Source organism: Desmodus rotundus, chromosome 4 (assembly GCF_022682495.2).
Source record: "Desmodus rotundus isolate HL8 chromosome 4, HLdesRot8A.1, whole genome shotgun sequence".
NCBI lineage: Eukaryota > Metazoa > Chordata > Mammalia > Chiroptera > Phyllostomidae > Desmodus > Desmodus rotundus.
Genome location: NC_071390.1, coordinates 108472973 through 108538083, shown reverse-complemented (window position 1 = coordinate 108538083; position 65111 = coordinate 108472973). Strand labels below are relative to the sequence as shown.

The 65111-nt window shown below is 40.9% G+C and overlaps 2 protein-coding genes and 1 non-coding gene across 8 annotated transcripts; 2 read left to right on the top strand and 1 right to left on the bottom strand.

Moving 5' to 3' along the window:
- Positions 1-7469: 7469 nt before the first annotated feature.
- On the bottom strand, positions 7470-51969 carry FBH1 (F-box DNA helicase 1). Of its 5 annotated transcripts, XM_045186662.3 has the most exons (23): positions 51817-51947; positions 47613-47812; positions 47051-47185; positions 42770-42925; positions 39985-40583; positions 37559-37689; positions 37329-37464; positions 34131-34321; positions 30663-30755; positions 30232-30326; positions 27306-27474; positions 26340-26562; positions 25648-25735; positions 25477-25563; positions 24634-24770; positions 20702-20801; positions 20486-20607; positions 18614-18689; positions 17806-18003; positions 17111-17236; positions 15414-15520; positions 8749-8880; positions 7470-7967 (listed from the first exon to the last, which is right to left on the bottom strand). In XM_045186662.3, coding segments are annotated over exons 3-23 (3138 nt in total). In that variant the 5' UTR covers positions 47052-47185; positions 47613-47812; positions 51817-51947; the 3' UTR covers positions 7470-7796. The 5 variants fall into 5 exon arrangements, with proteins under 5 accessions (XP_045042597.1, XP_045042599.1, XP_045042603.1 ...); XM_045186664.3 differs by lacking the exon at positions 47613-47812 and having other exon boundaries at positions 47007-47185; positions 51817-51950; XM_045186668.3 differs by lacking the exon at positions 47613-47812 and having other exon boundaries at positions 47019-47185; positions 51817-51950.
- Positions 32490-32641, top strand: LOC112296473 (small nucleolar RNA SNORA62/SNORA6 family). The gene has a single exon (XR_002973916.1). It is a non-coding gene; the product is annotated as a small nucleolar RNA SNORA62/SNORA6 family (small nucleolar RNA).
- Positions 51970-52123: 154 nt separating the features above from the next.
- On the top strand, positions 52124-64495 carry ANKRD16 (ankyrin repeat domain 16). 2 transcript variants are annotated; one of them, XM_024580598.4, is made up of 7 exons: positions 52124-53074; positions 55435-55655; positions 57056-57098; positions 59997-60105; positions 60785-60946; positions 62134-62212; positions 63497-64493. In XM_024580598.4, exons 1-7 carry the CDS (start codon positions 52695-52697, stop codon positions 63652-63654), a joined length of 1152 nt encoding a protein of 383 aa, XP_024436366.1. In that variant the 5' UTR covers positions 52124-52694; the 3' UTR covers positions 63655-64493. The 2 variants fall into 2 exon arrangements, with proteins under 2 accessions (XP_024436366.1, XP_071077374.1); XM_071221273.1 differs by lacking the exon at positions 62134-62212 and having other exon boundaries at positions 63497-64495.
- Positions 64496-65111: the final 616 nt, after the last annotated feature.

Sequence of the window (65111 nt, the reverse complement as noted above, 5' to 3'; positions counted from 1 at the left end):
AAAGAACCTATGCACCCCAATGTTCATAGCAGCACAATTTACAATAGCCAAGTGCTAAATGCAACCTATGTGTCCATCAGTAAATGAATGGATCAAAAAACTGTGGCACATTAACACAAAGGAATACCATGCAGCAGAAAGAAAGAAGGAGCTCCTACCCTTCATAAGAACATGGATGGAACTGGAGAGCATTATGCTAAGCCAGGTGGAGAAAGACAAATACCATGTGATCTAACCTATAAGTGGAACCTAATTAACAAAACAAACAAGCAAGCAAAATATAATCAGAGACATTGAAATTAAGGACAAAATGACAGTAAGCAGAGGGGAAGGGAGAGGGAAGTAACGGGGGAAAGAAGGGGAAGGGTCATCAAGGTACATGTATAAAGGACCCATGGACAAAGCCAAAGGGGGGTAGGATTGACAGTGGGAGGTGGGGGTGGGTGGGGCAGGGGAAAGTGATGGTGGAAAATGGAGATAACTGTACTGGAACATTCATAAAAAAATGATAAAAAAGAAAAAAAATCGTGGACTTCCAGCCAAGATGGAGGCATAGATAGATACACTTTACCTCCTCACACAACCAGAAGAAGGACAACAAATTTAACAACAAAGAACAACCAGAACTGCCAGAAAATCAAACTGTATGGAAGTCTGACAACCAAGAAGTTAAAGAAGAAACATTCACCCAGAATGGTAGGAGGGGCGGGGATGGGGCAGCTGGGGTAGAGAAGACTCGAGGCAAGGTGGCAGATGGAGGACTGGGTGAGGCAGTGGCTGGCAGAGCAGGAGGTCCTACATTGGTGTGTGGATAAACTAGGAGGAACAACTGGGGAGTGAGACAGACCACACAACCCAGGGTTCCAGTATAGGGAAATAAAGCCCCAAACCCTCTGACTGAAAAAACCTATGGGGGTTGAGGCAGCAGGAGAAACTCCCAGACCCAGAGGAGAGTTGACCCACAGCGTCCTAGAAAGTACACAAAACCGCTCACCCGGGAATCAGCACCAGAAGGGCCCAATTTGCTCGTGGGTAGCAGAGGAAGTGACTGAAAGCCGGCCAGGAGCCGAGGAAGCAGCACTGTTCCCTCTCGCACCCCTCCCCCACACACAGTGCCACAACCCAGCAATGTGAGTTGACCTACCTTGGCAAATACCTAAGGCTCCGCCCCTTACTACATAACAGGCACACTGAGACAAAGAAACATGGCCTGAATGAAAGAACACATCAAAGCTCCAGAAAAAATAAAACTAAGAGATGAAGAGATAGCCAACCTATCAGATGCAGAGTTCAAAACACTGGTCATCAGGAAGCTCACAGAAATGGCTGAGTATGGTCGCAACAAAAAAGAAAAAGTGAAGGCTATGAAAAGTGAAATAAAGGGAACCAAGAGTGAAGAGAAGGAAACTGGGACTCAAATCAACGGTTTGACCAGAAGGAAGAAATAAACATTCAACTGGAACAGAATGAAGAAACAAGAATTCAAAAAAATGAGGAGAGCTTAGGAACCTCCGGGATAACTTTAAATGTTCCAACATCCAAATCACAGGGGTGCCACAAGGAGAAGAGGAAGAACAAGAAATTGAAAACTTATTTGACAACGTAATGAAGGAAAACTTCCCCAATCTGGTGAAGAAAATAGACTTCCAGGAAGTCTAGGAAGCCAGGAGAGTCCCAAGGAAGTTGGACCCAAAGAAGCACACACCAAAGTACATCATAATTACATTACCCAAGATTAAAGATAAGGAGAGAATCTTACAAGCAGCAAGAGAAAAGGAGAGTTACCTACAAAGGAGTTCCCATAAGACTATAAGCTGATTGCTCAAGAGACCTTATAGGCAAGAAGGGGCTGGAAAGAAGTATTCCAAGTCATGAAAGGCAAGGACCTACATCCAAGATTACTCTATCCAGCAAAGCTATCATTTAGACTGGAAGGACAGATAAAGTGCTTTCCAGATAAGGTCAAGTTAAGGGAGTTCATCATCACCAAGCCCTTATTATATGAAATGTTAAAGGGACTTATCTAAGAAAAAGAAGATCAAAACTATGAACAGTAAAATGACAACAAACTCATAACTCTCAACAACTGAACCTAAAAAAAATAAAAAACAAACAAAGCAAACAACTATAACAGGAAGATATTCACAGAAATGGAGATCACATGGATGGGTATCAGTGAGGGTGGGGAAAGAGGGGGAAAAGGTACAAAGCATAAATGGTAGGTACAAAATAGACAGGGGGGATGCTTGTGGGAGGGGTGTTGCAGGGTGGAGGGGAATAAAGGGGGGGAATGGGATAACTGTAATAGCATAATCAATAAAATATACTTAAAAAAAGATGTTTGGCAACCCTTGTTTAGTGCTCTGATTTAAGAGTGAGGCACTAAAACCATATTTGAAACTGAGCACTTGGGTGGAGTTTTAAGATTGTAGGTTCCTTCCTTGGGTAATACGGTTGGCCACTTTCCTTAGGAACGTTTAATGTCACTGTTACTGATGCCAAAGCTGGTCATATTCCCTAGAGAAGGAAATGTTAGTCTCCCACCTAGTCTGTATGCATGTGTATATACATGTATATATGTGCATACATGTTTTTTTGTGTGTAAAATCCATGTTAACATTAACCACCAAGGGGATATTACAAGATGGGTCCTCCGGGAGGTAATTAGGTCATGAGGATGTAGTACTATGAATGTGATTAGTGCCCTTATAAAAGAGGCCCCACAGAGCTTCCTTACCCCTTCTGCCACGAGAGGACACAGCTAGAAGTTGGCTGTCTGTGGAGTAGGAAGCAAGCTGATACCAGACACCAAATCTACTGGCACCTTGAACTTGGGACTTCCTGCCTCCAGAACTGTGAGAAATACATGTCTGTTGTTTATAAGTTGCCAAGTCTGTGGTATTCTGTTACAGCAGCCTAAGTTAATATAGCCCCCGTCCTTGGCTGTCTCTAGTGTCTTACACAAGATCTTCCTCTATTTTATCCTTTTCAGAGATTAAACCTCTAGTCTTCTACCAGTGTTGAGGATGAGAAGTTGCTCAGATACACAGAATAGGGGGGAAAAATCAGAGGATTTAAATAAACTTTCTTCCAATGTTCTTGGTTTTTTGCTCCACCTTTACAACCTGCTTCCAGAAGAACCTAGTGCCATCAATTTCTACAACTTTTCAGAGTTCTTGGGCTGAAGATTCAGTTTTATCAGATGAGCTAATTCAGTTATCACTCATTTATCTGCTTTCCAACTTCCAAAAATTTTGAGACTGTCATCTTTTCTGCTTTCTTTGCCCTTATGGGTTTAGGCCCTTAAAAAAATACTTTTATTGTCATTTCAGTATGGTTCCAGGAAGCAACCAAAGTAAATACAGATGTTTAGTCCATCAGATTACCTGAAGTCCTCCACTCACATTTTAGCCCACTGCAATTGACCACTTCTAGCCTCACTGAAATTGACCATGCTAATGTCGCCAGCACTCTCAATGTCAGTTAAAATAACACCTGTCCATCTTTATTTTACGTAGTCTCTCTATAGCACTGGATGCTGAAGACCCTTTTGCTTAAAACTGTTCCTCTTTCAAATTTGGTGGCATGTCTATCTTTTGGAATCAATTATTACTTTCTTCACAAAATCCTCTTTCCTTTTTAATCCCAAACCTGATGTCCTTTAGGTTTGCTTCTTAGACCTCTGCTCTTTTCAATCTTGATACCATGCAGGAAAAAGTTCATGAAGTCCCTTAAACTGCCCTGGCTTTGTAGCTCAGTTGGTTAGAGCATCGTCCCAATACAACAATGTTGTGGGTTTGATCCCTGGTCAGGGCACACACCAATGAATGCATGAAATAAATAGAAAAACAAATCAATCTCTCTCTCTCTCTCTCTCTCTCTAAGAATCAATGCATTTTTTAAAAAATTTAAGATCCTTAAACTTAACTACCTTTTTAGTACTTAACTACCACTTATGTACTGAAAACCCTAAAACCTCTATTTCCATCCCAAAGCAATCTGTTGAAGTATAGACCTATTTCCCCAATAGCCCTTTGGACAATTCTACTTGGATTTCTCAAAAGCACCCCGAACTCAACATGTCAAAAACAAGATACATCACTGTTTTTATACAAACCTACTACATCTCCCATTTTGTTTGAATGAAGGTACCCTCAACTACCCTGTAGAACAAGCCAGGAAATTGAAGGTTCTGTTGAGATTCCTATCACTGACTCACCACCTCCATGTTAAGCACTCTCTGAGTCTCACTGAGGCTACCACTTAATCTCAAAGCGGAAGTTCTCCAGCCCTGACCGGTGTGGCTCCATTGGTTGCGGTTCATCCCATACATGCCTAGGTTGCAGGTTTGGTCCTTTTTGGGGCCTGTATGAGGGGCAGCCAATAGATGTTTCTCTCTCACATCAATGCTTCCTTCCTCCTATTTCTCCCTCCCTCTCTCTAAAAAATAAATAAATAAAATCTTCAAAGTAAAATGGAAGTTCCCAAAATCACTTATAGGGCTTGTTAAATACCAATTGCTGGATCTCAGTCTCACAGTTTCTGAGCCAGTAGGTCTGGGGTGAGGACTGAGAACTCTGCTGCTCACCGGGGGACTACACTTTCAGAACCACTAACCTATGTATCCACCACCCCCTCCTCACCAGTCCCACTTCAAAGGCTTTGGTCCAGCCCATCAGCTGTCATTTCTTGCTGGGATTACAACTCTTAACCTCTTAATTTATCTGATCTTCATAAAACATCCTCCAATCTACAACTGGAATGTTCTTCCTTAAAAAAAAATCACATCTTAAAATTTTTCAATGATTCCTCATAATTTCTCAGCACACCGCTCAAACTCCTTGGACTAGTGTTCAAGGCCCTTTACTACCTGGCCTCTCATTAGCCCGCTAGTACTGAAGAAGATACACCCTAGCCACATATGCCTCTTATTTCCTCAAGCTTTTTCTACAGTTTCGTACCTTTAGTGACTGAAGTTTCACTTGCTGGCATTCTGTGATATTTTAAAAGATCCATACACCAATAGTTTAGGTTCGTCTAGTACCATCACCTCATTATTTAAAAAAACTCTTAAAATCTGAAATATGTCTTGAGAATAATTATGTGAAGGACAAACTAATATAGAGTCTACAATACACTATGATATTTTAATACTCCTCTAGCAAGAATAATTTTTATTTTATGCAAATACCTTCTAAACAAATGGAATATGACAAAACATTAATTTTCATATAGGTAACTGCATCAGAGTATCTACATACATGATAAAAATCAAAGAAGATAAAGACAATTCAAAAATGCTTTCTCTGAAACAATAAACTAGAACTTACTACCAATATATTGAAGATTTTTAAATTTAAAAAGATCTCCTCTAAGTTATCAATAAAAGTAATTATCCAAATATTATTGAACCAAAGAAAAATATTGGGAACTAACTTTCCTTATATTCTCCCAATCACTGTGGGGCAATTCTGAAGAAAATCCTGCACAAAAATACAAGGTTGGGCAAAAACAGGTTTACAGTTGTGAGTCAAAGCAGAGTTAATAAAGCTACTGTAATAATCATAACTTTCATTTTTTTATGAACTGTAAACCTACTTTTGCCCACCCCTGTATATTCACAGCTATATGAAATCATGGGAGCCTCTTATTTTAAAGACTATACTTTTTAAAAGATCTAACATATTTTCATTTTCATGTAGTTAAAAGTTTATTTTTTGATAATGTTTTTATTCTCATCTAATTGCTTATATTAAAATAATAGACATTTAACATTTACTTTAAAAATTCATAGTTTACTAGGTATTTAAAAATGCTTTTCTATTTGAAACACACCAAATATTTAGTTGTACTGATTTTTTAAAAATTCTTTAAAAATGAAATACCAGTACTAATTCCTAGATTCTGTTCCTTTTCAAAATAAGTACCAAAATACTAGTACTGACTGACATTTTGTTCTTGTAGGGCTATTACCACACACATCCTTTGTGCCCTTCACGTTGCTCCTTCTTCCCAGAATTTTCTTCCACTCTTTAATGGCTGCTATTTAACACAGCTGCAGCACCACCCTTTTGGGGCAGCCTTTGGCCCTGGACTCCCGTCCCCAGAGCACTTATGCAGCCCTGCCTCCAAACACTTTCAGCTCGAACTGCAGTTACACCGACTGCAGCCTCCTTAGTCAGGGGCCACGTTTTGATTCCATATACCCACTCCCGTGGCTCCCGCCACACCACAGGTGCTCAGTGAAGTTTCACTGAGTTAATGAGTCGTCTTCCCATAGACAAGTTGCTTCCTCTCTGGTTGGCAAAACTAGATTTCCACGAAACCTGTTAATGAGCCATCCCTTGCCACCTTTCCTCCAAACCACTCTTTTGAATGACACTGAATACTGTGACCAATCTAAATTCAAATAACTTCCTTTCACCTGCTTTTTTATTCCAAATTATCCATAAGCATCAAATGAAGCTAGGCCAGGAATGTCAGCCAAGTGGATGAAACCTCTTCCTCATTAAATTTGTCTTCAGGTCCAATTCTGTGAATTTTCCTCAATATGCAAACACTGACTTGGCACTCACCCTTGCCAAGCACCCCTGGCCCAATCCAAAAGCATCCTTGCTGTACTCACCGCCCGCTCTCTAAGCTCCACTAGAGCCCTGAGGTAGGAGAGGTCAAAGGGAGGCTGCAACAACTGAAGCTCTGAGGTTGCTCTCGGATGCCACTCAGCTGGATCAGACACCAGATGTGGTGAACTCTTTGGGCAACGGCATGCCAACGCCCCTCACCTGCCATCTACATTCCTGAAGTGTTATATGGCGAAAATGTAAAAATACCAGATCCATGTACATCTAAGCGATGTGTATTTTTCACTGGTTTCTATCACAATAGCTTTATTAAAACCACCCAACCAGCCAACCAGGCACCGACTTTCCATCTCTGCCTGTTCCTGTTCCTCCACGCCCAAGCCCTTGGCTGGCTAACTCCACTTCCCTCTAAAGTATTTTTTTCTTTTGCTTACAAATTACTAGACAATAGTAAGCTATTTTCTGGTGTTGCTCAGTAATGCCTGGATTGATTAATTTATTTATTTTTCTTTTTACCTTTGACCCCTTTCACCCACTCCCTCTCAGGTATTTCTGATCTTTAGTTCTACCTGTGGAAACACAAGAAGTCTTGCTATTGTCACTTCGCGGTTGTCTTTTTCTGTAGGATGTTGCCTCCTCGTTTAGACTGTGAACCCCATGATGACAAAAGCGTGCATTACGTCTCATACAAGTGTGCATCTCCCCAGCACGTAAATCTCATTTTTGAAGCGGCAATTGTCACCCTGGATACTAAGTCTCATATTCTGCTTGGTGTGTCATGTGAATAGTGACCGAGCTGTTAAAAAGAGTGAGTGAAAAAAAGAGAAAACTGGAAAGAGAAAAAATTCAAAACAGCAGCGCTGAAGGCAGGTGTCACACAGGGGTATGTCAGTTCTACAATGCTTGTTTAATTGAAACCTTGTAATAAAAGTTTACATACATAAAATGTTGTATTCTTTTTTTTTCTTTTTTTTATCAAAAGAACTTCCCTCTTGTCCCCAGCCTGTGTGCATGGAGGAGGGACAGTGGAAATCGGCAACCTCTAAGGAATGGAGAAATGGCAGGTCCAACTCTGGTTGGCTTCATCTTCCTCAAAAATGCTCTGTGAGTGAATGCAGAGTCTCAGGTGAACGAGAACCCTACCTACTGGCTTTCTTCAAGTAACTGGAGTGTACGCAAGGCAATCTGTACCATGGACAATGCTCCTCCTGGCTTTCAGAAGACAAGGAAAAGCAGAGCTTCGTGTCTGGGCAGCACTATGTTCTCGATGGTGCGTTCCATGGAGTGCACCTGCTCCGGGGAGGCGGTCAAGAAGGCCAAAGGCCCGATGCGCTGTTCTGCACAGGAGTGGCAGAGGTGGCCACCCTTGTTTTCCTTTCTGTTGCTCTGTAGAGAGGGATTAGGAAAAGGGGGAAAAGGAACAATCAAAAACAAGAATTTTCCACCAAGAAGTGCTGAATTGCTGTCGCAGTGCCAAGAAACTTTGTGCTATGATTCTGATACTTGCAGATTTGTGCAAACCTCTTAGGTAATACAGTCAAACCTTGGTACTCATTGGCTTCAGAACTCACCGAACCCTGTACTTGTGGCATTTTGACAAGAAAAAAATATTTCAGCCCTTGGCGCTTGCTCGAGACTCATCTCACTTGCTAGAAATTGGATGAGTCCCAATGCTGCCCCACAAGAGAAAATGCTTCATCACTTGTCGCTTGCTCAGTACTACTTGTCAGTGTCAGCACTCGTCATGAGTTCTGGAATGAATTAACGATGAGTACCGAGGTACTACTGTACTTCCCACTGCACAGTCATCTAGAGTAGACTCGACTCTATCAAATTCCCTTACAGCAGAAAACAGAATTATTAAGGCAAGGGACAAAGAGCCAAGAATAAGTTAACCAGGTAAGTAGTTCTCCTCACAGTGGTGGTCACACCCCAACCTCTCAGCCTGTGCTGTCCATACTGATTATGTTATCATTGTCTCTGATACAGAGGTAGATCTGGCATCTCCCTGTGGCTTACATATGAAAAGTCCATGAGAGGGATTATATCACTTTCTCTTTTACCTCCCTCACCCACAGCCCAGAAAGCACTGAGCCCACATGCAATAAAACAAAAAAGACTGGATTAAATTCTACAGAAAGCCAGAGCTGCATCTAAAACCACGTACATAAGTGATGGGGAGCTTCTTCATGGTGAGCACGGTGTCCGCTGGGATAGTGTTGTTGCACTGCCCCACACAGCAGCGAACCACTCCTGTTTTTAAAACGTTACTCGTCAGCTCTGCTTGCAAGAAGTACTCCTGGAAAGAAAAGAGCGAGAAAGAGAATGATAGAAATACCTCTGCTACATTCTACTTGGAAACTCTTAATAGCTAAGGAGCTGGAAACACTCCAACTCCCCAAATCTTGCTGCTAGATCTGAAACTGCCTTATGGCTTCCTTCCTAGACTGTAAATTCTGTGAGATCACAAAGCATCTTACTTGTTTTGTTACCAAAACCTCCTAGCACTAACTACAGTAAGAACAGGGTTCTCTAAATTGGTATTTGTCAACTGAATGAATAGGTAAATCAACTAATTAAGCCACCCACATTCTTTAGCGATATCTTGGATGCCCGATACTTTCACAGGTATAAAGACCAGTAACTGCAGGGAAACACCATCACTCAAAGAACTGTTAAGGGCATACATCAAATTGTGTCACACACTGGCAGATGGACCACTGCCAACTGTTGCAAACACAATCACAGGCGAAAAGCTTCACTGGAACCCCTGGCTTTCAGGAATCCAAAGGCACATGATACCACCACCTACACCTCCCTCCTTAAACCATGTCAGGCTGTTTTGTTTTTAAATGTCTTGCTTCCCTACTAGCAGTCAGGTCCTTTGCTCATAAAGCACTGTACCTATAATCCTCACCAATGATTTCTTAGGAGTGATATTGTCCTCGTCCCCATTGCATATATGAGGGCGCGAGAGCCAAGAAATTAGGTCACTCGTGCAGAAGATCAGAGCTAGACTGCAGCAGATGTGAGTCTCAAGACTGGGTGTGCCTAAGTCCAGAGCCTGTGCTTTCAATCACCAAGCAACAGAAAGTCTCTCCATTTCTCTTATCATCTCCAGATACAAAGCTAAATTGACTCAACAGCACTTCTATCATGTAGAAAGTGCTCAAAATTACTGCCGAATGAATGAGCACAGGTATGCCATGACCACACACAGCTCTGCTGAAAATGCCAGTTCTCCCCTCGATATCTCACTGCTGGAGCTCAGTGTCTCAAAGACAACTAACCACCTTTGAGTGTCCCCTCTGCTTTCCCCAAATGACTGTAGAGCAGTTATTTCACCAGTTCCACGTGGCCCTTCATCTCCCTCCTCAGAGGTGCAGTCAACAGAAGTACAGCGATAAGCAGCTCACCCAAAGTCACAAAGTGTCAGCTAGAAGAACTGGGGTGTGAACGGAGGCAGTCTGATCTGAGGCCTGATTATGTTCAGCCTCACAATGTGAGGGGGTGCTGCTTACATCCACTCAACAAACACTGAGCGCCAACCATGTGCCAGGCACTATTGCTGGGATATGCCTGTGAGATTTGGATTAAGAATCTAAGAAGCTAGGAGGCTAAGAAGCTATTTCCGAGCAACTAGCATAACTCCATGTCATTTTACAATTCGATAGTGTAGTGATTCCCTTCACTTCCTCAAAACCTAAAATAAGCAAAGTTACAAATAGATTCCTGGTGATTAGCTAGATTTTCTAAGAAAGTCGGAGAAAAAGTAGGCTGGCTGCCCTGCTCTTGGTTACAGGGGAGACCAAATGGTTTATCACTCTATGTAGTGGGAAACAATGGCTCACTTTTGTTCTAAAACCTCATCATGTATGACTATACTATTCACAACGTGCTTTCACATTCTCTAAATTATTAACCCTCCTCCCCTCCGTCAGAGCCTTTGAGATACCCTATAGCCTTCCTCTCTGAGCAGAAGGTGAACTTAGCCACTTCTGAAACAGGATGTCCCTAAACTGATTCATAGGCTATGATAAAGAAAAAGCAGAAGTACTCATACCTCATCCAAGGTCTCTGAGACTTATAAACATCTGTTCACAAAATGGGCCATGTATCTGGGGGTTCCACAGAGCACCCTGGGGGCCAACAAATGTTTCCCAACCCCGTCTCATAAGGGGCAAGTCTCTCTCTGGTTTCCATATTCTTTATGAAGAAAACTCATTTCCCTCCAAGAATGTATGCTGTACCCAGTTGATAAGCTTCCAGTTAGCTTTAAAAAGCCTATTTGACTATTATACATAAATTGGTGGGACTCTAAGGTATACAATCTCTGTGAAGGATTTGGCAATATCTAGAAAAATCACACAACTATTTATCTTTTGCCTAGAAATTTAGGTTCTAGAAGTTTATCCCCCAAAATGCACAAGCAAGAATAGAAAATGACTATGCATTGTGGCATTATTGTTAAAGCAAAAGGTTAGAAAGAACCCACTATCCGTCAATGAGAAACTGCATAAATCACGATGTGTCGACACGGTGAATGCTACTCAGCTGTGTAAACGAAGGAGAAAGAGCTTCACAAACTGATAGTGCTTCCGTGCATATTTCTCGGTGACAAAGTGAGATACAGAGCATTATAAATAGAATGATACCTTTTGTGAAAAAGGACAATATAAAAATATACACATTTTACAAAAAAAAATACTAAAGAATAGATCAAAAACTAATTTAAAAATAAGCTATTAATGACAGAGGGAGAGAAAATCTGGAGGGGACAGGGATGGGATGAGACTTCTCTGATGTATCTGTTACAAAATTTTGATGTTGAAAACATAAATGTCCCACTCATTCACAACAGATAATTAAGTCAAAAAGAAGCCAAGCAATTCCCATAGGGATTATAAACAAACAAATGTATATCTAACTGTAATTAAATTGATGCTCAAACTACAGGGGGAAAAAGACTTATTTCAATTGCCTTCAGATATGATATTCTGCCCTGGCTGGTGTGGCTCAGTGGATTGAGTGGTGGCCTGTGAACCAAAACGTCCCTGGTTTGATTCCCAGTCAGGGTACATGCCTGGGTTGCATGCCAGCTCCCCAGGTGGGGGCGTGCAAAAGGCAACCAGTCGATGTTTCTCTCATACATGAATGTTTCTCTCCCTCCCTCCCTTCTCTCTAAAGATAAACAAAAGTTTTTAAAAAGAATATGATATTCTGACTATACATCCTTAGTGGAACTTGGAGAAATGGGGCTGTTAGGAAATCATAAATTCCATTCAGCATTCACTAATATTGGTATTATTTTAAAATATTTTATATATGGTAGAATAGTATAAATAAGCAATTAATAAATACTGTTTAGAACCAAGATTTTCAGTGTAAGAGAAAAGCTTCAAGTATAAAAGAAGTAAAAATCCCTTAATGCTCATCTGACTTGGATTGTAGAACTAAACTGATAAGAGTTCTAATGTAAATGGCCTCCGGCTCCGACAACGCACACACTGTGCAGCCTCACAATAATGAAAGGATGAAGACGGTGTGTGCCCAAATGTTTTTCTTACTCATATTGTTGGCGGTGCACACTTGGGAAGAAACTGTGAGAAAAAGTAAAAAAAAAGTCCTCATGGTAAAAGCTGGGACGGTAGCTACTCTCTTGAGGGCCCGGTGGGGGTGCTGATTGTGAGGGGCTCCCTGGAGCGCAGCTGGGACAGCTGGTAAATCCAGTCTCCTGACCTGGGTGAACAGCCAATCACCCTAATTGCAAAGTGCACATCTGTCTCCTACATTTGTCTTATACTGAACCACAAAGAGTTTAAACAAAAAGTTGGAATTATCAGTATGAACTCTTGACATTTCCTTCTTTTCAAATATATGGACTTTCTAGTTCTGTCTACTAAAAAGTTGAATAATCTTAGCATCACCAAAAGGGAGATCACCTGATATCATTGTCTTCTAATGTGAGGCAATACAGCAAAACCCCTCTCTGACCCCCAAATAAAGGATTCCTGCCAGAAAAGTTAAGCCTGAATCTAATTAAGCCTCTAGGACCAACTTCTAGTCACAAGAAATCCAGGGAAGGTAATAGTAAAATAAGCTGTACAATCACACAAGGAAGCAAATCTGGAATGTGAAACACTATGTAGGAAAACTGACTCAGTTTCTGCAAAAACTCAGAAGCATTAAAAAGGAGCAAGGGGATCTTGACCACTCTATATTAAGAAACTTAAGAGACCTAACAACAAAATGCATGATTATTAATTGAGCAGTAGAGGCTACATGAAATTATTGTAAGTTTTATAAGATGATAATGGCTCTTTGGCTATGAAAAAAGATGGCTGATTTTTTTTAGAGATGCATACTCCAAATATATACAGAGATGATTTGCATATGGTAATTTAATATATCATTTTCTCAACTTTCAAATGTCTCAAGTTAAAGAAAAATTCTATTTCACCTATGTTATGAAATTATATTACTGCTCTACAATACCTCCATTAAAAGTTACCAACATGAGCCCTGGCTGGTGTGGCTTAGTGGATTGAGTACCAGCCTGCAAACCAAAGGGTCACTGGTTCATTTCACAGTCAGGGCACATGCCTGGGTTGCAGGCCAGGTTCCCAGTAGGGGGCACACAAGAGGCAACCACACACTGATGTTTCTCTCCCTCTCTTCCTTCCTTCCACTCTCTCCAAAAATAAATAAATAAAATCTAAAACAAAAGTTAATAACATGACAATTTGGTTTTGTTACAGATCTAACCACTAATGTAACACTATTTCTATGGGAAAAGCATACTGCAGGTATATTCAAGATCAAAGTTTATATAAAAAGTTATGTGATAGGTCTAGATTATTTGTACATAATAATTATTATTCTACTCTACTCCCTAAAACTAGGAAAAGCCACAATTATCTCTAAACCAGAGGTCAGCAAACTACAACTTGGGGGCCAAATCCAGACCAGCACCTGTTGTAAATAAAGTTTATTGAGATGCAGCCACACTCATTTATTAATGAATCCCTGTGGATGCTCTCTTACTACAACAACAGAGCTAAGTAGATGCAACAGAGACACCATGACGTGCAAAGCTAAACATATTTACTGTCTGGATCTTTACAGAGAAGTTCACAGAGCTCTGCTCTAACTCATCTCCAGTGGTGTCCCAGGTGCCACTGAGGATTCGACCAAGGAAAAAGTCTTCAGTAGAAGCTGTGCCACGTGAGCTGCCACACGATGTCACTCAAGATGAGGCCCAGGTGAAGCAAAACTGCTTGGGAAAATATGCAGCTGATTTCAAAATCCAGAAACATTCTTACTGCCAAGTAGGCTCGACTCAAGAGAGGTATGGGAAAAAAGTGAGGAGGAGGCTTGAAAGAACAAAGTTCAATAAAAATGGAAGGTAATCAGACTTAGGCAAGAAGCTTTTGCTGTTCTGACTGGTCATACAGAGAGTATTTACCTGCAAAGTTATCCCTTTTAAGCTGATATTCTCCTCCTCAAAATGTGAAGAGAAATGCTATTTGCTTACTTGTCTACTGTCTTTTCACCTACAGTACTGGCTCTGTGAGGGCAGGAATTTCCCTTGCCCACCACTGTAGCTCCAGGGCCTAGAGATGTGCTTGGCACATAGGCACTCAATAGGTATTCAAGTCTGAAGGTCAGGGTTTCGTTTTACCACCACTTAACAAATTTGAGACTGTGAATACCATTTATTAAAAATGATTACTGTCCCACACCTCCACCCCATCCAGCGGTTCAAAGGCACTGGTAGCAATGCTTAGATTCTGCAGCTCCACGTACTCTCCGCTCCTTGAGAGAACACGCAATATGACACTGGGACTAAGTCATCCTGCAGTACAAAATCTTACATGTTTTGGAAATAGGTAAGGATGAAGGAGAATTTTTAATAACTCCTATATTTATGTTTTAGATCTCAGGCTTAAGCATCTATGGTTCAGCGAAAGATGGACTAAGTAGTAACTGTTAGCTCAAATTTCCGTTCTAATTTCCAACAGGGTTGTAGAGTTGGCTTATACCCCAGCCTGTGGAAGGCAGAAAGGCAGTGGAAGTGGGAGAGTGCGGGAGAAGGCTGGTTTGCTGGGTACAGGGTGAGTGCTGACACTTTCCTGCATCTTACTCAGGACAAGAGGCCAGATGCAGTAATACTCATTCTCCCCGGCAAGGACATGTTCTTTTCAGAGAAGTCTATTGGTGGCAGCAGCAGTTGCCAGTTCAAGAGAAATTAGGGAGTGAGAGGGAGAACGTTCAAATGCAGAAAACATTCTTGCTTGGTTTTTTTTCCCCCTAGAATGTTGAGCACTAATTGAGTAAGGGAGAAATTTAAAAATACACGAACATAGTTGATATTTTTTAAAAGAACTTTAAAAAAGAAAATCCTCAACTGACCATATGTTTACTGATTTTTAGAGAGGGGGTGGGGTGGGGAGAGAGAAACATTGATGAGAGAGAGAAACATTGATTGGTTGCCTCCCATACATGCCTTGACTGGGAATCGAACCTACAACCAAGGTATGTGCCTTGACCGGGGATTGAACCCTCAACCTTTTGGTGTATGGGACAATGCTCCAACCAACTAAGCCCCCAGGCCAGGGCTAAAAGAACTGTTGAAACTGAATTAGGAAAGAATTTAGAAGAGAACCCACGTTTTTGTTTCTTTAGTTAGGACACCTCCTGCTCTAGCAATAGGCCTCTGTGCACTGAAGAAATAGAAGCCCTTCTCTTCCAACCCAGGGTATGTTGATCCCTTATTCAAACCCAATAAAATCCAAATGTGTTGAACTAATTTGTGCTACCAGTTCCTCTTACCCCAGCCAAAGTCAAGATGTTCTCCAACGATTTGGTCATGATGAGCTGCTTCTTGGCACGAGTCACTGCAACATACAGTAAATTCCATTCATCCTCAGAAAATGACTCTAAAGATAAGGTAAAGGGGGGAAATATATCAACTCAAAAGCCTGCTCACAAAAATTTATGTTCTCACCTAAATGTTAACCACCACTCATCCAGCCCTACAAAAAAAAAACCCCCAAAACAAAAAAAAACACTCAAGATTTGCTGGCTACATATACAAAATTTTTCTACAAACACCAACTCCAAAAATAAACAAAAACCTAAAGACTAGTGGCACAAAATACTGAGTTTTAGTTAGTGCTACTACTGGTAAATCCTGAGAACTGGTTTACTGGTCAGTCAACACCTGTGATGGGCCCAGTGTGTATTTTTTGTACATTTTCCCAGTTTCCCTCACAACCCTGTGGGACTGATAGGGAAACTGAGGCTTAAGGAGGCATTTGGACAAATAGGCCATGGCTAATCAAGGGTCCAGGAGTTTAACCCAAGTCTCTAAAACCCAAGTTTTTTCCTTTTCCTGACACTTTCTTACTTGGGCCAATGGGGAAATGCCTTATGTTGTTACAGGACAACCAGAGAGGAAAAACAAATTACAAGTCTTTAGTGCCTACCTTACACCTCAATTCTCTCATTTACAATACCTAGCACAATGGTAAAAATTCAATAAAGAGCAGTTAATCTGTGAATGCACTAAAAACCATTACATTGTATACTTTAAATCAATGGATGGTACGGTTGTGAATCACACCTCAAAGAGCTGTTCATATATATATATATATATGTGGGGGGGGTATATATACATATATATATGTATATATATACGTATATATACCCACACACACTCATATATACATATATATACGTTTACACACACACACACACACACATAAATGTGTAATGATCAGCAGAGGGGGAAAAAGGTAGTAGTATATTAAATAAACTTCTCTTCCCCAATATAAAGCAACTGATAACTCTCTATGGCCATTTTCCCCACCCCACTTTAATTTATGCTCAATACCATAACTTTCTCTTAATTTTATGAATATATTCATTAGTATAAGGAGGTTTTAGTATTTTTATTTTAGCCCACCAATGTATGCTATGCCCCAAATTCTGAATCCACAGTTATCTGAGAGTTTTTGTTTCTAAGAAAACTTCAAATGATTTTATTTTAAGATTTAAAACTAAAGCAATAGCACTTATGCTTAGTTTAACAACTAGCCATGAGTATAAATTTATACAAAAGCAGACAAATAATAGAGTGCTTTTATGATTTTATGACCTCTTTAATAAAAGGAGAGTTAGTTAAAGAAAAAAAACACTTTGGTGGGCAGGTAAGCGGTACATTTTAGAGCTTTTACAAGTCTGATGGTGAAAACCCAAAGCCGAAGAGTTTAGTCTGCCCCTGCAGACTAAACAGGGACACTATAAATGGAAGTGCCCCTGAGGCAGCACCAAGAGAGGTAGGCTCTGGAGGTACAGTTTCTAAAAAATGTAGTATATGAATAACAAATTTAAGACTGGGAGGTGCTTTTTTTTTGCTTCTAGGAGAATCCTTACAAGAGGCTACACCACCCAACAAAAAGGAAGGCATCCCAAGGAAGAGTCTCTAGTCAACTCTTAAAGAGCATCCTCAGTGCAACCAGTCTTACCAACTCTAAAGTGGGGCAGCTGGGCAAGGTTGTGCCTGGCGCAAGGCACTTTCACAAAATCATCCAAAACGTGAACGGTATCAAATTCCAAGCCTTTGGCTTTGTGCACAGTACCCAAAATGTACTCTGGAATAAAAACACAGCAGAGCGTTAGATGGGGCAGAGACAGGAAGAGAAACAAAAGAAAGGGAAAAATGTACTCTTCCTAGTGTACCCTTAAAACTCTAACTTTGTTTTCCCACCTGTGTGTCGCTTTGTGGGAAAAGGAGAGAGGAAAATACAGCCAGGAAAAAAAAAAAAAGAGGGAAAATAGAAAAATAAAAAGATGAAGGGAAAAGTAGAAAAGTCATTGCAGGTCAGTTAATGCATCTCAGATCCACCTTCCAGAGCTCACAGTGACCTGCCCACCTTCTATGCTTCACCTATGAAGGGACAGAGGCCCAGAAGAGGAGTGAATGGTTTGCCCAAACTCACGCGGCAGCAGAGTTGGGACCAGAAAGTCCCATTCTACCAGCTTGGAGGTGGAGCAGAAGCAGACCCCTAAGGAAGAATGGCAGCTCTGCTTCCTACTCTTAGGCAATGCCAGGAACGCAGCAAAGTCGCCCTTGACTACACGTGATATGCATATAGGCAAGAAGCATCAGAAGACCATCTGCTCCTTCTCCTGGTGGGAAGTGAAGAACTGTTTTCCTTACCTGCAAAGTCCAAGTCTTCTATGTGGCATTTTTCTATCCTTTCCACCAGTTCTGGAATCCTGATGTTATACTTTTCAACGACAGCAATCTTTGCTTCAAGCTCCTTATCCTCGGCTGCAGTCACATACCTCTTGAAGCCACTAAAGCCTTCTTTGTGCGCCCATCTTCTAATAAACCTGTCTCTAATAATGAGGTTTCCTATGGAAAATACGAACACAAGTTAATGCGATACAGGCTACACTGACATACAGTGGCAGCAGCTACACATTCCTAACCAACAGCATAAGTGAATGGTCTGAAGATTGGGAGATCCAGGTTCTAGTCCCGACTACATCACTAACCGACTGTGTGTTCCTGGGCAAGTCAGTGAAATGACCTGTGCTTTAGCCTCTCCGTCTCCAAACTGAGGATCAAGAGCCCTACCCTTGAGATCCTTACCTACTTCACAGGGATTTGAAATAGCACAGTAATGAAAAGTGCTATAGAAATGTTAGCAATGATCATTTGGGGCACATGCAGAAGTTTTAATGTGTAAAGTTGCCCAGGCAGACAGAAAAGATGATGAGGGAAGACAGCCTAAGGAGCCAACAATAGAAAAAAATTTAGACTCCTAAAAGAAGGATCTGGAAAAAGCTATCAGTACCTCTGAAAACAGAAGGCCTCAGGCATCCCAGTCTTGATGGGAACAACACTAGCTCCACCCTGCTCCAGAATTAAAAAACTCTTGACTCAGAACTGCCCATCCTTCTCCCATCCCTTGTCACTGGAGTGCTTCCGTCCACTGCACTATGGCCAGGAAGGTACTCACGTTTCTTCCGTTCTTCCTCCGGCTGAAGAAGGATCCAAATATCAATGATTTTGTCCAATCCAAATGATTTAATCCCCTGAAAAAGTTTTTTTGGTGGGATTTTTGAGGTTTTTTTGTTGTTTTTCATTTTGTTTTGTTTTTGTTGTTGTCTTAACAAAACAAAAGTAAACCAAATATAGAGACATGATTTTGGAAATTAGATAGTTTCTTGGAAACAAATCTCAAACTGTACCCAAAGCATAAGGACAGTAGCAGAAAGCTTCATTAGGCGTAATAATAAGCACTAGGCTATAGTTTAGCCTGGAAATTACCAAATGCTAAGGATTCAGGATTACCAAATGCTAAGTTTTAGCTGCTACCCCAAACTCTTTCTATGATTTAAAAACATAGGCAAGAAACTAGCTGCATTTTTTCTTGTCAAAAAGGGCAATTTAAATCATCTACCTTCTAGGAATATAAAAGGTTGCAATGAAGAATAAACGATATCTAAAGACGAAGAGTGAAATATGAATACTTACCATTGTTTCTTTTGAGAAAAGAACTATAGAATGCCTATAGGTCCAGATTATTGTGTTTTAAAAGGTTATTCGGTCCTGGAGGAGAGGGCCTGACCATACCACAGTTCAGCCCAATTCTACCTGGAAGCGTGTACTGAGCACTGGCTGGGGCCCAGCATTTGCACGGCACCAGGTCCCAGTACAGAAGAAACATATGTCAAAGGCTTTATCATCATTTTGAGAATGCACACATAACACATTAACATAAAACAGAGACCAAAAGAAGACAGTATACATAATTGGAAATCAGATGTGATCGTGTACAGTGATCCATGCTACAGGTGATGAGGAGATACAGAGAAGGGAAGAGAGCAACTTACACCGTATCACGCCCAGCATGAATGGTATTCCCCAAGTATGTATTGTTTTCTTACAGTAACAAAAATGGCTAAATTGTGCTATACCCACTGCATGAAATATTACAGTCATTATAGTGGCAACATGAAAGAAAATATGCTTGTGTGTTGGTATGTACACATAGTACATACTTTTTAATGTACACTGCAATTACAATTATGTAAAAATAAACACCCAGAAGAACAATGAGAAATACTTAGCAAAAAAGAGAATATGAATACTGAGATTAAATCTGAACTTTTTCCTATAAGTTGGTTAATATAATCTTTATAAATTAAGAGGAGAAGTCAGAACATCTTTTGATTATAATTCACTCAAAACATTTATTGAGTGCCTACACATGGAAAATATCTTTCATAAATGAATGAGTGACTATCTTTTAGTCATATAACTTGGCTTCAAAGAGTAAAAAGTGCCACACACATTTCACTGATTCCTAATTTCCCCGTGAAACAGGTAAAGGAAAGGCATTACCTTTATCTTAGAGATGGAGAGAATGAGGCACACAGAAGTTGTGACTTGCCACAAGCCACACAAAGTTAGTGACAGAACCCGAGCTAGAACCAGGTACACACACTCTATCCACTGGAGCCCACTAGCCTGTCCCACTGTGGTGTCCCTCACTGGTTCTTATACTAATGAACAACATACACCAGGACACTCAGAGAGAGCCCGTGGCCTCATTTGCATAGTCAAAGGTGAGAAGGGCATTTACTTTTTAAAGAGTAAGAGAAAAGATCCTCAAGTGCTTGTTGGATCTGACTTTACAGGAATGTTTGGCTAGCATAATCAGAATGTTCCGGGAGAAAGACTTCAGTCATGGCGCAGATGGTGAAAACTGTCAAAACCCCAAATGTTTGCTTGCATAATAATCCTAATTAAAATTAAACGTTTTCATTGTCTATGTTTGTCTGAAATGTTTCTGTGCAAGAAGCAGTCAAGAGAAATTTACTCTTACCCCAATCAAATGTATCTTTGCAGGTACTTCTCCATCGGTCACCCGTACAGCCTCATCAAACACAATGGCATTGGTCCGGGACAACAGGGCCACCTGCCCCTTTGTATCACCTCTAATGCCACCTTTTGGGAGAGAGAACAAACTCTACAGTAAATCCAAATAAAGAGGAAAACTAATTTTTCTAACAAGTAGATGAAAAGTAACTGAAAGCCTTACTCTTATGGTTTCCTCCAACCAAAGTCTTTTTCCGTACTCTCTTGCACACATCCAAGATAGTAGCTCCCACATAAGCTATTTCCACACCAAATCTAAAACTCTGTTGTAAAACAGCAAAACAAAAGGAGTTAGCAACCTCCTCCTGAAGTATGTTAGCATAATTCTATCACTGCGGAGTCGTGGCCTTGCCAAATTGATCCTTCCTGACTCACCTTACCTGGAAAGCATATTTGGAAATTCTCTACTCACTTGTACTGAATAGGAGCTCAACAAAGAATCAAAGACTTTATTTCTAAGTTTTCAGAATAGCATTTTCTACATTGAAGCCTTAGAGTTACCTATTTTTCTTTACCTCTTGTCCCCAAATCCAAATCTTGACAATTCGTCCACCAAATTTTTCATACTATTTTTCTTACCATTGCTGCCAGGTCAGCTCAGAAACTCAAACTTCGTGCCTCACCTACTTGGTCTTTTTCCCTCCAGTCTCCTCCCACTGCCAAAAACCTCTCTATACCTCTGTCAGATCAATCTTTTGTTTTAATCCTTAACTGACAACATGCTTATTAGTGACAGAGAGGGAAGGGAGGGAGAAAGAGAGGGAGAGAAACAAAGATGTGAGAGAGAAACATCAATTGGTTGCCTCTCGCATGTACCTTGACTGGGGACCGAACCTGCAACCCAGGCATGTGCCCTGACCAGGAATCAAATCCTCAACCTTTTGGTTTGTGGGAAGACGCCCAACCAAAAGAGCCACACTGGCCAGGGCTGTCGGATCAATCCTTCACACACACTGTCCTCAAGCCATGTGTGTGCTCAAAAAGGAAGAGCAATACAGGAGGAAAAGGTGATGCGTACATTTTCGAGATTCATCACAGCCTTAACAACCTATTTCCTCTTATTCCCAAAACCAATAGCAAATGTTTCTAAGCAAATCTACCCTTCTTCCCAAAACAAATCTAAGAAGTATAAATTATACAAAAGATTAAGGGAAATTAGGGAAGGCTTCTCTCCTTGCCTTTGAAATTCTCTCTGCATTAATCTAAAAACACTGTCCTACATAACCAACCACAACCACAAGTATTACATCATCATCATTTCCTGAGCAGCCCTACCCACTCTCCGCCTTGGCACACGGCAAAACAATTACCCACCCCTCAAAATTCTGCCTAATACCCTGATTCCTTGACCACTGCAGCTGGAAAGACACCATTCTTCCCCAAACTCATGATATTCATTGCCTACTCCATGCATTTCTAACTTAAGGTAATAAAGGATTATACACTTTGGTGAACATTAACAGTACAGTCTAAGAAAAATGAGACTTTCAACAAATAGTACTTTGTTGCTATAGAACTTTTCTGAGTAAACCATAACCCAAATCATAAAATAAGTATCTGTGAGTCAATGCTGATATAAATAAATGACTGAATAAATAAATGGGAGAGAAGACACAAATCTCCCTTGCAGAATAATTATAAATAATTCATGTAGCTACTCCAACACTTATTGAGTAAGGGCTAAGTATAGTGACTTCCTTCCAAAGTATGTATTATAGTACGGAAAGGGCAAGAGGCAGGGAGAGTAAGTTCACAGTGGAGAAACCAGAGAAACACTACTTCCACTAGATGATCAAGGTCAACGTCAACAGTCATAAATCACATTCCCTCAATATTATGTGATAAAAATGATAGTATGTGCCCTCGATATTATGATGATAATGACAATATTTGTTCTGAAAGATCTTCCTCCCCAACACTCATAAGGTCATAAGAGAAACAGTCAACAAATTTTAACATAGGCATCCTACAAAACACCTAAGCAGTACTCTCCAAAAACAAGGAAAGTCTGAGAAACTGTCACAGCCGACAGGAGGCTACGAAGACATGACAACTACATGTAATATGGTAACCCTCATAAGATCTTGGAACAAAAAAGGATATTAGGTAAAAACTAAGGAAATTTGAATAAACTAAGGGCTTCATAATAATGTGTCAATACTAGTTCATTAATTGTGGCAAACGCACTACACTACTATGTTAATAATAGGGTAAACTGAATGCACAGTATGTGGGAAATTTCCATACTATTTTCTCAATTTTTCTGTAAATCTGACACTAAAAACAATCTATTAAAAAAAAGTTACTCTGAGTTGATGTTACCCCAAATCACTGTAGAATACAACAGGAACTCCAAAGAATAAAGTCACAGAGTAGGCTACAGAACTTTTCATAATATAACAAAACAGTTCAGATTACACTTGGATAGTTGGCACATATCATATCCTCTAACTAGAAAAGCGTTTCTTAAAAGCAGTGCTTCTTGTACCTCTTGGTCTCAGTATTTTTCACATTTCCAAAAATTGCTGAGGCCCTAAAAGAGTTTTAATTATGTGAGTTATATCTAACTATAGTAATCATTAGAAACTTTGATTCATTTAAAAAGAACAATAGCCTTGGCTGGTATGACTCAGTGGATTGAACACTGGCCTGTGAACCAAAAGGTTGCTGGTTTGATTCCCAGTCAGGGCACATGCCAGGGTTGCTGGCCATATCCCCAGATGGGGGCATGTGAGAGGCTATTGATCAATATATCTCTTGCAAGTTGATGTTCCTCTTCCTCTCTTTCTTCCTCCTTTCCCCTCTCTCTCTCTCTCAAAAAAAAAGTAAATAAATAAAAATAACGGTCCTGGCCAGGTAGCTCAGTTGGTTGGAGCATTGTTTGATACACTAAGGTTGTAGGTTTGATCCCCAATCAGGACACACACAAGAAGCAACCAATGAATGAGTAAATGGGTGGAACAATAAGTCAATATTTCTCTCTCTCTATCAATAAAAAACAAATAAATAATAACAAGACAATAAGAAACCCACTGCATAATAACATAAATAACATATTTTTTAATAAACATATTTTCCAAAACAAAAAAAATTTGACAGGAAGAATGCCACTCTTTTACATTTTTGCAAATCTCTTTAATGCTCAGCTGAATAGAAAACAGCTGGATTCTCAGTTCTATGTTCTATTTGCGATGCTGTGTTGTTTTAGTTGAATGACATGAAGAAAACTCAGCCTTACACACGTGCATATAGGAAAGGGGAGGGAAGTTTAATAACCTTTTTGGACAATCAAGGACACCATGAGTTGTCATGCTCACAATGGCAGACATAAGTTTTCCAAAATTTTGATGTCACTTGAAAGTAAAGGTTTTATCTTTGGCAACAAAAAATTGTCAGTTGTTTTCCTGGAATCACAGCTCACTTCACTCATTTTTGGGAAAATGTGAAATACCCAAATCTGAATAACCAGATGTATGTCGGCTGTTCTTTCAATGACTGGTATCACAAGAAAAAAAGCTGCCAGTGTAGCTCCCAACTCAATCACAAAAGTGGTATTCATTAGAAAACCAACATACTTTGGTATGCAGAAGTACTTTATTCATACTTCCCAGTTCATCACCCACAACACTGAAGAAACATCTTCAAGAAATAGCAGTTAATAAAATTCATCATTTTTGCTATGTCAAGTACTTTCTTAAGTGAACTGTATTTTTTTTTTGGGGGGGAGGGGGGTTTGTTGTTGTTTTGTCTTTAAACTGTATGAGTGGCAGTAAAGAACACAATGACTGCTGGCACCATTTGGTGCCGATGCCTTGGTACATGGCAAGGCATGGGCAGTTTCACCCACGCTGCTTTGCGTCATCAGTTCAACACAGTGAAAAAGGCAAATCACTATTATGAAAACTGTTTTGACTTTGTAGATCCCCTGAGAACCACAGAACCACTGCTTAGAAGCAAGGATTGGCTACCTGCTGTGAACCTGACACAAAACCTTGCACAGGTCCTGGCACGTAGTCAGCACTGAAAAACAAGGGCGGAGAACCATGATGCTTCCTTATGCACTTCTGGGGACTTGGAAGCAAAGAGAGCTCTTACCTGTGTGAGATAGAAGACATGAGTGTGAGGGACTGTAAACAGGGCGTTGACGGCACCACGGAAGGTATAGATCTGCTGGTGTGGGTCCCCTACAAAGATCTTTCCACACGGCTGAGACAGGACTATATTCATGATTGCTGCAACCAATAAGAGGGAAAGTAAGAGATCTAAAAGAACGCCAACCCACATGGCAAAAATAAACCACATTTCCGACAGAAAGGATAAAAATGTTTTCATGAAACTAAGCCGGGGCACACTGTACAACAGTTGTGTTTTCCTGCAGTATAGGCACACTCAATTCAAAGAGATGATTTAGTAACAGACAAAAGAACAGTTTCTAGTCCTAGGAATGTAGATTATTTTTAGTCCTAGACAAATTATTGTGGATAAGAAACCACATAGGCAAATATAAAATGAGGTAAATTGTCTTTTCTCTCTAATATTATAACTTAAGGTCCCCAAAGGAACTACAAAGTCACACTGTCTATTTTCCATTAGCCATCTGAAATATATACAACACAAACTGTCCACTCTAAATTGACAATCTCTTCCCACTCGGCATGAGTCTAGGTCCCTACCCTCTGATGACCTATGCTTAGTCAACATTTTAAGAATAACCTGAAGCAAAACATTTAGAGGAAAATTAATCTGCCTTGGGGGGGAGGAAGGACAATTATTGAAATCCAAAGTCAATAAGGGCTTTCTGAGTGACTAAGTATCATTTGTTCCTCTTCTTTAGGACAAATAAGAATGATCAACTCATTTCACGTATATGTCCTCTTATATAATCATGATGTTGTTTCTATGTATTTGAGACTACTGATGTCCTGAATAGTTTATCACCTGGGGTACAGTCCTGGGCCTCATCCACAAAGATGGCATCAAAAGAGGCAAGCAAAGGTTTGCTCAGCTGCCAAAGTTTCAAGTAGCCTAAAAAAAGGGAGTAGCGAGAGTCAGAACTCATAACTAAAGTGGTTACATCTAACAGATACCGAGATTTGGGGACTTGCATACCATCATGAGTCATTTGGTAGGCCTCTTCTTTGCATTCTCCCAGCTTCTGCATGTTATCCCAAAGGCGGCTTGCTTCAAGAACACTGTTCTAGAAAACAAGTAATTGGTAACTCCTAGTTTAAGACCCTGGAAAAGACAGCACCCTGAAATCACACTTCTCGTTTCCACACACAGAGCAGAGGTCAGAATAAAGGCACCATCACAGGTTGGTGAGTGACATCACAGTCACTTCCCTAACTTCCTTTCAGCTCCACGACAGCCCAGGGACAGAACATTGCTCAGACAGCACAAAATCTGATGGACCAAAAAAGGCTGGATTATTTCTCTAGATTTATGACTAATAATTGATTCATAAAAAGAATGGCAAATGATTGAAAAAAGTTGTTAAAAATTAGAAAAGAGATTCCTAATCTTTAGATTCGTCTAGCAGCCGCAATGAAAAGCTCTTATAAACCCTGGGGAGACGCCTCATTGCCGAAGGGAGGACCAGTATTGAGTGAGTTGTCCATGAATGCTCTTCGTAGAAAACACTTTACACCTCACAGCTATCATGACTGGCCTACAGTCTCCCCCTCTACCTTTATTTCCTGCCAGTAGTTATGAAGAAATGAAAGACAAACATAACACTGTATCATGTCAACTCTTCTCATTTAACCCCTGATCCCTAATTCTAAAGATATTTAAATACTCACCAGTTTTTCACTCTGTTCAACCATGACTCTCTGTCCTTGGTTGTCCTTACACCAAATAGGCACGTGATCAATAGTCAGCTCTTCGTCAGCAGAGGCAAAGAAGTTTTCTAAAGTCTTACATACTAGCTTGGCCCTTATGAATCCACCTTTCCCTTCAGCAAGGACAGAATTGACCATGAAGGGTGTTAACTTGAAGAGATTCAATTTCTTCTTTGATTGGTACCTATAATACACACCCCAAATGAACAGTATTTGGCTTTATTGACAACACCAATAAAATGCCCCCTCACTCCCAATAAAGTGCCCCCTCACTCCCAATCCCCTTCTCTCCAATGACACCACAAGGTCACTCTCAGTGTCACGTACAGATGAGGGAAAATAAATAGAAAGCCAGAGAGGTTGAGCCAGGTCCATGTATAATTTGAGATGGCTTCACATTAAGCTTTCAGGAATTCACATACAATAGCCCAAAAGATGAAGTGACTTGTGGCAGACACTGCTACTCTAAGGTGTGAAACAGACTCCAAGAGGCCCCCAAGGGCTGACACTCAAAGTTTCTTGAAACTTTCACATCCAAGGGCATGCTGGTTCAGAGACCTCAAGAGACCTGGGGCAAGTGTACCTCAGCTTAATCTTCTTCCTCTCGCCCCATTCCAAGGAAAACCTAGAAGTGACCGATCAGACTGATACCCTGAACACTAGACAAGTCTTTTTTACTTTCTGTGCTTCAATTCCAGAGAAATGAGATTGGCTCCCCCTTCGGATATTATTTGTAAACAATGTATTTCTATTGGGTAAAAGTACAAATCACTAAATCTATCTTTATATTTCCAGCCTATAAATGGAAACAAAAAGGTTAAATTTTCTTAAGTGTCATTGTGGTGTAAGTCTATATATGATCATGAGGATCGCAACATGAAAAACAGTGATTAGACATAATAACAATGGTGGCGATGTAATGCTCACTTCCGCCCAATGTGTCCATAGGCCATGGAATGAAAGGTTTTGCAGATGACATTGCTGGGGAAGACTCGCTCGGCCTGCTTTGCGATGCTCTTGTTGAATGTCACATAAAGAAACCTGCTCCCAGACCACTTCTCAGCATACTTGACCAGGGTAGAGGTCTTCCCAGTGCCTGGGGAAGCCAAGAGGAAACGAAGTGACCCTCTGACCTGGAAAAACTGTTCCAAAGGATGCCTTCATCATGGCTTATCTATGCCTATCTCGCCTCCTGTTTGAGACCAGACAGTGACAAGCTTTCCAATACCGATAAAAATGAACAATGGTATAGTGAAAAAAAAGGATTCTAAGGCAGGTTAACCTGTGTGGGGATCATGGCCCCGTCAGGTTTTAGTCAAGGAGCGATGGGCAAGCTACTTGGCCTCAACGATCTTCATTTCCTTCTCAGCCACGAGTGGGTAACACTGACTTTGTTGAGGCAGGCAGGATGAAGATAACCATCAAGGTATCCATCCACCAGAAGAATGTAATACGTGGTAGCTATAGCTGGACTAGGGCTCATTAATGCTTTGATGGCAAAAGCATGCAAATGAGATTCATTCTGAACTCTGTCTGCCCTACCTCTCCATCATTCATCTAGTCACCCCATTATTCAACTCTCATTCATTTAATAAATATTTATTGAGCACCTACTACATGTTCATCTGTATGCTAAGTACTGAGAATATATTAAAAGACAATGCAATGTTCGTACATCATAATATAGTTGAAAATAAAATACCAATGCAGTTGAAACAATTAGAACAAAATGAGAGTATAATGATAGCACAGTAAAGTGAAAAAGAATACGAATTTGGAAACAAAAAATTCTCACCCGTCAAAGAAGAAAAATAGTACCTCTTTTCCAAATTTACAGGGTTATTTTGAATATGCATGACATAGTGTAGAAGTATTTTATAAAATGTGTATGTTGGCTATTCTTACTAAATAATCAGGTATCAAATAGTTAATATGAATAATTAGTTACAGGGAAGAGTTCAGAGATCACATGGGACTCAAATGACTAAAGAAGCCTCCATCTGAAACTGGAGAGCATTATGCTAAGTGAAATAAGCCAGGAAGTGAGGGACAAATACCATATGATCTCACCTTTAACTGGAACATAAGCAATAGAAGGAAAAAGCAAACAAAATATAACCAGAGTCATTGAAGTTAAGAACAATCTAACAATAGACAGGGCGGGGGTGGGGGGTGGGGGCGGGGACAGTGGGTAGAGGGGATTACAGGAACTACTATAAAGGACACATGGACAAAACCAAGGGGGAGGGTGGAGAGGGGGGAGGGAGGTGGGTTCAGCTGGGGTGGGGTGGAGGGATGGGGAGAAAAGGCATACAACTGTAATTGAATAACAATAAAAAAAAAAAAAAAAAAAAGAAGCCTCCATCAAGAAAAACCAGAAATGATGAGAGTCACCGTGGTAGGGCAAAAACAAGAGGGAAGGGGAGGAAACAGAGAAGGAGCGGAAGAGGGGGAAAAGGCAGGTTTTTGGAGAGGAACAAATCCAGCTCTGAATTCTAATTTGAACCCCACTTTGAATCCAGGTTGGAATTTTAATTCATATAGTATATACTATATAATGTACTATATAATTCTTACTACATGGTTATATAGTAAGAATAGCCAACATGCACACTTTTAAAAAATATTTTATTTATTTTTAGAGAGAAGGAAAGGGAAAGAGAAAGAGAGGGTGAGAAACATCAATGTGTGGTTGCCTCTTGTACACCCCCAACCGGGAACCCAGACTGCAACCCAGACATGTGCCCTGACTGGGAACTGAACTGGCGACCCTTTGGTTTGTAGGCCGGCACTCAATCCAGAGTCATGTCAGCCAGGGCAGAATAGCCGACATGCACATTTTATAAATATTTCCACTCTATGTCATTCATATTCAAAATAATCCTGTAAGGTTAGAAAAGAGGTACTATGTTTTCTTCTTTAGTGCAAATTTTTTGTTTCCAAATTCATATTCTTTTTCACTTTACTACGTTATTTAACGTGGGACGAATCATTTTTCTTTTTTTGATCCTCACCACAGGACATGCTTATTGATTTTAGAGAGAAGGGAAGGGAGGGAGAACGAGGAGAGAAACATTGATGTGAAAGAGAAACATTGATTGGTTGCCTCCCACACGCACCCGCCCAAGGACCGAACCTGCACCCTGGTCGAACCTGACCAGGATCGAACCTGCAACCTTTTAGTTTATGTAACGACACCCAACCAACTGAGCTACACTAGCCACGGCCTGGGGCAAGTCATTTTAGTTTCTCTCAGGCACATGGCAGGCATTTAAGAAATAGCTGTTGTTGTTTTTACTAGGATACGTAGGCAGAAAAAAGAGGGAAGGAAATTCAGGTAGAGAAAATAGAATGAGCAAAGGTTCAGACAAAAGAATGATCGAGCACTTTAGGAGACTATGAGGACAATGAGCTGACTGAAGCAGGAGAATAGTACACAATATGTTTAGGAACATAGATTAGAAAGAAATGGTGGAAGGGCCTTCTAGACTTCACCCAATAGAAATCAGGAGCTACTAAAACTCTCCGAGAAGAGATTAACATGACCTGCCAGTCCATAAGCAATCAGTGACTGAGCACACACAATGATAAATGACAGGCTGGATCAACCCCTTTGGTCACTACTCAGCAAACTAACCCTATGAACTGCTTGTCTCACAGGGAACTCCAGTGCGGATGCTCCCTGGAGTTGTAAGAAAAAGCAAGATTTACTTGGCAACTGCTTTGATGATTATTTCATTGTAGTTTAATAACAGATCAAAGTAAAGATACTCTGGAAGGTAACAGGGAAGAGGGTGCAGTGATGACAGCCATGACCCTGACCCCCTATTCTAGTACTGGTGAGTTCCCTTACCTGCAAATGCCATAATTTTTACCACCTGGAGAGGTTCCATCTTATGGTTCAGAATCAGCTGCTGTTCATGTGTAAGTTGGATGGTTGTTTTCTTGCTATAATCATTACAGAAGAAAAATTAGAAAAATACAAAGAAATTGAAAAGACCAGGAGATGGACTGTCAAAAAGCAAACAGCTAAATCAGATGAACAAAATTTAACCAAAAACAACACCCCCCTTTAGTGTGATAAAAATGTTCTATAACTAGAATATGATATTGACTGCACACTTAGTAAAATTAATAAAAATCTTTGAATTGTACAATTAAAATGGTAAATTTTATGTAATTTAAATTATACCTCAATAAAGTTGTTAAAGCACCTCTCCTCCTTAAGTATGACAGTCAAGAATGGAAGACAACACACACACACTTACTCATCCATGTACATACCCTGGCCAAACTGATGTTTCCTCTTTAACTGTTGTGGCCTGAGTACCCGAATTCTCCTGAATATACAGGCAATAGAAAATGTTGTAGTGAATCCTGACAGGGAAAAAGCAGATTTAGAGATTATCAAATTAAGTCTCAATCTGTATCTTACTTTTTCTCGGATATATTTAGACTCTTTACTATTTCTAAAAAAAAACAACAAAAACAGAAATCAAAAAAACTCTACCACCCTTTTATGAAAAAAGGAAAGAAAAGAATTTAAGTGTACCTAGAGCTCACCAAAACTCTCTTGGAGAGCACAGTTCAGGGAAAGACACCTGGTCCAGGTGCAACGGCAAAAGGAGAGGGACCAGGGCATGCCCTTTGGGGAACAAGGCATTAGCTGGGATAACAAGAGACAAATAATTACAAGAGCAGTATGAACCAGTTGAAAAAAATGTATTTTCTGCTCCTAGTGGTGAGATTCTTGCTCAGCATCAACATAATGTCATCTTATCTTTCTGAGCCTCTGTTGCTGCTCTGCTTCCTGAGTCTCATGAGGTAATATTGCTTTAGAAGCATGAAGAATATTCTATCCTTTAAGGTTCCAAAGAAAGTTTGCTACATGGGTAACAAGACATGATTACCATCCAAAATATATGAAGAATTCATACAACTCAACATCAAGCAATTCAATTTAAAAAATGGGCAGAGGACTTGAACAGACACTTCTCCCAAGAAGACATATAAACAGTCATCAGATATATGAGAAGATTTCCAACTTCACTGGCTAATAGGGAAATGCAAATCAAAACTACAATGAGAGACCACCTCACTCCTGTTAGAATGGCTGTTATCAACAAGACAAGTAATAACAAGTGTTGGAGAGGTTGTGGAGAAAAAGGAACCCTCATTCACTGCTGGTGTTAATGTAAATGGGTACAGCCACTATGAAAAACAGTATGGAGGTTCCTCAAAAAATTAAGAATAGAGTTATCATATGACCCAGTAGCCCCTCTTCTACTGGGTATCTACCTGAAAAACTCAAAAACATTGATTTGCAAAGATATGTGCACCCCTATGTTCATTGCAGCTCTATTCACAGTGGCCAAGACATGGAAACAACCAACGTGTCCTTAGATAGAAGAATGGATAAAGAAGATGTGGTACATACTATGCAATACTACTCAGCCATAAGAAAAGATGAAATACTGCCATTTGCGACAACATGGATAGACTCCGAGAATATTATGCTAAGCAAAATAAGTCAGTCAGAAAAAACTAAGAACTGTGTGATTTCACTCATATGCAGGACATAAAACTGAAACTCATAGACACAGACAACACTACGGGGGTTACCAGAGGGAAGGGGTGGGGGGTAGTAAAGGGAAGGGGGTCAAATATATGGTGATGGAAGATGATTTGACTTTGGGTGGTGGGCACACAATGCAATATACAAATTATGTGTCATAGAAATGTACACTTGAAACCTATATGAACCTATTAAATACTGTCATGCCAACAATTTTTTCTTAAAAGATAAGATTACCAAGAACTAGAAAACAAGACAGCCTGCAAGTCACCAAGAAAGACCAAAGACGACACGATGCACTCAACAGAGGCACTGGACATGGTCGAGCACGTCCCATCACAAGCCACTCCAAACCTCTGTGTTCACATGAACCCAAACTCATGTCCTTCTATCACCCATTGCCCACCATTTAGAGCAATGCTCCCCATTCCCAGAGGGAGAAGAGATGATTTCCACACATCAATCTTTTTGATGAAACAAATACTTTTAATAATACAACATTTCAGTCTCTGGTCACACTAAGATTATTTCTCAGGACTGCACATTGCTAGAGCTCAGAGTCGAGGCCACTGGTGGCCGAGGAACTCACAAGTGGAGGTAGTGTTCTACACGAGGGGCAAGTTTTCACTAACACCACAAGGGGCTCTGGCCCAATCACTGGAGTTTGATAGTAATCCTTGCTATAAGTGGGGGGGGGGAAAAAAGGTTATCTCCCAGGTAAAGCAGGAAAAAATATATAAACACAACATATCAATCTCCCATTCCTCATCTATGTCCATGTAAACATGCAGATTATTTGTAGGTTTCTATTTGTACTTATGGTCATTATTCGTCATCTTTGAATTTGTCTAGTCCTAATAATGTCATCAAGCTCCTTGCCCCACATCTCAATGCCAGGGAGTGGGATACAACCTAAACAATATTTAATGAATTGAAATATATCTCAGAAACACAGCAAATATTCTTTTCTGGAGAATAAATGTTCCATCCTTAAATTTCACCACGAATGGCTGGGCCACAGCTCACCTGGTGCCTCCAGAAGCCCCTCCTAAGGCTCACTAACTCCAGAACAGGAAATCTGGAAATCCTCTCTGGAATGCCTGCTTCTCCAAGATCTACTACTTTGTCAATCTGCTGGCCTCCATGCCAGGGGTCAGGGCCTCCTAGAATTTGCCCTTCATACCTTGGATTTCATTTTAACTGCTAATATGGCCTACAACATCTTCCTTCATCTGGTCACTGTAGACCTCTCATAAACATATACCAATCTCCCTCTTATTCACTACATCCTTGTCACTAGACTTCCTCTGTTCTTTGAATATACTAAATTTATTCTCATCTTTGGGCCCTTAAAGTATCCATTCCTTCTGCTAAAATGCTATCCCCACAAATCCTGAAGTGGCCGTCTCCTCCTGACATTCAGATTTCAATTCAGATGTTACCTCCTCAGAAAAGCTTTTTCTCACCCAGTCTAAAGCAGTGCTCCTCATTGCCCTTGACCATCACCTGTTCTTTTCTTTGCACCACTAATCACTCATTAAAATGATCTTGTTAAAATTATTTACTTATGCAGTATCTGTCTCCCCTCACTAGAACATACAGTCCACATGAAAGGCATTGCTAGTGCCTGGAAACCTATCTGACATGTAGTAGGTGCTCAAATTCTGCTGAATGTACACATCCCTCTCAAAACCGACCTGTGCATATCTGCTGGTGAGTGAAACTGTGATGGTCAGTCAGAATTAGCAACCCATTAGCTATAGCCTTTCTCACACTGCGATGATAAAGAGACAAGATTTAACCACAATTTTTATATCCTATCCCCCAAAAAGTGAGAAATGGGGGAACCCAATCCTAACATTTTCCTAGGAAAATTGTAGCCACAAATGACTGAAGAAGGCTTCTTTTAGTAAGGAGACCTCACTTGGGGCTTCGATACCCTTGCGTGTAACTGCCTCAGTGATTCTTTTTACAGTTGTACAGCACTTTATATTTGCAGAACACTGTTACCTACACCACTCCACTTAAATCTTGCAATTCCTTTATTTCACAGATAAAGAAATTGAGCAATGTGAGTTTTATGGCTTGCCCAGTGTTAAAGTGGCAGAGCTGGGACTTGTCATAAGGCTAGGACCTTCACTCTGTCAGAGTCTCTGCCCTCCCTCCCAACGCTTTACCGATTGCTGACGTTAATTCCCTTCTCCCTCATGGCATAGAGAAGCACAGCGATGCAGTATAAGGTCTCAGTGATGTCTGGCATTGTCACAGTGGAGCCAGGTCTTCTGAGGCAGAAGAGTAGCTGCTGGATGTCATTCACACTGTTGGAGAGGAGAACAATGGCTGCTACCAGAGCCCACACGTTGACACCCTGGAGGGAGATAGACCGGGAAAGGAAGAAAAGACCCCAAAATACAGGTCACAATTAATAAATATCACATCAGACAATCAGTGAGGAAACCCAAGTCTGGGGTTCAGGTGCCAGGTACATATTGCCTGAACTGAGTGCAAACTTCCCAAATGATATGAGGGAAACGGGAACCCTTTCTTTTGCCTTGGATTCCGTTCTTCTAGTTACTTCTGGATTTAAGTTCTTAGAGTAATTTAATTAACATTTATAAACTATTTAACATAGAACTTTGCAAGAGACGATGCTCTCATCTCCCCACCCCTCCTCTCCAGGTTAGTGTGAGCTCCCAGGTCCACACACACTCAACAGCATCACAACAGGATCACTATTAAATGGGTGTCTGCCTGCGAGGCACAACAGATGAGAGATACAAAAGAAGACAGCAGGCTGTGGGGGGGAAATCAAGGCTGACAACTCTCTAGCATTAAAATATTAATTTACTATTTACTTCATTATTATTTAATAATTATTAAATATTAAGTTAAATATGAAGTAAATTATTGAAAATTTATTATTACAAACACAGTATGATCCACTTAGTAATGTCTAAGAAAATGTTCACTGACGTGGAAATAGTCAATAACAGACACATACCTTTCTCATTCTTAACTTTACAAATCTCCCTGTTTAAAAATGCATTCCAATTTAATCTCCAAAATATATAAAGAATTCATACAACCCAACACCAGGAAGACAAATAATCCACTTAAAATATGGGCAAAGGACCTGAATAGATACTTCACCAAGGAGGACATACAGATGGTCTATAGACATAAGATGCTTAACATCACTAGCCATCAGAGAAATGTAAATTAAAACCACAATGAAATATTGCCTCACACCTGTCAGAATGGCTGTCACTAATGAATCAACGATAAGTGCTGGCAAGGATGTGGAGAAAAGGAAACCCCAGGGCACGTTGGTGGGAATGCAGACTGGTGCTGCCACTGTGGAAAACAGTATGGAATTTCCTCAAAAAATTAAAAATGGGACTGCCTTATGATCCAGAGGTTCCACTGCTGGGAATATACCCTAAGAATCCTGAAGAACCAATTCAAAAGAATTTATGCACCCCTCTATTCATAGCAGTGCTATTTACAATAGCTAAGTGTTGGAAAAAGCCTAAGTGCCCATCAGTAGATGAGTAGATTAAAAAACACTGGTACATTTACACAATGGAATACTATGCAACAGAAAGAAAGAAGGAAGCCGTACCTTTTGCAACAGCATGGATGGACTTGGAGAACATTATGCTAAGTAAAATAAGCCAGGCGGTGAAAGAGAAATACCATATGACCTCACTTATAACTGGAATCTAATAAACAAAATTAACTAATGAGAAAAATAGAACCAGGCACATGGAAATATGATAGCTGTAGGAAGAAAGGAGAGGCAAGGGAATGGTGGAAGGAAGGAGAAGGGACAGGCAAAGAACATATATGAAACACACATGAACATGGACAATGGAGAGGGGATTGACTGTGGGCTAGAGGGGTGGGCTGGATGGAGGAGGCAAAATGGGGACAACTATAATAGAATAAACAACAAAAATAAAAATAATAAAATAAATAAATAAAAATAAAAGTGCATTCCATGCACCTCTCATGACAATCATCCTGTGAAAGAAAACTTACTCCATCATCATCAACAATCACTGAAGGTAGAAGGAAAAATGCACATGGATGAATTTCTCAGTGTATTGGTTGCAGGCTGAGATTGCATATAGCTTCTAAAATAAAATTTGAAAATCCATGATCTGAATGAGGAACCACAAGTCAGGAAACTGAGGACTATTTCCACCTTCTCATTAACTCATGTGCATCTGTAGCAAGACCCTGATTTCTCTGGTCCTCACATAACCTATGTTATTGACAATGGAATGGGCTGCCCTGTAAAGAAATCCTTATTAATCTAAGTGTTCAGAGGTTTAATGACCATCCTCTGTTGAGGATTTCTCAACAGCATAGGGCATTGGACTAACTGCTTTTAAAAATTTCTTCCAAATATAAGCATCTACAATGTGGCCTTTTACTTCTCTAATGGGACCAATGACAAGATTAAGGCTTAAAAACAGAGATAAAAGAAAGATCTTTTTTTTTTAATTTTTAAATTATTTTATTGTTGTTCAATTACAGTTGTCTGCATTTTCTCCCCACCCCTTTACCCCATCCCAGCCAAACCCACTTCCCTTCCCTGCTTCCACCCTCCCTCTTGGTTTTGTCCATGTGCCCTTTATAGTAGTTCCTGAAAACCCTTCTCCCCACTATCCCTTCCCCCCTCCCCTCTGGCTACTGTTAGATTGTTCTTAACTTCAATGTCTCTGGTTATATTTTGTTTGCTTTTTTCTTCTGTTGATTATGTTCCAGTTAAAGGTGAGATCATATGATATTTGTCCCTCACCGCCTGGCTTATTTCACTTAGTATAATGCTCTCCAGTTCCATCCACGCTGCTGCAAAAGGTATAAGCTCCTTCTTTCTCTCTGCTGCGTAGAATTCCATTGTGTAAATGTACCATAGGTTTTGGATCCACTCATTTGCTGATGGGCATTTAGGTTGCTTCGAGCACTTGGCTATTGTAAATTGTGCTGCTGTGAACATTGGGGTGGATAGGTTCTCTTGGACTGGTGTTTCAGGGTTCTTAGGGTATAATCCCAGCAGCGGAATTGCTGGGTCAAAGGGCAGTTCCATTTTTAGTTTTCTGAGGAAATTCCATACTGTTTTCCACAGTGGCCACACCAGTCTGCATTCCCACCAACATTGTACTAGGGTTCCCTTTACTCTGCATCCTCTCCATCATTTATTTGTTGATTTGTTTATGTTGGCCACTCTGACTGGTGTGAGATGGTACCTCATTGTGGTTTTAAAAATAAATCTAAAACAACCTTCAGCCAAACTTAATCACCAGTACACTGAGAAATGAGAAAAATGTGTCACCTCCCCAGTAATTCCCCACAGCCTCTTCACATACCGCAGCAGCAACGTAAAGGTCAGGGAGGTGTTGCCGCACGCATGCCTCTGCCTCAGGAAGGAGGAGATGATCCCTCAGACTCCACAGTGCCCTTCCAGGATCCACACTTGGGGAGCATTTAGTGGTGGCTGTATAGCTGTAAGACATTCACAGAGGAGTCCATAAGAAAGATGATCACATACGGGAAGGACTTCAGAAATTGTCTTCCTTGCAGAAGAAAAGCAACTCACCGGATGAGGTTCAGCACACAGAGGTCTGACTCTTTCTCAATACCGTAGTTCAACAGGATGCCATCTACTTTGCTGACAGCTTGCTCTTCGTTCATCAGGTATTGATGATACAACTTTTTCCAAGGAATGAACTATATAGTTGAAAAATCCAAAATAACATGCAGGAAATGACTATTAGCAGATTAGACCACAAACATATGGATAATCTTCTACCAATTAAAAAGCAATTACAGCCCTGGCCAGTGTGGCTCAGTTGGTTGGAGCATCATCCCATAAACTGAAAGGTGGTGGGTTTGATTCCCAGTGAGGGCACATGCCTAGGTTGAGGGTTCAGTTCCAGGTTGGGGCACACATGCAAGGCAACTGATCAATGTTTCTCTCTCACATCAATGTTTCCTTCTCTTTCTCCTTCTCTTCTCCTCTAAGCGTGTCCACAGGTGAGGATTTTTTTTTTTTTTAAAGCAATTTAGCTCACAATTTAAAAGCTAAGCAAATAAGGTACAAACATTACACAAATCTTGGTAGGAAACTAGGAGAACCAGGTCTTGGTTTGGGTTTGAACGCTAACTTGGTATAGAATCTGGCAAAAGCTAGTGCTTCAACTTCCCTGTCAAAATATCGGGACACAAAGGCTCAGAGTTTCAACAGGATTAAATAATACGAAGCTGTGGCCACACGAATACCAGACAAGAGTCTAAGTCAGAAATTATTATAAGAGACAAAGAAGGAGATTATATAATGATGGAAGGGTCAATTCACCAAGAAGATATAACAATTATAAATATATATGTACCCACAACAGAGTTCCTAAATCCAGGAAATAAACACTGACAGAATTGAAGGGGAAACAAGCAGCAACATAACAGCAGTGGAGACTTCAATACTCCTCTTTCCAGAATGGACAGAACAATCAGTCAGAAGAGCAATTAGGAAACAAAGAACTTGAACAACAGTAAGTGAATTGAACCTAACAGACTTATATAGAACACTCCACTGAACAACAGCAGAATACACAGTCTTCTCAAGTGCACATGGAACAATTTATAAAATAGATCACATGCTAGGCCACAAAACAGGTCTTAACAAATTTTAAAGTCTTGAAATTATGGAAAGAATCTTCTTAAATCCCTGTGGAATGAAACTAGAAATCAGTAGCAGAAAGAAAACCTGAAAATTCACAAATACGTGAAAATGAAACAACACACTCTTAAAATAATCAATAGGTCAAAAAAGAAATCACAAAGGAATTAGAAAATACCTTGAGACAAAAGAAAACAAAAACACAGCACGCCAAAACTTATGGGATGAAATGAAAGCAGTGTTAAGAAAGAAGTTATAGCTGTTAAAACTTACATTAAAAAGAAGAAAGTTCAAATATATGGTGACAAAAGAAAATTTGACTTTGGGTGGTGGGCACGCAATGCAATATACAGATGATATATCATAGAATTGTACACATGAACCCTATATGAGCTTATTATCATTGTCACTCCAATAAATTTTAACTAAAAAATAAAATAAAAATAAATTAACATTGAATAAAAAGAGAAAAATTACAAATCAACCCTAATTTTACACCCAAAGGAACTAGAAAGAGTTCTAAAAAAGAGGAGAAAACTAAACCCAAAGCTAGCAGACAGAAGGAAATAATAAAGAGTAGAGCAGAGATAAATAAAATAGGGATAGAAGAAATATTAAAAATGAATGAAACTAAGAGTTGTTATTTTTAAAAAAAAGATCAACAAAGTTGACAATCCTTTGGTAGATAAGAAAAAAAAGAGATTTCAATAACTGAAATCAGAAACAATAGTGGATGTTACAACTGCTGTCACAGAAATAAAAAGATTAAGAGAACCCTATGACATAACACTCATGTATAATTTACCTATAAGTCAAGTGTCATGAGGCACAGTGGAGAATGCAGAGAACATTTATGGGACAACCCACCTTCTATCAATGAGCTAATAATTTAAAAGGAGGAGGAAGGCTCTCTAAAGTGAAATACAGAATGTGATTAAGTTTGTAACAGGTAAAAATTGCTACAGGAGCACAAGGAAGAGAGAGTGAAATGAGAAGGAATAGAATGAAGCCTTGAAGAGGTAAGATGTCAATGGATACGAGGGACCCCTTACATGGACGTATGGTGGGGGCAGTAGAACATGTGGAAAGCAATATGCAGTCTTTGGTTGAGATGCAACAAATCATTTGTTGTGGACAGAACACAGGGATGTGCTGAGAAGAAGTGAGCAATGAGGCTGAGATAATAAGGTGGGACAAATACGGAAAGCCTTACATGCCTCCAGGGAACTGTGATTTTATTTGGAGGCAAATGGAAACTAAACACTATAATCAGAAGTATACATTAAAGGAAGCTAATCTATGTATTTTTAGAGAAAACACCATAGAACTCCAAGTGCTTTACATACCAGTGGATCACTAATTATCTCCCTCCAGAGGTGGCACACCAAGCAGAGATTCCAACAGAGATCTTCCACAGGGAGGAAAGAAAAAATGTGTCTTAGGACTTCACTGGGCAAGCTACAGATGTGTTTCTGTGGTTCTTGGCAGGGCAAGGTCCCAAGAAGCCCATAGTAAGAGTCAGGGATGGGATCAGGACCCATGTCCTCCACTTCCTGGTTGGATTCTTCAGACTCTGCAGAGAGCCATGACAGAGAGCCCTCTACTTCTTGCCTGGCTTCCCTGGCTTTTGAGCGGGACAGGGAAAATCGCCGTAGGGTTTTCTTAGAAACCCCACCCCACTGACTGGTCCCTATAGCTTGATTCCTCTCATCCTCAAGGGACCGAGAGCGCTTCCTTGCAGGTAGAGCAGAGCCTGATGAGCCCAGTCTTGCTTCTCCATCACCTTCCCGAGGCAGGGCACAATTGCTTTCTGCAGCAAAGATCACTTCACCCTCCGAGTCCTGAGAGTGGTTCTGGTCCACAGAGTTGCTTTTAGCCATGTCATTGATGCAGCGCTTCTGGCCGGCTAGGAGGAATTCAGTGATGTATCTTTGAGATCCTTGACCTGTACAGAGAACCCAAACAGAATAGTGAGAAATAAATAATGACTGCTAACCATTATTGACCCAAATGATACAATTTTCAATTAAGAGACAAGTACAAACTTGTTGGCTAATTGATTATATAAAGAGCTTAATAAAAAAAAGTTATATTTGGCTTTAACATATCGTCAAGCACATAAATGGAGTGAGACAGAGACCTGTCCTTAGATGGCGTGAGGACAACATTATACCTTGTAATACATGTGAACTGAATAAATGATGGACAGACAAAAGCCAAATGACTGCTCACATTCATTCACACATCCACCTACAAAAATTTATGCCTCTTGGCTTGCTCTTACAATAAAAAAATCTAAGTTTGCTTAAGTAGAAAGAAAAATACTTTATGTTATCAGGATTCAGTAAAACCCACTCTCTCCTGTGGCAGAGTTAAAACCCATTTATTTTCACGTCCTCCTGTGAAGCTGATACATTAATTTATTTTGAAATAAAGAGTCAGAATTCTCTTCATATTATTAGAGTGCTACCTAGTCTACTCTACAAATTTATTCATAAGCATCTATGAATCTAAGACAAAAACAAGGTGAAAAATGGTATATATAGTCCTTGACCTCAGAGGCTTTTCAAGCACTAAAGGAAATTAAATGGTGATTTTACAGATTACCACCGCATTTTAAGCTCCTATAAGTTATTGTAAAATGCCAATGAAGTATTTAAACACCTTATCACATACAACAAACTATGTGGTTCCTTTCTGAAATGATTATAGTCAGAATTCTCACTTTGGAAAATGAGAGAGTGAAGCAAAACTAAGTTTGGCCTTTAATAGAATTTAACGTTTTTTTCTACATTAGGAAAAAAAGCCCCTACAACTTTCTGGGGCAATTTGATAAAAACCCAGAGTTTTGAAGTCAACAGGCCTGGGCTAAATCTTGACATTTTCTGCCCTAACTGGTGTAGCTCAGTGGATTGAACATTGTACTGTAAACCAAAAGGCCACTGGTTTGATTCCCGGTCAGGGAACATGCCTGGGTTGTCGGCCAGGTCCCCTGGCTGGCAAAAGGCAACTGATCACACATTGATGTTTCTCTCCCTCTTTTTCTCCCTCCCTTCCCCTCTCTCTCAAAATAAATAAATAAAATCTTTTAAACTTTTTTTGACATTTTCCTTATCATGAAATTCAATCACAGCAGGATCTATTAAGAGCCTACTGCATTCTCAGCGCCAGGACTCCTCACTGAAACACGCACGTGCTGACACAGTCTTTGCTGGTAAAGAACTCGCAACAGAGGATAAGTTGACTTATACACACAAAGAAAACAAAATATAACCATTTAGTTTAAAACTGCCTCATAAATTTGTTATGGCAGGTCCAAAATGTGATAAACACATATTACAATGTGTTTAAAGAAAATTAGATGAGATTTGAGTTGGATTCTGAAATTAGATATATCAAGGGGAATTAAGGTAATCTGGATCATACTAATAGATATTAGCAAAAGTAGGAATTCATTTGGCGCATATAGAGGTAATAAGAAAACCAAAGTGTCAGAAATAGAACTTGCATGTAATCAATAATGCATATCAGGTGATGGCAAGTTTGAGCTTGAGTCCATAATAGTAACAGAGAGACCTCTCACTGTAGGTCTTCAGAGCCGCAGTGACATGACAGGAAATGGCACTCAAAATATTAACCTGATGTATGTTCCAGCTGATCTGAAAGAACCTAAATCTAAAGGCAAGGAGAAATCTCACTGTAGCAGTCCAGGCCTGAGGTGACCAAGGCCATGGTCTACCATGAAATCACCGAATGAAGGAACATTCTGAGGAAAAATAATGACACAGTGGACCCAGTGACAAGTGGACAAAGAGAATTACTGCAGAGTCAAGAAATCACAATGGTTCTAGATTGGAATGGTGGTGATACTGGTATGGGTTTTCCTACCACGTCATAATTAAGCAAGCTAATGGAGTTCATTCACTCACATTTTCCTGAGACCTTTACCAACCACTATAATAGGACGGGATTTTCATGGAAAACTCACAAATAATTTTTTTAAAAAGTGTCTAACTGTTTCAACAGGATGACAAAAATAACAGTAGTAGTACTTACAAATACTTAGGAGATATTCAAAGGCCACACACACTACAGATTCTGAAATGTGAGGTACTTTTTTGGAAGACAAACCTCTAGTCCCTCTTTTTGTTCTGGGTCTAGGATAGAGACCATGGTTCGGGTCTCTGTTTGTCCATCGTTGACTGAAGGGCTGGGTCACAGCCAAGTGACTCCGAGCCAAATGTTGGCAGTCGATGGCTGTAAGATGCTTCCGCTTAAACCGTCTCACTGTTTTGTACAAAAAAGCAGAAGAAATGGGACACCTGTTAGTTACCACCAATTCTACAAGTAGGCCGGCAAATTGTCCTTAATTTTCAAGGAATACAGTGACTGTGGACCGACCGCCCCAGACAGCCCTTTTCTTTTTGCTTATGTTCCCATCAACTTTTAGTCATTTCATAGTTTGTTAGCATTTCTTCCTCAAAATTTAAGAAAGAATTCTAAAATAAGATCGTAAAAAGACATCTTTTTCACTTATTGTACTTTCTGCAAGCCCAGATCATAAAATACTGTCTCAAAAAGAAGTTATCACTAATGGATAAAGATCTAGCATGTTTTCCTTGACTTTAGCCAGACGTTTATGTTCCCATAATAACCATAAATATTTAAGAGTGGGTTATAGCTTTTCAAAAATAAATTCATTCATCATCCCCTGTACAGTATATACCAGCTTCTCCAGGTGTCAGGACCAGAATGCAGTGGCTAATAAAACATTGTAAATTACCAGAGAAGACCATACTGTCTGCCTCTTAGCATCTAGAGGATCTCGGCATTGGGCATAGTAGAGAAGCAAGGCTCCCAAGTAGAAGATGATTAAATTTACCTGTAAGGATCTCAAAGGAGAAAATCTCATATTCTCCCTTAGCAACACATTCTAGCAACTGTACCTAGAATTCTGTCTCAAGTCTTTAGTCACCCATCCAAATATACAATATACCCCTAAATTCGGTTTTTGGAATGATACAAGACAGAAGCTGTGGGCAGATTTGTATGAACAGGCACATACACATACATAATGCACCTTGGAACATTTTCTGTAAAGAGTCCATAAGAATGGTTTTATTCCATCTTTCCCCAGCCAACTAACTATAATAATGATGCCACAGTAAAAACACAAAAGCACTGAAAATAACTACCAACAAGGAAGTCACATGTTTTGATAACATGTCTAAGAGTCAAAGCATGCTCCAAGAGGGTAGGACCTATTCCGTGTTTTCCGCTGCTGTACCCTCTGCATGCAGCACTGTGCCAGACACACAGTACATGTTCAACAAATACGGAAAGAATGAAGGGTGACGAGAAGGCAGGAAAGTCAGAATGGTAAGATTGGGTGGCAAAGGAACCTAAGCCTTAGATCATTAGAAATTTGCTGTAGAACTGCTTTCATTTAGAACTTGGCAAGGGCAGACCACATGGGGGAACCCTTAAATGTAGCACACCAGACAAACATGAGTATATCAAAAATACCCAAAGAACCCTGACCAGTGGGGCTCAGTTGGTTGGGCATCATCTTTCAAAGCAACAAGTCTCCAGTTTGATCCCTGGTCAGGACATGTTCCTAGGTCACCAGCTGGCTTACTCGGTCCCTGGTCAGCACGCCTACAAGAGGCAACCAATCGATGTTCCTCTCTCACATCGATGTTTCTCTTTCTCCCTCCTTTCCCATCTCTCTATAAATAAATAAATAAAAATTTTTTAAAGTACCCCAAAGAAACTATTCTGGAAATGTAGGTAATATGGACAAAGGTAGACTTTTATTTAAAGATGTATTTTTGTAAAATATGTCTGAATCTTAAATGCTTGTTGAAAAGATTAAATGTTTGAAATTTAACAAAGGCTCAGGAGCCAAAGAAAGTGGTGAGGGGAGTGAGTGGAAGAACACAGAGTTCTGCTTCCAGAGTTCTTGCATATTCCAATATGTTCTGGCAAGAAGCCATCATGGAAGGATATAAGGTTAACAAATCGGGGGAAGGGCAGCTAGACAGGGCAATCTGGCTTCTGGGTACCAATATGGCTACCTATATTGTCCATTTGCACTGGCATAACCTGAGCCATGACTGCTTACCTGGGATGCGGAGCTAACACTTTCATTGTATTTATATGTCCAAAATTACTTGTCTGACTTTAGCTAGATAGCATTCAGAAAAATTGGACTGCATTTTATCTGCTTCTCAGATCTCCAAGAGAGGAGGTGCTGTGATTCACTAAACTGGAAATCAGGAGCCCTGTGTTAAACAAATCTTTCACTAAAAGGTGCATGGTATATTCAGATTCGGAGTCAGAAGACCTCCTCCACTTGGTAGGTGTATTAATCACTAAAAGCCTTGAATTCTTATTATTAAAAAGGAGGATTATAATAACCTGCCACAGTGAATTCACAGAACAGTTATATGTGGTTCAAATGAGACAATATAGATGAAAGTGCTTTGTGACACCTACGCTGAAGCTGACAAACCGATCAGCTGAAATGTCAGAATTACACATCAACCACACCATTCTGAATGTCTTCTAGAAGGTGCATAAGGTTTAATAGCATTAATATTCTTGCAACATTATTTTTTAAACTATAGTAAAATTCTAACCACCTTTCTATTCTTATTAATATGCTTTTAAGCCAGCAGTGCAAATATAACTTTATCAAAATAAAGATGCTCAAATGCTACCTCTTCCTCCTGAGTCCCCCAAAGCCCATGGTACTCCTCCCTCCTCTACACAGCAGGTGCACTTTGCACCTCTCTTAAAGGACACTTATTGTTAGAAGCTGCTCAAGATTCTTTAAGGAGCAAAGTCAAAGAGGGCTCTGTGATAAACATGCACCAGTGAGAAAGGTATGGAGAGAGATCAGTCACTTGTGGACTTTCCAACATTTATAAGGCCCCAAAGATGCTCAACTGGGTCTCTTCCAAACCTAAGTGAGTATTTGAACCCCTATGGGAGACTCTACCACAGTGACTAACAGAAATGTGTCATATCACTCAGGTGTTAGGACAAAAAAACCAAAAACTGAGACCATATGACAATCACTTTGTCAAACACAATTTCCCCTTCCCATACTTTTTCTGCAATGGCTTTGTTACAGAGTGACATCTCTTTGATTCCCCCATTCCCATGGCCCCCTTTCTAAAGCCCCCAGCTCAGACAGCTGGTCCCAGGTTTTTGCGATATGACTTCAAAGTGGTGATTACCTGGAGTTTGGCCCTTTACCCATCATCAATCTCTTCTTCACTGTGATGATGATCATCCCATCCTCACCATACTTCTGGTCCCCACCCCATCCTCCACCAATCAGGCCCACTGATGAGATTAGACTCTGATCAGTCTCCCTTGGACTACAGCTACTACTAAACCTCTATTAGACTACAAGCCCCTAAAAGACAGGGAACATGTCTCATCACTTTATTCCTCACAGCACTTCGCACAATACTTTGCAAATAACAGATACTCAAATATTTGTTGAATGAGCAGTATGTGGCTCATTCCTCAATTCTGTTTTAACCTGCCTGGCTTCATTTTTTAATCTTTTTATTGTAAAACAATTTACAAAACAAGTCAGTAAAGTAAAATAGAAAGTAAAATAGATTGCTTTGGGTTTTGTGGCTATGGTCTTTTCTGGAAAAAGACCATAGTTCCTCTTCTTCCTTAGGACACAGCTAGTCTACATTTCTGCTAGTCAAGGATGTTGCCTTAACTGAGCTCTGGCGGAGGGAAAGTGAACAAAGGGATGTGTCCCTCTTCCAGGTCTGGCCCATAGAAACCTGTCATGCTTGTTCCTCCATTCTCTGCTCCCCTTCCAGTGAACGGGGAAGCGAATTCCTCAGGGCATCCTTAGAAGACACACATTCAAAAAGAAAGAGCCTTCTGCAGCCTGGGTCCTCAGATTATAGCCTATAGAGTGGCACGCCTTCCCCACAACTCACACTTTCTCTCTCTCTCCCCCTAGCAATCTGGATATACCTTAGACTGTTATGGGATTGAGGCCTGAACTCTGACTGTGAGATTACTGTATGTTTGCAGGTGTTACTATAGCCAGGCTTACCTTAATCATTCCAGGATCATTTGAAATTGATACCAAATAATTTCCTTTCTTCCCCTAACTTTACTAATGACAATTATACCAAAAAGTCCTCTAAAATTTACAGGTTACAACCCTAAATAGACAAGATTAAGATAATAAATACCTATAATTCCTGGAGGAAAAGATTATTATTATTTTTTTAAATCAAGGCAATTCTAGTACAAAGTACCTGATTAGAGAGATTCCCATTAATAAGAACCACCCAGGGCAGTCTTGCTAATCTAAAAAACTCACCAAGTCCCTAACCTCATCTTGTTAGTTCCCCACAAGTCTCTCACTTTTCTCTGAGGGACTCCGTAAAGATCAACAAGTAGATACTTCCCCTCTTGGGTTTCCTGTGGAGATGTCAGAGGGGCACTGCAATGTAGCTCATTATTACCAGGATTCAAGTACTTCACAGGCCACGATGCCACCTGTGAGGCATAAGAGCACAATTTAAACACAGTTAACAGTGTGATTCCTCAACTCTAGTAGAGGAGAAAATATTCTTTCCAGCCAGGAAGCACTCTGCTGTAATAAAACCATCCCATATGTCTGAGATACTTGTCATAATTATTTGTATAATTATATGTTTAGTATGTGTCACATACAAATAATTATTACTAGGGTATATTTTACTATTGTATTATTAACAATTGTTTGTGTAAGTGTGTACTGATATGTCTTCCAGCCCTGGACTGAAAGGTCGATGGTCTGGTGGGAGGAAAGAATGAGAAACTCATGCCACCCCAGCACCGACTGCATATTCTTCCATATATAACTGTAGAATACATGAACAACTGCACAACTACAGTACTTCCCTCTAAAGAAGTTTAGCTTGTTTCCAAAACCGTGTAGTACCTTTCAGTTCCTAAATGCTTCTTAGCTTTTAAAGTTCTTTCACATACTCTCATTCGATCTTCACACAATCCTACAGTTGTGCCATGATTAAACTGGGTCTCGCAGAAGGCTTGCTTGAAGTCACAACACAACTTGTAGGTGACAGAATGTGGCTCTTTTGACTCCCTGAGTCCCGTGTTCTTCCAGCTATAGCATCCTCCCTTCCATGGCCAGAAAGATTTAAAGCAGTTTCTAAAAACCTCAGGTTTAATTTGTCACTTTTTAAAAATCATTGTGCAATGTCATAACCAATGAATTAATAACAAGCAAATATATGAATAATGGAACTACAGGGAAAATATCACTAAATACTGTAGACTCAAAATGGAAAAACTTCAAAATATTTTCATCCCCTTTAAGTCTAAAAGAGACAAACGCAGAGAGAAAACACTACCAAGCTAGCGCTTTCCCAAGTACCCACTCTTGATGCAAAGCCAGGTTTTTCCCAGCACCACAGCCTTCTTCTCTACAAACCCAAAACTCAGCTCCAGGCTCACTTGTCCTTAGGTCCTTGCACATCTTGCAGATGCCTGCTCCTCCCTTAAAGACACATTCACATAACACTGCAAACTAGGATAGCAGGAGCTTCTCTCTGTGGATGTTTCTCACAGAAAAAGAATGATTTTTAAAATATTTTATTTATTTATTTTTAGAGAGAGGGAAGGGAGGGAGAAAGAGAGAGAGAAACATCACTGTGTGGTTGCCTCTCCCGTGCACCCTACTGGGGACCTGGCCTGCAACCCAGGCATGTGTCCTGACTAGGAATCAAACCAGCGACCCTTTGGTTTGCAGGCTGGCACTCAGTCCACTGAACCACATCAGCCAGGGCAGAATGATTTTTTTTTTTTAAATAAGGAAATACAAGAAAATAATCATTTTTTACAGGCTAGAGCATGTTCTTTTTATATATCTGAAAAGCTTTTTCTACTGTGGATTCATTCTACAGCACTTTTAAGTATTCACTATGTCCAAAATTCATTATAAACACCATGAATGCTTCTTCTCTTGGCATCTCTGGTGTCAAATGTCATTTTAGGCACCAAAGGGACAAAAATCAGTAAGACTTAGCTAGCCCATAAGGCAACTACCAAAACAAACACAAATTACTATACATAAGGCAATGTAAGTTCCACACAAATGCACACATGAAATGCTATGATAATATATAAATAAAAGTGAACAGTTAGGAAAGTTGAAAAAGGCTTTATGAAGAGCTCAGCCTCAATACATGAGTAGGATTCAGTACGGCAAAAGAAACAATATGTTCAAAATCACAGAGACATAGCACAGCATGCGTGTGATGGGAAGCTGAGTTTCATTAGAACAACGGGTTCAGGAATGGGGGACACAGCTGGAAAACGAAGTTGGAGGCACAGACTATAAAGGTCCTTAAATGTAGGAGTGGGCAAAAGTAGGTCTACAGTTGTTCATATGAAAAATACAATAATTAATAAATAATACAAGCATAAATTCTGTGTTTCATATACTCACACTGTAAACCTACTTTTGCCTACACCTGTATAATGTTAAGGAAACTGGACATTATCAGGTAGGCAATTCAGAGAGTCATCTAGCTTTTAAGCAGGGTTAGTGTTTATAGAATCAAATTTATGTGTTAGAACAGAAACGCTGGCTGTAGGGTAAACAAGAAGATTGTCAGGAAAACAAGGCAGAACGTGACTTTACTAACCAAAGCAAGAGTTGGTAAAGGCCTGAGAGCAGCAGCAGAGATAGGGAGTAGGGAAAAGTGAAGATCAATGAGTCTTTTCTAACCAGACTAGAAGACAAAGATAAAAAAAAAAAAGAAAGAATAAATACAACTGACATTTCCAGCTGGAACTTAATGATAACGTCATTAACACATTAAGAAGTAAAGGAGAGACAGTGTTTTTCTTTTAATCACTTTTTCCTAGAGTGAGGAGGGTAAAAGTTTTCAGAAAATAACTGTTTGTTTTTGTTTTAAAGTTATCTGTGGAGCCCTGGCTGTGTGGCTCAGTTGGTTGGAATGTAGTCCCATGCACCAAAAGGTCATGGGTTCAATTCCCAGTCTGGGCACATGCCTAGGTTTTGGGTTTGATCCCCAGTTGGGACACATACAGAAGGCAACCGATCGATCTTTCTCTCTCTCTTTCTTTCTCTCTCCCTTCATTTCTCTAAAATCAATAAGAAACATATCCTCAGGTGAGATTTTTAAAAAATTTAAAGTTATCTGTGGAATGCTAGGTAAAGCTCCAGGAAGTACTTTGAAATATGAGACTGGTCCTCAAAACTCATGTGAATGACAGTTGAGACTTAAGATTTGAGATGTTTTGGTGAGATGGTTCTAGAAGATGATTCCACAGCTAGAAGGGCAAAGACAGAACCAAATTCAGTCTTCAAACAAAGTCATCCCAGGAAAGACAGAGGGATATGATAAGCAGAGAAAAGATGTGACAACAAATCTGAAGTTAGAGCTCTAAGTCCAACACCAATAGTCTGGTGCTCTCACACTCACAGATCACAAAACATGTCAAATGATCATGACACCAATGACCACCGCTGAATGCTACATGATTATGAAATACAATGCAGGAGAAAGGAAAGCAGACAGACAAGAGGCAAACCACAATGGCAACGTGACTCCATAAGAAATGACACGGTAAAGGCCAGACGACAAAAGACCACACACTCCAAAAGCCTTTACAAAGGAAATGCGCAACCCAAATGGAAAATCAGCAAGAGCCCAGAACAGCTCTATCCATTTGCTTTCTGTACACCAAGCTTTTGCTCCAGAAAATCCCAGGGGCTGTGGACATATTTACATACATTATCAATTAGTTATTTACAGGGGGATACAGATCAAAATAAGTTTCTCAAAAGACAAGAGAACAGTTGCATTTGATAGCAGCTAAGTAACCATCTGGATTTAAAATCATCCTATTGTGAATCCAGTGTCTTTCAATTTTGTTTTTAAAACAGGGAAAGTGGAGGCAAGAAGCAAGAGAAGGTGGACTGATTTGTAATTAGGATGGGTGGAACATCTGCAGCAGAAACAGTGAAGCTACCAGATGCCTTAACTTCCATTTGTATTGACTCCAACAGCAGCATAAGGAACAATGCTTGGCATGTTCTAAAACTTCATGGATTTCAAACCACTTTCATGCCTTCTTTTTTTTTTTTTTTTTTGAAGTGGCAAGACACAATGGCAAACACTTTGGCAAAGTTGGTAAGAGGACCTGGTTTTGTCTCCATTTTGTCAATATTGCTCAGTAAATTAACCAAATTTAATCTGCTCACTGGTAAAATGGGCTTGTTTTCATAAGCCCATACCAGAGGACTTTTTTTTTTTTTTTTCATTTTATCTCCCTCGATTTACTTTAGCACAGGGCCTGGAACTAGCAGGCACTCACTAGGTGCTACCTTCCTTCCTTCCATCGGACTTTATTATAATCTATACTTTCGTGCCAAAATCACTGTTTAGGCCCCATCTATAATGATGCCTCAAAGGGTTGTTTGCAGGTTATATAAAGTGTTTTGTAAACCACAGAGTGCAATATAATATGTAGAGCATAATTGTTTCTAGGTCTGGCAAATAGTAGCAACTCCCATTTTACCTTTAAAGGAACTGAAAACACCAAGAGGTTTAAATGACTAGTACCTAACAAGATCGGGAAAGAACTCAACACCTACTCAAATTCCTTCCAGCCCCCCTTACATCTTGCTGAGATCTCAACGTATCCTCCACAAGCTCAAGGCCTTCCCACATTACCTCAGTTTTTCTTAGTATTCAGGTAAGGCGGAGGGAGACTACAAGAAAAAGAGGCAAAAGGACGCAATAAAATGACTCGCCCAAGGTCAAAATACCAGAGTAGAAAAGGAATGCTGGCTTGCCTGCACCTGAGGCCACATTCCCGTGACTCCTACAATCACCGAGAAACGACGACCTCCCCACTTCCCGAGCGCTGGAACGTAGTGTAGGTGCGCCCCTAGGCCTCCACCGTGCAAGCCCCGCCGCAAGCCTTCAGTTCACCCGCCTCCCGACCGCCCAGGCCCGGGGTCCTCACGCCCCCCGCAGACCCGTCCCCCGCCCGGAGATACGAGACCCTCGCTCAGGACCCCAAAAGATTAAGTGTTCACAACGCAGGGTCCCGCCCGCGCTCCCTGCCACGTCCGCGGCCTCACGCACTATGGCGCTCCGGACCGGGGCTGCTGCCGCCGCCGTCGCCCCCGGACCCGGGCCGTCTGGCCTCCCAGTCCCGGCGTCCACAAGGCAGCGCTAGACAGAGCAGGCCTCGGACTTCCTCTAACAGATCCCAGTGCTTCCCAGTGCTGCCGCGGGAAGAGCCAGCCCCGGGCTGACGGACTTCCCCCGCGGCCAATCGGAACGCGAGCGCAGAGGGGGCGCGGCCTCGGCCAGCGGCCCCGCCCTCCCATGCTTCCGCTACGGATTAGAGGCCAATGGAAACTTTCCCAGAGTTCCTCCGAGCTCTCGGGGACCTACGGAGGGGCAGCAGTGGGGCGGAGGTTGCTTCTGGTTTAGTGAGGGAGTGGCCGTGGATCCGGATGTGGGGGACCCCACCCCATCCCCAAGGGCGGTGTCTCCCTGATAAAGAGTGTGGGCGGTGGCTCCCGGCGGGCTCCTCCACCGGTGTTTCCTGCGCTCGGAGCTGCCGTCGTGCGGGCCCGGATGGGAGCTCTTCACTAGAGCGGGTACCTCACTGACTCCCTTCCCTGGAGGAAGTCAGATCCCATGCTGGCCCTACTACGACGCAGAGCGAGCGCGAGCCCTGACGTGCTCCAAGAGGCACATGCCCGTCCCTGTGGGTTTTACCACAGCTAACCCGTTATCCAGTGTTTTGCCCCAGAATGAAACCTGTACGGGCGGCAGCTTCCCTAAGTGCCGCGTGTCCCCGAACACGGCTTCGCCCGCACCTGTAGCGCGCGCTAGCAGTGACCTGCGAGGCAAGTTTGGCTGGTGCACTAACCACCTAGCCTAGGGAAGCGCGGTCTCTCCTCCGCCCCACCCCTGAGTGGGGTCCAGAGTAAGAAACGGGCACCCGGGTGATGTACAGTACGCCCATCCCACGCAGGGCAGGTCAGGGGACTCTGACACCTCGTTTGGCCCCGTTGACCATGGCGGCGCCCAGGCGGCTGTTCAGGCTGGTGCAAGAAGGCCGGCTGTGCAACCTGCGGGAGGAGCTACAGAGACTTGGGGGCGCCAGCTGCCTGGAGCTGGCGGGTGACACCTTGCTGCACTGCGCTGCCCGCCACGGGCATCGGGACATTCTTGCCTGTCTGGCTGAGGATTGGGACATGGACATCGAAGCCGCCAACCGAGACTACAAGCGGCCTATACACGAAGCTGCCTCCATGGGCCACCGGGACTGCGTGCGGTACCTGCTGTGTAGGGGAGCAATGGTCGACTGCCTGAAGAGGGGTGACTGGTAGGTGGTGGGATATCTAGGGGTATCCAGAAAGATACCCCTTTGCCGCAGAATCATAGATTCCCATTTACTTTGCCTCTACTGCATAGCTTCTCAGCCTTCCCCTTTAGGGCACATTGTTCCTACCCTTGGAGAGTCAACTGGTCCAGGCATTTGCTTCCCTTTATAAAGCAGAGAACAGTACAGAATATTACCAGATAGAATAATATCAGACAATGAATTGTCTGTACTACATATAACATGAGCCCCAGGATATGTAGTTCTTCTGGGGACATCTAGGTAAATGATTACTTCACCGGTGGCATTGATTTAACTTTTTATTTTGAAATAGTTATAGGTTCTCAGAAAGTTATATTCAAGGAAATGTTCAGGGAAGTCCCACGTGCCCTTCCCACAGGCTCCCCCAAAGTTAACATCTTACACAGTTACATCATAATAACAACTAAAACTGACATTGCTACAAACAATATGCTTATTCACAGTTCACCAGATTATACATACATTGTGTGTAGGTGGTGCTCTCTGTGATTTTATCATGTATAAAACCTTGCATAACCACTTCCACAGTCAAAGATACTCACTTTTACCATCACACAAACCAATTGCGTTCTTAGACCGATGTTTTCAGTACTCCCTATGTCCAGCTCCTTAGAGATTATGAAGGCCTTAAGATTCATAAATAATGAAGTTCTTGCCTACAAGTAACTCCGGATGTGATATAAATAGGGAACATAGCAGACAGCCATATACAGTAAAGAGTATTTACAGAAAGGAGAGGAGTAGGCCTGGTTTTGTTTTGAAGGTTGCACTTTGGGTGTGACTAAGCACAAGACTGATTTCTTGTACTGCTAGTAAATTGATCTAAAGACAGTTCTAAACCCTGGTGGGGTGATTTGGTTGGTTGGAGCTTTGTCCCATACACCAAAAGGTTGTGGGTTCAATCCTGGGTCAGGTCACATACCTAGGTTGCTGGTTTGGTCCCTGGAGGCAACTGATCCAAACTCTATCTTGTCCCCACTGCCCCCCCCCCCCGCCCACCCCTCTTCCTCTCTCTCTAAATCAATAAACACCCTTGGGTGAGGTTTAAAAATATAAAATAAGCCCTGGTTGGGTGACTCAGTGGATTGAGCGCCAGCCTGCAAACCAAGGGGTTGCTGGTTTGATTCCCAGTCAGGCAGGGTACATGCCTGGGTTGCAGGCCAGGTCCCCAGTAGAGGGCACACCAGAAGCAAGCACACATTGATATTTCTCTCCCTCTCTTTCTCCCTCTCTTACCCTCTCTCTAAATAAAATCTTTTTAAAAATTAATAAAAAATAAAATAAAATAAAATAAAGACAGTTCCAAGAGGCAAAGACCTCATATATTCCTTAAAGCAATTCTTCAGATAAGGAAACAGCCTCCGAACACACACACACACACACTAAAAGGAGGAGGTTCACTTGGTTACGTATTTGGGATGTGTATAGTCACAGTAAGAGATTTTTGGCTTTCTGAAATACCTTCCCTGCTTTTCCATTTACCCAATTATGCCTTGCTCAAGATTCATTCCCTCTGTGAAGCTCCTCTTGAAGATTTCAGCCTTCATTTATCTAGGTTTTCCCCCCATAATTTCTCATTCACTATCATTACTACATTACCTTTTTGATAATGAAACCTTAGAGATCATCCAAGTATAGTGAGCTCCACCGTGTGCCAGACACAGGTTCTAACCCTGGGAACGAGGAGATAAACAAGACCTGCCCCTGGTTTTCAGAAATCACAGCCCCCTTGTTTTGCAGACAAAAAGCAAAGAAGCTCATGGAAGTGAAACAGCTTACGCCAAATCATTTATGTTCAGTCTTCTGTAGTTGTGGACCCAAGTCAGTTCAGAAACTTACTGTAATCACATTGCTTTATTTGCTTCACCAGTGTATGCTTCTTATGGCGAGATGCTGTGTCAAATGCTCTTTTTAAACTCCTTTTCAGCAAATGTAATTAATAAATGGTTTCTGAGTGAAGTGGATGGGATAAGTCCAGCAGAGTACTTCTTCTGAAGTATTCTTCAGGACATACTTTATGGTGTGTATTAGCTCTGTCCAGATTCAGTGCCATACTATAAAGCAGCTCAGGAGCGGCTTTGCCTCTTCAGTATCCCCTTCCTGTAGGGGAATGCCTATATCACAGCCATTTTCCCCTTGTTATTTCACCCAGGGTCATCAGGACAGGCAGAGAAGTTGCCAGTTTTTCCAACTTCCCAGACCCCTGAGTCCTCTAGGTTTTTCATCTCCACGAAGGATGTATGTTTCTCTAAAGACCTGGTCACACCCTTCTAATGTCTCAGCTGCCCCTCCACTTGACAGCTTGTCCTGTTTGGCCTCAGGACTCCTCTGATGATGGCTTGCACAAGGAAGAACCTTGGGGTGATCCAGGACCTTGTGGAACATGGCGCAAATCCACTTCTGAAGAACAAAGATGGCTGGAACAGCTTCCACATTGCCTGCCGAGAAGGTGACCCTCAGATCCTCCAGTACTTGCTCACCGTTTGCCCAGATTCCTGGAAGACAGAAAGCAAAATTGGCAGAACTCCTCTGCACACGGCAGGTATGGTCCAGAGCTCTGCAGGCACGCAAGCACAGATGTGCCGTTTGCCTTCCCTGGCACTGCCGAATGTCACCAAGTTGGAGGGTTTTGGAAAAGAGGTCAGAGAATAAGAGCAGCTTTTGGGTGTTTTGGCATACGCTTAGTTTCCGAAGCTAATGCCATTTGTCACTTAACATGCTCTTCTTTCTTAGATTAGGTCACTGATCATGCATATCACTCCCACTCTCCCCAGCTAGACGGCAAGCTGGTTCTATTCCTCACTAGCGAGTTTCCTCATCAGCAAGCGAGTTTCCTCATCAGCAAGATAACGATGATAATGATGCCCTATCACAAGGTTCTTACAGGGTTTAAGGAGCCAGATGTATGTAAACCCCATAGCACAGTGCTTAACACGTGAGCACAGAACTGGCTGCTACTACTTTATGATCATTTCCACATTGTTTGTATTATTAAAGGCAGTAGGAAAAGAGATGGTTTTTTAAATATCCTCAGCAATACCTACCACAGCACTACCCATTTAAATAAATATAGGTGCTTATAATTAATACTTGGACCTGAATATATTTGACTTACCTAGTGATAATGTCAAATATAAATTTGGGGCACAGCTTTCACTGTTTTGAGTAATTATTCTTAATTCTGAATTATCTATTTGTACAGTATTTTAAATTAGTAACAAGCAAAAATGCAATGGCATAAGATGAAATAGATGTTAATGAGCTCAATAGTCCAGACCAAGAAATTTAGAAAATAATCTTCAGCCTTCTAGAGAGTGCACTGAGTTAGAATACAGGGCTGTTAGTCTCTCTAAAAGTCAATGCTTATGACATGATATAGCTTAGGAAATAAGCATACATTTGTTCTACCCACAGTGGGCAGGTAGAAACCAAGGAATTCTTTTTTAAACTTTGCCAATGAGTAGAAAATGTTTCTCTGCTCACAGATTGTCCGACTAGCTCCCCTACTCTTCTGGAGAAAGAGCACCCTGTCATTTACACAAAGTACTAGAGCAGAGAGTCAAAAATCTTTATTATTGACTATAGTTATTTTTAGTAGGTGAATTAAATTCCTGGTTATTTTGTCATGGATTACTCTTAAAATGTTTTACATTTTCTAGGCAAAAACTGACTGGTCCAACACAAAAGTGAAGGGATAAGTTTAGGATTGAAAATTTGTTGTAAAAGTACTAATAAAGACAAGATAATCAGTTTTGGCTATAGACCTATTTAGTAAAAACATTCTTTACCAGTTATCCAGCCAAATTTTTATTAATGCACCTAATGTAATTATTACCTTCCTGTAAGTCATAGCTAAAAAATGGGACAGAGACTGGTGCCAGGAGGAAAGAAGCCTTTTATATGTCCACCTAAAAGCTCTAATTCTCAACTCTCTTCTCCCAGCAATGCATGGCTGTTTAGAGGCAGTAAAGGTGCTTCTTCAGAGGTAAGAACAAAACAGCAAATTGAGGAAGATACTTGTTAATTATGACAGTTAATATCGATGCTACATGAAGAACTCAAATCATTCATAGAGCAACTAAGGCACCAAGGGAGAAGTGAACAAAGGACATAAGCAGATAACAACATAAAACAATAATAGCTAACAAACATGAGAGAAAATCATTCATTTGTCTGTTCATTAAACAATATTCATCTATTTATTCAGTACCTATTATGAATTGTACCAGATGCAGGGGCTGCAATAGAAACAAGACAATGTGGCTTCCCTCTCATGGAAGTCACAGACAGTGCACAAGTTGTGCTAGTCTAGTGACCATTACAAAGAATTGCAGGATCCCTACAGGAGCATGTGACAGGAAGACACAACTAGGTCTAGGAGTAAGGAATCTCAGCCCCAGTGACATTTAAACTGTGACTTGAAGGAGGCGGACAGCAGGAAGCAGGGGGGCATTCCAGACAGAGGAAACAGTACCCGGGAATGCTCAGAGCCTGGAAAAAACACAGTACATGTAAGAAACTGAAAGAAGCTCAGTACACGCTGAAGCCTGTAGTGAGGGGAGAATGGTGTAGGGTGGGGCTGGAGAGGAAGGCCAGGTTTTAGGTATTATTCTAAGCATATAAGATGCCACTGAAGTGTTTTAAGCGCGGAGATGGGTGGTAAGAAATCTGCATTTTTCAAAGATCCTCTGGTTGCAAAATATTGAATGAATTGGAGGAGAAGCAACAGTGGATGCTATGAAGGTTGTTGAGAGACTGTTGGGAGGCTGGTGTAGTTAGGAGAGAAATCATGGTTGCTGGACTGAGAAGCTGACTGTAGGGACAAAGAAACAGATTTGGCAATGTTTATGTAGAATCAATAGATCTAGGGAAATAATTCCATAAAATAAATGAGGGAGAAGGAAAAGTCAAGGATGACTTTCAGGTTTCTCACTTAAGCAGCTGGTGTGATGGTGCTTGTGCCATTTACCGAGAGCCGTGGAGGAGGAGTGGGTTTTGTGGGGAAGATGCTGGGTTCACTTTCGGACATGTTGAGTTGCATGTGCCTGTGAGACATCCAAGCAAAGACATCAGGGGGCAGTTAGAGGCACAGATATGCAGCCCAAAGGACAGGTATAGGCTGAGATACAAATGTGGGCCTCATCAACAAAGAAATGATGACTGATTTCATAAGAGTAGAACAGATTACCTGAGGAGACAATATACAGTAAGACAAGAAGAGAACTTAGTGCAGTACCCTGAAAGCACTGCTTATGTGTAAAGCTTATCTGCTGCAAATTGGACCATACTTGGTTGTTTGCAAATTTTTAAGTATTCATCCATTGAACAGACTTTTTTTTAAGTACTTCCTACGTGTTAGGTGCTCGGTGGTAAGCAAAACAAACACAGTCCTTTCCCTATAGGCTGGTGCGGAAGCCAAGTATAAACAATCATAGAAATAAATACCATAAAATTATAAATTGTAATACAGGTATCCCGACTTTCTGAAAGTTCGCATTATCCCACTCTGCCTTAACATGAGACCTACATTACTACCTGTTTTCACTAACCAAAAGAAATCCAAAGAGGATTTTTACTTAACAAGAAAAGCGGTTACTGTACTAATGTAGGTCTTTCATAAAAGTGAAGTGGTGTAGGTAATGCAAACTTTCAGGAAGCTGGAAATACCGCTTTACGCCACTTTGGCTTACAAATGGTTTCATAGGAATGCTCTACTTTCAGATAACAGGGGACCTGTAATACTAAAAAAAAAAATGTATACAATGGTACAGGGAAGCAAGGGTACTATTGATGTAAGAGAGAAGACAGGCCTCTGTGAGGTCCCACTGAAGCTGTGATGATAAGCTGGAGTTTGCTGAGTGAAGAATGGAGAAATAATGTTCCAAGCAGAGGGGATCAGCAAGTGCAAAGGCAGCAAAGACCTAGGCAAATGAGAGAGCAGGAAAAAGGCAGGACCATGAAGAAGGTAGGAGAGAAGATGATTGGACTCATGGAAAGTGAGGCTTAGAAAATAGGACAGGAGGTTGAAGGCAGGAACAGGAAAAGGGGAGGTGGGACAGAAGAAGATAGGACAAGAAGAAGGTATGACCAGGAAGACAGTGGGGCAGGTAGGATAGTAAGGAAGGTAAGAATGTAAGAAGATAGGGCAGGTGGGAGGTGGGACTAAGAGGATGGTAGGACATGTAGGACCAGGAAATAAGCAGGACCTAGAAGAAAGGACAACCAGGAAGAATGCAGTTTGCTGTAAGCACGGGGTGGTCATTATGTGGGCGAGAGAAACCTGGAGAGGTAAGTTTGTGCCACATTATCTTGGCCACCAGAGGTCATGCTGAGGTTCCAGATTTTGTGCTTTGTTTTTAGAAAGTATGTAGTTAAAGGTTTTTAACAGGAGTGGCCACACCCAAATTGCATGGTGATAAGACTATTCTGGTAGCTGTGAGAATGGATTAGCAAGGCAGAAGCCAAGGTGAGGAAAATGGTCAGGAGGTTATTGTCTTTTGACTTGGTCCTAAGGGAAGAAAGCAGAGATAGAAAGATACATTTAAAAAATATTTTCTGAAAGCATTGAGAGGTTTTAGTCATATATCGATTATGAGGGCCTAGGGATGACTGTGGGGCTTCTGGCAGGAGAAGCTGGAGAGCTGCCAGTCCATAATGCGGGGTGACAAAGGTTACATGAGGAGCAGATTCACTGTGGTAAATGGACGCACTGTTGAAGAGCTAAGTTCTGATATTGAGATGGGTGGAAAGAGGGAGAGTGCTCTGGATTTTCACAGATCATTTGTAGGGCAGGTCACCTACTGCAGGTGGTGAAGAGTCAACTGTTCATTGGGTCTGAAGCAGTGGCTTTTCTTAGCTCTGTTATTTTGGGTTCGGGCCCTAGGTGTCAGTATGAACCAGACTGCAGAGACAAGTGTGGCCTCACACCCTTTATGGATGCGATTCAGTGTGGGTACATCAACGTAGCCAGGCTGCTTCTTGAAAAACATAAGGTATAGTAATGGTTTGGTTTTATTCCTTTGTTATTTCCTATGAGTTTTAGGTCATAGGATAAACAGAAATCATAGTTATTCATATCCTGGGTTCAAATTCCTGCATTGCCACAGTCCCCGTGTGGGACCCCTTGACCTCTTTAAGCGTCAGTATTTTTATGTGTAAAATGCTGACAAATTTAAATTCTCCAGATGGTTACTCTAAGGGATAAATAATATAATGTACATAAAGCAGTTAGCAAAGTAAATAAACAGTAGCTGTTTTATAGTTATAACAACAAACTCCCCACTGAGTGCACCGTTCGCACACTTCAAAGCAGCGGTCCCCAGCCTTTTTGGCACCAGAGACTGGTTTTGTGGAAGACAATTTTTCCACAGACGGGGCCAGGGGAGGGAGTGGAGGGAGGGTGGGGGCAGGGGGTGGAGCTCAGGCGGTAATGTGAGCAAAGCTTCCCTCACCCTAACCTGGTTCCTAACAGCCAGGCATTGGGGACCCCTGCTTTAGAGCATTAAATCTTAACCATTTTGTTTGTTTGTTTATAGAGTCTTTTAAGAATCTGACAAAAGCTATATAACATCAGCCCAGAAAAATACACATAGCCCACAAAGTGTCAGAGGATCCATGGACCCAGGTTTTTCTGCTTCTTATTTTTGTTCCTATTTCTTCCCTATCTGTTAGGCTTGCATTTCTGCTGAGGATTCCCTGGGGGCCCAGGCTATACACAGGGCAGCAGTCACTGGGCAGAATGAAGCCATCCAATTCTTGGTCTCTGAACTTGGCATTGATGTAGACATGAGAGCAACATCAACCCACCTCACAGCACTTCATTATGCAGCTAAGGTTTGTTTCTTTTCATAAGGCTGTCCCTGGTTCCTTAGGCTTGCCTTACTCCACTGATGAATAGCTCCACAGCTCTATTTCTCTGGGTCCATCTCTGTGGAAGACAGAAATTGCTCATGATATGCTCCCGAAATGTTCATGATTCTGAATCCCTGTGTCCTTTAAATAGAAACCTGCCTTTTCATTTGTTGCTAAGTAGAAACTGAAAACACCCTTTAGTTCATAAAATGCCCAGACTTTATGTTTCCTCCTGCCCTTTTTTTGTCTTCAAGAATAGTGTTATTTGAAGCTATAAAATTCCATTGGATCAAATTCCTAGCTCTCTATACTTAAGTAGATTTCAGATGTTAAGATTTCTTTAACTGAGGCAAGGGAATTGCATTTACTGGCCTCTCCAATGTATAAAATATTTAAGACATGCAAAAAGTTTTCACTACAAAAGCAGCCGCTTATATTCTCCCATTTAAATGCTAGGAGTCTTTTACTTATTATCTTTAACATAATTGGCTACTTTTCTTGTTTTTCTAGCAACAAGAATAAATGTTTTCTGGGGAACTATACATTCTTGCCTGCTTTCCCCTATGAGAAGGTGGATAGATAAATGAGGGTGGGCTATGAGTGTGATCTGTGGCCACAGGGGTGGGGGAGTGGGATGCTGTTGGGTCCACCCACAGGAAGATCGAAACACCAACCTTAAGATTTTAGTCTCACCACACACTGATGGACTAGCTGGCGAGACAGAAAGTGTATGAATTGCCTCATGAATGATGATGCCAGCTATGATAAGAGTCCCACCCAGGAGAGGTGACCATCTTTTCTAGTTTCTTTCTGCCCTAAAGATTATAGCAAAGCATGTATGTGCTTGGGATAGTTTGTAATTATATGTTCAACAAGCAATCACAGTAATTACACTCATTACACTGAAGGAAATCCAACTGTTTTAGTTGATAGTTTGGCCTACAAAGTTGACCATCTATATTCTAATGACTGAATATCACCAAAACCTATTTTTAATGATTTATACTGGAATTTGAGGGTGATGTAATGAGTTTTCCTTTAGATATGAAAATTCAGTTTTAGCAGTTGAGTATTTTAGAAAAAGGACCTAATATATATATACACATAACATTAGTGTTTATGCTTAAAGGTCCTTGTCACAGTGATAACGAGTTTATTTCAACCCTCAGGAAGGACATGTGAGCACAGTTCAGATGCTCACATCCTTGGGTGCCGACATCAACGCTAAAGATGAAAGAAATCGATCAGGTAGGACTTCTGTGTGCCTTGGAAATTATCAGTCAGTGGAATGTAAACAATACATGGACTTTTAAAAACATTTTTTTTTTACGGTTGTCTATTTTTTTAAATCCTCACTTGAGGATATGTTTATTGATTAGAGAGAGAGAGGAAGGGAGAGTAAGAAAGAGGGAAACCTCAATTGCGCCCCAACTGGAGATCAAACTCGCAACCTAGGTATGTGCCCCAGCCAGGAATCAAACCCACAACCTTTTGATGTACAGGATGACATTTCAACCAACCGAGCCACACGGCCAGGGCTAAAAACATTGGTTTTAATATTCCAATACTAGCTTAGCAACTTCTTTAAAGTAACATCTCTGTTTGCAAAGCTATAGAACTATTGCTGTTACCATGGCAGTGATGGTGACTACTACTCATTACTACTGCTGTTACTATTATTGTTTTTGTTGTTTTAAACTACAACATTATATGTGACATAAAAGCACTTTCTATTTTCACCCATGATGCCACCAGCTATCCAGATATTCATTCTATAGATTCTTCATAGGTCATCTCTCTTTGAAGTATACGTAAAAACTATAGCCATTACAATTTTCTTAATTTGGGGCTCAAAAGGATATTATCAGAGCTAATTGTTTAAACTCGGACTTTAGAATAAACCTCAGTAACATTCTCTGCATCATTCTTCAGGAGTTTAGTGGGAGCTTCATGATGCTTCAAAGACTCAGAATTAAAAAAAAAAAAACAACCTCATAGAACACTAACTACTCACTCTCAGGCCACAGAGGGTGGTCACTGAGTCCAGGGACACAGACTTTCTCCTAAAGATGAGAACAGAACCAGGGTCCCTTCAGTGCTAATTTCTAACCAGAACAGGAAGATTTGTCAGTCGTTTTTGTTTTATTGTTTTTTTTTGGTGGGGGGTGGGTAGTTACATCATTCTTATTTGTGATGATATTTTTACTTACACACAGATTTTACAAAACTTTGAAAATGTTTTCTGTACCCGTTAAAGTCTCCTATTTCTCATAAACTTGCTTTGTTGCTTCAGACAAGTCTCTTAAATCCTCTCCAGTCGGTCTTGTTATTTTTAAGCCATTTCTAACCCAATCAGGTTAAAAGGGAAAATGTTTTGATCTAGTATAGGCAAAGTCATAAGGACAGATTATGGAAATATAGAACCTGTACAATGGAAAGAATCAGTATTTTCATTAGGAGCAACCTATCAACCAGGTCAGTATTGCTTTGGGGGTCGTGCACTAAGTTCATGTGACTTCTGTCTCTACTCAGCCCTGCACCTGGCCTGCGCGGGTCAGCACGTGGCCTGTGTCAAGTTTCTTCTGCAGTCTGGGCTGAGGGACTCTCCAGACATCATGGGCACCCTGGCTCAGCAGCTCACACGGAACGCAGACATCCTTCGGTGCTTCAGCCACAGTGTGACAGCATGAAGCTGTTTCTAAACAAAGGCAATAAACTCATGGTAACTTCTATCTTTCTGCCTGGTCTTTACCAGGTTCAGTGAAATCTCTGCCCTCCCTCTCCTACACTCTCCACTGCATCTGAGATTCGCAGAAGATGTGGACACTGGCTTCCTAGCTGGAGGGCAGGCACGCTCAGAATCTCTCCTTACCTGCATTTCATCGTGGCCTTCAAGTAGACTTGGTGTTTGTGAAGTCAGTGTCTGGGCTCTTTAGAGAAGCATGTAATGTGCATGAGTATAATACAGTATATAATACATTATATGTTTGTATGTGTATGTGAAATGTTTCATAGTAAATATATGGTTAGGCAATAATAATATTAAACAGATTGCTGTTAGCTTGAACCATAAATAATTGGCCTGTTTACTTTCTTTCATAGGCATTTTCTTGGTTGTTACAATGGTTTTAGTTTTGTAGCCAGCAAAGAAGTGCTTATAATGTGTTTTATTTACACAGACATTTGCAAGGAATTAATGAAAACAGTTCTATATTCTAAGCACTGCTAGTTAAGCTATGCTTTGATTTTGAGGTTATTATTTTTTTTATTAGATAAGTTTTGTATTTAATCCCTTAGGGTAATAAATATATCTAAAAAATCCATCTAAGATATTTTCAAAACTTCTATTACCTCAGTTGAGGAATGGGGTTTGTTGTTAAAGCCTGCAGGTCACATTTGTCCCATGCCATCTGCCACTGAAGCCTGTGATTATGAAGGAATGAACACTTGATGAACACCTTTTTAAAAATTTGTAGCAATTTAAACATTAAAAATAGGATGAGTCCTCAGGCATTTGGATTCTGTTCCCTTTTTTGGGGGGTGGGGGATCGGGGGTATGGTTTTCTCTGAATTGCAGAGGATAGTAATTAGTCCAAGTCAGTCTGGAAAGATCAAATGCATTCATCACAAGCAAGGCCTAATCCGCATGTTCAGTGTAATCCCTTAAGAGCTTGTCACACACCCAGCTATTCTCAGTGGTGTGCTGGGCTAGGTGAACAGCCAGAAATTCCAGTTCTTCTTTATTATTCCCAGATGGTACTGGCTGAGTCTTGTCCTGAACAAGCAGGTAAACATCTGTCAGTAACATAGCTTGATTATATGATCTTGTGACCTCTACGTCACACACATTGCATCTGCACTGATTCAAGCTGCAGTTAACGTTTCCTGTGGCTTCAGATATGTCTGTGTCTCTGCCCCTTGGGTATGAAGACAGCCCTGTTGTGTGCAGGTGGGATAGAAGATAAGTCTGCTGCTGGCTTCCTCTTCCCCTCAGCGTATATGTGAAGCAACTGTTAATTTGCAATGACTACGTGCGAGACCCGTTCACAAATGCAGCTTTGCTTCTACTGTACCCACTCGTACTAGCTCACCATCCGGCAGCAATGAGGAAATATCTGGTTACATGTTTGTTCCCAAGAGTTCCAGA

Bases quoted from the DNA above. Each gene is read 5' to 3' on its own strand.
- ANKRD16 (XM_024580598.4), top strand. From the start codon at position 52,695: ATGTACAGTACGCCCATCCCACGCAGGGCAGGTCAGGGGACTCTGACA. The intron at 53,075-55,434 runs GTAGGTGGTGGG...GTTTGGCCTCAG, and splicing joins TGCCTGAAGAGGGGTGACTG to GACTCCTCTGATGATGGCTT. The intron at 55,656-57,055 runs GTATGGTCCAGA...CTCTTCTCCCAG, and splicing joins AACTCCTCTGCACACGGCAG to CAATGCATGGCTGTTTAGAG.
- FBH1 (XM_024580565.4), bottom strand. The intron at 30,327-30,662 runs GTATGTACATGG...TAATGATTATAG, and splicing joins GAAACATCAGTTTGGCCAGG to CAAGAAAACAACCATCCAAC. The intron at 17,237-17,805 runs GTAAGGAAAACA...TTTTTATTCCAG, and splicing joins AGAAGACTTGGACTTTGCAG to AGTACATTTTGGGTACTGTG.